Here is a 71,072-nt window from a genome sequence, read left to right as displayed (position 1 = left end):
CCAGAAACTCTTTTAATAAGATTAGCTTCAGCTTGGCACAGATCCTCGCTTACATGATCTCTTGGACAGAGTTGTACTGCTTCACCTTATTATCTTCTACTACCGAGTCCTCTAAATACGTAGACGACATCAGCATTTACTGTGCACGCTTTCCTCATCCGTCACATTTGTGGAGTTTTCTACAAAGTACAAATCCATACAATCAATTTTGGTGGGGTTTCCACAACAACTAAATCCAAGCTACATTAGAAAACAAAAATCCCTCAAACAAAAAACTAAATCAATTTTTTTTTTTGTCAAAGCCTTTTCACAGGTGACGCTTTGTGGAATCACAGCCAATGTATCCATAGACCTACATCCTGCCTCTTACGTAGATGATGCAAAATCAGGACTCTTGCAGCTTATCCTAAATAGTTTAAGCAGGTAGTCTACGTAATAAACTAGCCAATAGGCACTACTAACATAGTTATTTGACTTTTATTTTTTATTTTAGTCCTGTCCTATTAACACTAATTTGCAGTGAAGATAGATTTGGTATGATGGTATAAACATGTACTTTTTCAACTGACATTTTTAATTGGAAAGTAATATGACATAGTGTTTGACTTACATGTTCAGAAACGATAATTGTATGTGTTTTGTAGCCGTCTGGATTTTCAGGTGTATAATTGCCCTTAAAATTAATTCATTATATTTGCCTATTTGCTTAACTGATGATGCCCGGCACACCAGTATTACATGATAATGTAAGGTGATTAAATAATTATTGTTTTAAAGTGGACCGTCTAGGAGACATGCTTAATGGTTACTTCTTGAAATTGAGCCCTGACGCATTCTTGCACACAAAGCTTAATCTTCTCTGGCTAATTTGAGCCTGGAGGAAATAACCCCCCTCCTAAAGCTACCTTATAAGCTTCACTCACATCCGTTGATGTCACACATGTACTGTGTCACAGGAAAGCAAGTTCAGTGCATCTAATAAACACTAACACACAAGTTTATGTAAAACAAAAAAGTAGGACATCTATTGTGTATATGGTCTTTGTTTACATTTTTTTCAAAAGCTTAACATACCACATAAACTATAGCAGCCTAGCATTAATTGCCACAAGGACTTATCATATACACTAAGATTGTAAAGCTTGTAAACTTTTCTACACAAAAATTCACTTTACTACACTTCTTTAAAGAAAGTAGCTTGCTGACTGGATGGACAAATGGCTGGCTGGCTGGATAGGTGGTTGAAACCAATCCAGCGGAAATGTAGTTGAAAATAACTTTCCATCTGATACAAAAAAAATAAAAATACTAGTGTTTCACAGCTCACGGCTGGCTAAGATAAATTGCAGTGGTCACCTGCTGCAGACAAAATTACCTTGCCTGAGTAACTAGGCTGAGGTAATTGATTTCTTTTTACTCTTGTTCAGCTGAAAAGGTGGTTATTTTCTGTTCAACATTAGCCGGTCTTTCTGTACAGTTATGAACCAACCAGATAAATTCTAATGCAATGCATATTGTATTTTGCAAAATGACCCGGTGAGTTTCCTTTGAAAAATGCTTATTTAGACAGAATGAAATCAAATGTTCCAGCGGGCGTAAGAGATCGATCTGGCTAAAATGAAAGTTATATTAACTAACTACACGACTGGATAAAATGGTATTCAGGCGTTAAACTGTACTTTTTTTTTCTTCAATATTTTAACATCTGAAATGAGTGATACTGACAAATCCACATAAGCTCAATCTATGTGTGGTTTTGTAAATTTCATTTGATAGTCCACTCATGAAACAAAATGTGTCTGAAGTGATATTGTAACTTTTACCTGCTTTTCTAATGATTTGGATCGTATCTTTGGAAGGGTTGTTATCAAAGACATTCAGGAAATCAACACAGAAGAAACACATTGGTTTCCTGAAAAATACAAAGTGCGTGCAATGAAACAGCATGTACTATTGTCAAGTTGAATGACAAATAACTCTAAACAGTTGTCATTTACCTGGCTAGTGTGTGTGGGGATACCGAGCTTGATGCATGCTAAAAATGCAAAATAATTGGGGCAAAGAGGACAAAGTTTCATAACAGAGTGTTTCGTAATCAAGATAATTAATTAGGTTGGGGCCTAATTTTGTTCTGATGTAGGCGGTTTTCTGACGTCTTCTCAAATTCTGTCTTTTGGCACATGATCAGAATGCCAAACCAACTGCACAAGCAGCAGGAAGAAAGGGAGTGGTGCCAAATTCACCAATGTAATTAGGTCATCCTTTGTGGAACTACTTTTGTCTACCTTTTGATGACAAATGACATAATTGAAGTCTGTAGGCTTTTTAATGACACAGTCAGTGGTTCATATACGTCTAGTAAAGTGTGTTGCATGACAAGATAATGTAACAATTGTCAACAAATTTAAGTTCTATTTAAATGGTCTTATTTTCACTCTTTGAAGGTAGCAAGAATACCTATATTTTTTGTTTTATCTGTACATTTGGAAATCAAAGTTATTGTCAACTCCATACTCCACATCCATCACACTACCTCGACCTCCTACACTTGAAACTTGGACTAAGTCCGCACTCATTAACTTTACGCACTTTATACGTTTTATTTGTATGCTGTTATAGTCTATTATCATCCCACAGTATATATACGGTGTATATATCATGTCAACATAGTTTTTTGAATCTTGCCATTCTATGTTTTATCCCATGATGTAGATACTATGTCTGTTTATACTATGTATGTCTTGTGTCTTGAGTCTTGAGTCACAAGATACAAAAAGGTTAAAAAATTATAATGAAGTTTTATTTCAATTTCAGCAGCTGAAAGAAAGATATAGCTGAATATACGCTGTAGACATAACAAGCAAAATATACAATCGCAAGAGAAATTTATTCTTCTAAGAACTATCCATCAAGAAATCAAATATCTCTGCTTGCAGTTGAAGTGATAAATCTCACTTGATAATGGAAAGCTTCTGCTATTGACCAAGGTTTGGCAGATGAAAATGTGCTGATCAAACTGGTCTCGAAAGGAATAGTCATATGAGACCAAGTTACTCTGTATGGATTCCTGACACTGAACAGTGAATCAATGAGTTATTTCACTTAGGTTGTCATTGCCGCTCAGAGGGTGAGGCATGTTCAGTACACTCAGAAGTAGGCTCAGTGTGTCAGCTGTATGAAAAAGGGAGCAACACATGAGGGTCCCAAGAATGTTGTAGGGAATTGACATGATTATCAAAAAGAGGAACAGTGCAGCCCAAGCCAAGAGAGACTGTTATTGCAGTTGCACATGCTTGCTGACATTTATTCATTGCGGATGATTTCATGAAGACCAAGGTGGTTTGCCACATTACACCAATTCACTCCTCAAATTCAATGTGTTTTACATGTCCTTATTTGCATCCGTACTTGCCTTGAACTGAAAGTGCAACTTGGTCTTAACTCTATACCTCTCACATGAATTATATTGGGTTCACTTCATTCTTCATAAGTCCAAAATCACTGTCATTTTGTTTGTGATATACTGAGACCTAATCAAATTAATGGATGTTTGTATGTGGAACAAACAAGTCCATAGACTTGGTTGTTTTGAAAGCAAGGTCATCTGTTCAAATCACGAGTCTTAACCTTGATGTATAGTAATTCAAAGGCTATTGTTAACTCACCTGTTCTTCTTTCAGCTTTTCCCTTCAGGGGTCGCCACAGCGAGTCAACTTTCTCCATCTAACCCTATTCTCTGTATCCTCCTCTCTCACACCAACTACCTTCATATCCTCTCTCACTACGTCCATAAATCTTCTCTTTGGTCGTCTTCGAAACCTCTTGCCTGGCAACTCCGATTCCAGCATCTGTCTACCAATATATTCTCCATCCCTCCTCTGTACATGTCCAAATCATTTCACTCAGGCCTTTCTGACAAATCTCCAAAACATCTAACATGTCCTGTTCCTCTGATAGACTAATTCCTGATCCTATCCATCCTGGTCATTCCCAAAGAGAACCTCAACATCTTCATCTTTGCCACCTCTAGTTCTGCCTGCTGTCTTTTGGACATCGTAACAGTTTCCAGGCCATACAGCATCGATGGTCTCACCACTGTCTTGTACACCTTTCCTTTTATTCTGGCCGATAGTCACTCACCTGTTCCGACCACCTAAATCTATACAGATTAGTCCTTGGACATTCTCTTTTTTTCTTTTATTTGGTTTGACCAACACAAACATTTAAAGGGTTGGAGGATATCAAGGACCTTGCAATTATATTCCCTCAAACATTGATCCAGCGCCAACCGCAGAGCTCCAACAGAGCATTTAAATACATAAACTTTGTTAAATTAAAAGCATTGTGTGTCACAGTCAACGTTTTAATATCTAGCAAATGGGGTATAGATGCTCTAGAGCAGGGGTCGGCGAGCTTTACCACTCAAAATTCATAAACAATGATTAAAACAGGGACAGTAGAGGAAAAGTATTTGAAACAAGGATCTATGTTTTACAAAAGTTCTGATATTTAGTACCCACATGATGGAAGTTATAGCTAAAGTAGTACTACTCACTACCTTTATTCAGTATTGCCCTGATTGTTCTTATGAGGCAAGTATGAATGCATTGTCTATGAGACAATGCACACGGTTACTGTTCAAAAAGACAAGAGATCTACATCTATTTAAGCATCTATATCATAGCTTTGATTCCTGGACGCACCACATAATTATTGGAATACACTGCTAAAATCCTGTTTAGGGGTTATTCTCTTGTAGGAAAATGTTGTTTTAAAACAATGAATTCTAGAGCTTAAATTATTGAGTTATTGCGGCCTCTTAGATGTGCCTCTTAGATTCCATGATTTTTCCTAAATCTTGCCATACTAAATGTCTTTAAGGAATTACCCCAGGTTTTGCTTCATGATAGTTTAGCATGATAACCAGAAAACCTGCAGATGTCAGGGTGTCACCTTTCTCTTTCTTTCCAGGCTTAAAATCATGCTCAGAAAAAAGAAACACTTCTCTTAAATTCAGTTATAGCGCAGACAACATGAACAACACTGTCATGCTCTTTAATTGGTGTTATATGTACAGAGTGTATTCAATGCAACATTGTAAATAAATTGATATATACATTAACAACAGCATATCATACTTTTCTTAACTCCTGTTATTAGTTGACTCTAACACTTTCAATTATCCTGTTTATTTTCAATTAAAATAATTGGATTGTAAATTTAGATTTTCACATAGACATTATAGTCATCCACAGAATAGAAGAACACACGGTAACTATTTGACAGAATATAATCATGGGACAGTTTGAGGCACTGACAACGCAATCAAAAATAATTCTAAAATCTCTTTTTATGAAATCTTTGAACTCTTCCCGACTCATACGTAGTGTATGTCATAATATGACTCACATTTTTCTATAACTTATGGAATGATTATGTACTGCAATCATTTTTGACTCTTTTTTGGTCCATGCATCTGGCATAGACAGAGGGGCTGATGGAAGAATGGTCTGAGAGTGGATGGCTTTAGTTGCCCAGGCTATTTTTATCAAGCCAAGAACATCGTTCAAAGACTCCCCAGCGACCTCTAACGGTACTGCTAAGCATGTGGACAAGATGGCGTGACAAGATAGTGTTTTAAACACAGTTTGTTACAAGTTAATGATACAACTACACGATTAGAAACAAGACAAATCAGAAAATTAACTCTGATAATGAATGAACATGATCCCATTTTTTCCATTAGAAGTTTGTTTTTACATAGTTTTTTTGTTTGTTTGCTTGTTTTTTGTGGTAACTATGCCACTGGTTTATTGTTGGTCAGGCTGGCCGGGCGAGCATACCCCTCATTCAAATGTATTTTTCGGATGGAAGAATAGTGGTATTATCAATTTATACCATGTTATTTTCACAGCTCTGCAGCCCCTCCTCCGACTGACCTCCTCTGCATGGAGGAGACTCACAAAATGAAGAAAGAAATAATTCCCTTAATGGTAGTAGTTTAGGTCATAATAAGTACAAAATGCAGACCCAAGAGATGAGATGAGATGTTCTTGAATGATCCCATGATGGGGAACTTGTTTAGCAGCAGTAACAAGACATAAAGACAAGATAGTGACAAGATAAAATACAAGTAAAAAATAAATAAAATAAATAAAACTCTGGTGGGGAAAAGTTCAAAGTATAATCTAAAAAACATGTCCCTCCATATTTACCAAATATAGTGAATGGTCCCCTGTCAATCGCATTGATAGATAGAGAACTAAAATGACACAATGCTATCAATACTATCACAACACCATAGTAGCAAATGAGATGAGATGAGATGATGAGATGAGAACAACTTTATTAATCCCGAAGGAAATTGTTGTGCCAGAGTTTCAAGTACAAAAACATAACAGTAATATATAATAGTAGAAAGGAGGAAGAATAAGAAATATAATGAAATATGAATTGTCTAACTGTTAGCAGTAACTACAAAGATTGAAGATTCCCTGCTTCTGAGGGAAGAACAATTAACTTAATAGTTACTAAAGCAAGAAGAAGTAATAGAAAAATAGAAGTAGAGAATTTAGGAAAAAGAGACACTAAGGTGAAGAGAAACTCTGGCAGGCAGCCGTCCGAGACAGCACCGGAAGTAAGACAAAAACATAACTGTTGTTATTCAAAATCTATATCAAAATCGAACACTTATAGTCATAGCTGATATTTTTCCCCTAATAAAGACTAACTAATATATCAAATGACTCAAAAGACTTGGAATGTTTTTCCTAATACCTGCATTATCTATTGTTCCTCATACCAAGTAATGTAGGCACAGATTAGTGGTGCATTACTTGTCCTAAACAAGTTGCATACCAGACATTTGATATTATAAAAAGCCATAAAGTTATGCTATTGCTCATTGGCATTTAAATGCTTTGTGTATGCCCTCTAAATAATGGCGATGTGATAAAATTATGAACATACAAATATATTTCGGCCTGTACACAGCTGATAAAATTGCGGCCCTTTAAGATCTCAAATTTGCCAAACAGCCCCGGGAACAACAGCATAACTGAAGTATAAATCAGGCTTACGGGAGAGCCTACAATGGTTTCATTCCACTTTATTCCATGAGAATATTTATTGAAGGTGGTGTCAAGATTGAGCTTTGATGACAGTTTTGTCAAGTGTTTAAATGCCTGGATTAAGAGGGATTTCAAAAAGGCCGGCCCCTCCAGCCCTCCACACTCAAAAGCAATTTGTGAGGATTCAAAGATAAGAGAGTCTACATAAGACCTATATTTGCAGATGGTTTGGATGATGTATTACTGGTGAAACATGACTCCTTTGAATATATAATTCAAATTCTGAATATAAATTCAAATACTCAGAAAACGGAAACCCTCACTTTCAAGGGTCAAGCGTAAGAACAATATATGGAACTTGCCCTCAATAACATATTCAGGAATCGATTTAACAAAAGATAAGTATATCTCTCTAAAAAGCAATGTTACCATTTTTTACCACTTATACTATAATATTATTTGGAATAGAAGCGGATACTTAAAAAGATACAGTGGTGAGACATTAACTTTCTCATTCACACATCTGGCCAATTTAGTGTTGTGAAGTAATGTATTTCGAGATTTTGGACATTTGAAGCAAAGCGGTGAACCGAGAGGAAACCTATACAGACATGGGGAGATCATGCAAACTCCACAAAGAAAGACCCAAAAATACAAGTAAAAGTTTCACAATCAAAATTCAACGACACTCACAAAATACATTTGTATACATTCGATCGAAGGTAAACACCCTTGCACTGTTTCATGATCTTGCAGCTGTCATAGGTCTCATAGTGAGCTCTCTATCACCATCTGAAAGGATACTTATTACATAACTAAAGCTATATGACTGATCAGGGATGGATTGAAACCCTAAAAAAGGATTCCCTCCATCTAAATTTTCTGAAAAATAGTGTTTTCTTATTTAAAATATGCAGGAAATATTCAGTGCATCATAACATTTTCATTTGTGAGTGTATTTTGTCAACATTAAAAATAAACACAATTCACCATATTATCTAGTTGCAGTAAAGGAATGGAGGAGCATCTGCTCCTGCTGGCCATTGGTTGTGGTGACACAGTGTTGCCTTATATTTGCCCAGAGCTCAGTGCAGCTGTGATGAGAGGGAGGAGAGGAAATGCAGAAGTCAGTGACTCAGAGTAGAGGCGACTTCATGTGGAGGAGGGGCTTTCACAATAAAAAGAGAGAAAGAGAGAGGCGAGAGAAAGAGGGGAAAGAGAGAGAGAGAGAGAGAGAGAGAGAGGGAGAGAGAAGGAGGGGAGAGAGAGAGAGAGAGAGAGAGAGCGAGAGAGACCTTTAAACAGATAGTGAGAAAAAGCAAGCGAGAGCAGCTGTGAGGGAGGAAGATGCTGTTGCCTGGGAACAGCAAAGTAGGAACGTCTTTCTTCTTCGGGTGGCATGAGGATCATAACACAGTAGGTCATGGATGGAAAATGAACTGAATGCGAGGCAAAGGAGACCAGCTGAGCCTGACTGGAGGGGCTGCACTCTGCTGAGGAAAATCAAAGAGAAAGAGGGAAGGTTTGATTACATAAACAAACGCAGCTTGCATACGGATGACATCATCACAGCAGGATTATAGCTCGGAGTAGTGTGTGTAGTGTGGAGGGGGACGTAGGGCGATTCAGCAGGGGTAGATAAGCGTGATGTGGATGAGCGGAATCATCTTTCATTCAAAAAGCAGAAAGGAATCTGAGTGGTGGATGAGATGAGCGCAGGATGATGCTTGTTTTTGGTGACCCTGTCTCCTTCTACCATTCTCCTCTCAGCAGGAGGACACTATTTCCAACAGGGCCTCTTCATCAAACAGCCCATGTCCTGAGTCCATGAGTGACCCACTTGCAGCAAAGTGGTGCACCCCATTCTGCTCAGCCATATTTGAGGAGGAACCGGAAGGAGGAGCAACAAGGGGAGTTCGAAAACAATACAAGATTAAGTCCTCTTAATTTCAGGCTGTAAGTACTGTTCCTTTACATGGGCCAGCATTTTTCAGGATTACGTGCTTTCATGCATTACTTTCTTATCCTTCCTTGTGAATGAAAATCCAAGATTTAGGATTTGATTAGCATTTGTTTACATTTTTTGGACAGGGATGGTGGCCATGACATGTTATCTGAGGTTTTGTATTGATATAAGATCATGAAGGCAGACATTAATTTTTGATACAGTGAGAACAATTTATTTAGATTTCTCAGATATCTTTTAACCCCACCATTCCTGTTTGGCAAAAAGTAGTATGTGATTTTGCATGGCTTTGTTGTTTTGATTTAACAAAATTGTGATGACACACTTTTCCCTTCTTGTTTATCAGAGGTATTTTTAATTTGAGTCGAGAGCATTTGAACACTAATTTTTGCCAAGTCAATAACAGAGTTTTTCATGATGAAATATTTTTCTTGTTTGCATGACTCTAATGGCTTTTCACTTAACACTTCTCCCGCTTCTAGATTGAAATAAGGAAAAATCCTTTCCAGTAGTCTTTTTTAATCTTAATTCGCTTAATTCGCTTAAACCTCAACCTCTGGACTGTGTAAATTTAAAAGGTAGACACTTCAATGTCACAGTACAGGAACATTACTTATGAGAGCTGCTTAAAGTAAAAGGAGTGGCTGCTGAAACAAAAACGTAGATACGAAAAATGTTGGTGACTCTGTTTTTCAGTGTAAAAATGGGAGATAATGAATGCCAAATGAAGGCTGCCATTTGGGCTCAAATCAAGCACATCCAACACTATCTCGCGTCAGTCAGTTAACACTTCACAAATGAACTATTTGAGTCTTGACATGAGACATTCACATGTCAGTGATTTGCAGTTCCTCCATGATTTTTCTTCTTCTCTATATTCTTGTGTGTTCTATATTTAGTGGTAAAAATTATGGGTTAGATTCCGGGGGAAAACGTTTTTATATGGTGTAACTTGAAGGATCTTAGTGAAATGCTGTTTCAGGAATTCCCCATCGCATCAAATTCTGGAACTCTGTCATGTGACTGATGAAAGCTTTGCTACCCCATGGTTTATCTCCTTACTTCATTCTAACTCATGTTAAGTATGGAGAATACTAACAAGTTCTAATACTACACAAAATATTAAGTTGTTACAAGACTGTGACTTAAATGACAATGAATGAAGAATTAAAAAGGAAATCACATACAAAAAAGCAAGTAAAAATAAACTCACCATGAACATAGATTTGATTCATGTAATGTGCACAAGTCAGACATTTGTCCATGGCTGTTATTTACTGAATTCCAAATTACCATTACTAGAGGCATTTTTTTCCGATTTCTCAAAACAGATCAGTCCATTGATATAATGTCCTTTTTCTTTTTCTCCAATTTCCCCTGTGGGAATCAATAAAGTATCATCTTATTTCATCTTCCAAAGTGCAAGCTGAGAGTTTAAAGATTTGCACATGGGGATTGAAACGAGGTAATTTATTCACCAGGATCCAAAGACAGTCAGCTCTTCTTCCTCAGATTGTTTAGAGTCGAGCGCATTGCCAAGCAGACATAAGACAGACATCTGTTTATCTCTGGATGTTCGAACACAACGTATTCTAGACTTTCTGGAATTTGTTGAACTGTCCACCATCGTGAATCCAATCAGCAGCGTAGACAGTGTTTAGCCAGAGGGCCGGAGCCTTTTTAGAGCACTCCTGTTGTTGTTTTCCCGTTGCGCATCATTGCCATACCGATGGACAAATGGGCCGCTGTAACAAATGTGACAGCGCTGAACTCCCCCTCCCTCTGTGCATCCACATTTTTGATACAGGAAACACACGATTACTCTGCATGACTGATCATTGTACGAGTTCTGTCTGTCTTTTACAAAAATAACATTTACTATTTAATGTGCACTCTATTATTATTATGTAAATCTCATGTCACCGTGGGAAAGTGACAAACATCTTCATGATTCTTTTGTATGTCTAGGACATGTAAAGAAATTGGCAATAAGGCTGACTTTGACTTTGACTTTGACTTTGACATCTGTTGTATGATAAGTTATTTGGCTCAATTAAGACATCTACCTGAACCTCACAGTGTGTTCCTGACTGGTGTTGCTTTCGCAGTAAACCACATTGTGCCCTCTCTGGAGGGGGATGGGAACGGCTGAAGCTACTTTACGTATGGACAGCATGGAGGTTAAGGATGAATGGCAGGATGAAGATTTTCCAAGGTATCCTTAATGTTTGTATGCATTGTCCCTTTGCTTATCTACTGTAATAGTAATAAAGGAAGAAAAATGTGTGCTGAAAAGTGTACATTTCCTATATATTTGAAATTGTATTTTTTGTCTATAAAATCATCAACCAGTACACCATCAGACCCATATCAACATATCACAAAGTGACCAAAAGTTAAGGTTCCCCTTGTCTCAAATTTTTCACTATTTTTGTGATATTTTTGGTGCATATCTTAAGCAGAAGTCACTGAACAAACAAAACTTACCTGATACTGCAATATGGATTTCTAAATCTTTGTAAAAGTATATCTTACTATTACTTTAAAATGATGTCTGCTTTGTTATCTTAATATGACTGTTGATTTTCTCTGAACTTTATGAATCCATTCTTCCTTTGTGCATATCAGTCAGATTTCCCCATAATGTTTTTGGTAATTTGTAAAATGTGCCTTGTTCAGGCATTGTTTTTGTTTCTTGCGTTTTTTTTTTTCCGTTTTTTCCAGGTATTTTCTAGCAATGCAAAATTGTACTTTCTTTTAAAACATGTACATTTAATTTGTCATATATTGATAGATACATAATGAAAATAACTATAGTAGTGATCAAATGGTTGGAGTCTGCTACTTGGCCAAAAATGCCACAAAAGTATCCAAACTATTAGATTTCTTAAAATGTACTTTACAGGTTGTTGTTTTGTTGAAGTATTATTTTCACCGTACATTTTTTTCAAAATATTTTTATACAGCTTTGATAAATCCTCTCTTTAAAACCAAACCAATTTAAGACAATTTGGGATGGAAATATTCAGCATTTTAGCAGATGTAGGAAGTATTTGATATAAAGTTTGTTCATTTCATTCATAATTTTGTTTGCAGCCCTTTCAATACTAATAGCATACAAAAGGGTTCATACTTGCAAACCTCAGTACACAGTATAAATAACTTCATATACTGGCAAAATCAAGTAAAGCCTCATAAAAATGAGATGTGCTTGTTGTTTATCTTTCACTTGTATTCATATTACAAAATGGTGGGAGAAATATTATATTTTTGCTATTAAGTATACTATTAACATGTAAGTATAGCTGACATGTTCAGATGGATAAGTCAGAAGCACACAGTGTAGCCTATTCAGCAAAAGTTGGTCTTTAAAATATAATGGTGGGCCAAAAACCTGAAGAGATTTTTTCCGAATGGTCTCGTGGTAGTATTTCTACAAAAGTGGTTGATGTGACAGATGAACACTATTGTTATCTGATGAAATCAGTCACGAGGGCTGAGGTACATTTAAGTCTAAGGGCCTCATATAAATATTTGACTGGCAAGTACCCAGGGACACTATCCAGTCAGGAACAAGTGATTAAGACAAGGATGACACTTTTAAAATGTATATCATATTTTCTATAAAGCTAAAAGCAAGGGAAACTGACAAACTGACAACAGTTATACAAAAACGATGAAAATAACATTATTATTATAATTAAATATATCTGAAGTAGGCAAGAGTCTAGGACAAAGAATAGAGTTTTGAATATTGGGACAATGACAGGAAAAGTTAGAGTTGGTTGACATGATGCAGAAGACAAAGGTAGATAGCTTGGGAGCATTGATTAAGTTGTTTTAATCATGGTACTAATGGGAGGAAAAAAGAGGACTTATCTTGACGGAGGTTTTTGTTGGGAATGTTCGTGAGGTGTCAAATAAAGTGTTAAGTCTGCACCTAGAAATTGAAGGTGTGATGCTCAATCTTGTTCGTGGTTATGCCCAACAGGTGGGATGTGAGTTAGAAGAGAATGAGAAATGATGGAGTGAGTTTGATGAAGTGATGCAGAGTACCCTTAGAGACGGGAGAGTGGTAATTGCTGCAGACTTCAATGGGCATGTTGATAAAAGAGTATCAGCCAGAATTTAAAAAAATGGGTATTCGACAGTAGTTAGACCAGGAATGGTGTGTTGTTTTCATTGAGGAAAAGACAGGAAGAGCAAAGAGGTTGAAGGGATGAAAATGTTGATGTTTTCTGTGGTAGCGGCGAGGATGAAAGGATCAGGGATGAGTCCACCAGAAGGACAGCACATGTTAGATGTTTTGGAGATTTGTCAGAAAGGCCCGACTGAAATGATTTGGACATGTAGAGGAGGGACAGTGAATATATTAGTAGAAGGATGCTAAGGTTGGAACTGCCAGGCAAGAGACCAAGAGGAAAAATGAAGTGGAAATTTATGGATGTAGTGAAAGAAGACATGAAGTTAGTTGGTGTGAGAGAAGCGATGCAGAGGATAGGCTTGGATGGAAGCTGATGATTTACTGTGGTGACCCCTGAAGGAAGCAGCCTGGAAGTATGCAAGAAGATGAAATAGATCTCTACATTCTTCATTTACTAATGTAAATGAAAAATCTAAATCTAAAAAAAAAGAAACAGAAATAAACTAAACATTTCTAGGAGAAAATTAAAAAATATCTATGTCAGCAAAATTATACAGACACACAAAATGTGCACATCTGTGAATTGCGAAAGCTTTATCTATTTTGTCTGTTTGATAAAAAGCTGTATGACGTTAAATAACTAACAGATTATCGCCCTCTCATTGTGATGTGTTTGGTTTACCAATGAAAAGATTCTGATGGCATAATAATAATTATCACAGGAGCTCCACTTAGTTTGTTCAGGCACTGATCCCCTTATCTTTGTGTCCCTGCATCTCTCTTCCATTTTCTCTTTCTATATATCTCTCTATCACTCTCCTAGTCCTCCTCTACCCCTGAATAATTATAATGTCGTAGGAAAGATAATGATTACTAGTGTTCATTTCTCAAACAATACATTGTTTCTGGAGACAAAGTGCAGTTAGATAAGACTAGATGATGGCACATGGCTGCACCGCAACCTGGTCTCTGTGTACTGCGTTGGTCATTTACTTTCAGATCAAATAGAAACAATCTTCATTTCTATCGCTCCTGTTTTTCCAGGCCTCTACCAGAAGATGGGGAACTTGATTCTTCATGTGGACTCACTGACAACAGAACCAGTATGTGGAACAACTATCTACCATTGTACCCCTTTATTTACAACACTGGTATCTAAAGTCTCCAAATTTGCTTTCACAGACCCCCCCAGCAGTCTAAATGTGGGAGAGTCCCTTTGCCAGCATAAGCGTCGCACTCTGATGGCCCCCGACATGAACCTGTCGCTGGATCAGAGCGAGGGGTCGTTGCTCTCTGATGATTTCCTGGAGACGCCAGATGACCTGGATATCAATGTGGATGACATCGAGACTCCAGATGACACAGACTCACTGGAGTTCATCAATAATGGCAACGAACTGGAGTGGGAAGGTCAGACAGAGGTTTAATCATCATTAGATAATGAATGAATGATAAAATAAATACTTTGTTTTACCTGCATGGTGGTTGATTTGAATCATCACTCAAACGACCTGGTTTCAAATCTTGTTCCTAAAAACTGAGAATAAATAAAGCTTGAAGTACATACATGGCAGCCAAATGATGAAACCCAGCAGTGTTTATAAATCCCAAAATTATAATGGATTCTTACTGACTCAGTATCAGAACTACTGCCTTACTTACTGACATATAATAAAAAACTGATTATTTTCTTCTTGATGTTGTAGAAATACAGGTTTGGAGTAAAAAAAAAAAAAAAATCTAAATAATAACCTGAATTTAATAATGAGATGTATACATATGTAGAACAGGTCACACATTAGAACTGGTCACAAACAGTGCTTATTTTGAAGTTTGATTGCAGCAAATAAAGATAATAAATAAGTACATAGAAAAAAACCTCACTGGTTAACATGCATCTGCTTTAAACAACATCATGAATTTGTGACCAAATCCAAGGGAGCCTTCCAACAACTTACGAGTATCACCTTATTAACAGATGACACCCCTGTGGCCACTGCCAAAGGTCTTCCTGGTGAAGGTGAAGAAGAGCGAGATTCATCTGGTCGTCTTTGGCGAACAGTGATCATTGGAGACCAGGAGCAAAGGATCGACATGCAGGTCATCAGACCGTATCTGAGAGTGGTCACGCATGGAGGTGAGTTACAAACTAGTAACGGGAGAGCCCGTCTGGCATTGATGGAATCAGATAACTGCCATGTAAACAAACTTTGGCTCTGTCAATTGCTATTGCTTCTGTTTTATTTGACCAATTTCACAGGGAACACCAAAAGGTCTAAGATTTTTTTTTTAGAATGTTCATGGCAGAGAAACATCATTAATTTAGGATTTGTTCATTTAGTATAAAGTTAAATAGTACAATCAGTAGTTTACATACATTGAAAATCTGCCTCTGTGCTCTCTGAATTGCCGTCCTCATAATCTGCCACTGAAATACCTTCTGGTGCACCAATATCGTATGGGTTTTGAAAAATGGGTATTAAATAGGAAGTTGAATTTTAAACAATTAAAGACATTTTATATTTTTGAACAAGCTACTGGCTTATGTCACAGGCTGATTATTGATTGCAAAATGGCAAAATATGAAATGGATTCTTTCAATGCTTTTTTTCAGGATATTATGGCGAGGGCCTGAATGCCATCATTGTGTTTGCAGCCTGCTATCTTCCCGACAGCAGCTGTGATGACTACACATACATCATGGAGAACCTCTTTTTGTAAGACCCAGTTTGGTCTTTCAATGTATTCTTAGCTTACATTATCACAGTAAAAGATTAAGAATTCACAATTAAAACTTTGGATTGAAAAGGAATCATAATTGTTTCCTCATCAAAATTAGAATTTGTTTACATTAGATATGGTCCTTTTCTAGTGATCATTTGGACATAAATGCTCAATTGTTTTTTTTAAGTTACTGCCTTGTCAAAGAACTGTGATGGTTGGTTCTGTCACCAGGTATGTGGTAAGCAGCCTTGAACTGCTGGTAGCAGAAGATTACATGATCATTTACCTAAATGGAGCTACTCCTCGTAGGAAGATGCCTGGCATCGGTTGGCTCAGGAGATGCTATCAGATGATTGACAGAAAGTAAGACAGATTTCTATGTGATAAATAATAAGCGTAGAAATGTAATTAATCTGATGATACTGGAGGTTAACAGTGGAAAAAAAACATTAACATAGCACAAACACTGAATTACTTCCACAGACTGAGGAAGAATCTGAAGCTTCTCATCATTGCTCACCCAACATGGTTTATCCGGACTGTCTTGGCCATCTCGAGGCCGTTCATCAGGTGAGATTTAATATCTATGGACAAGGGACTTTGGCTGAGAAACCCCTTCGCTCTAAAAAAGGATAAGATTTTACAGTGAAGTCAAAAAGTCTATGAAAGTCAGGAGACAGCTTGTTGTTGCCGCCTGTTTCAAAAGCAAAAAAATGTTTCTCTTTTAAAAAACACTGTCCAACTTACTTTAATTTAGAGTTTAACAAAAAGACTTTGAAAGGATGATCAACGCTCTACATTTTTTTTGCATTTTTGCAAAAAACAAGCCACCCTCTACCAAAGGATTCCCATAAAAAAACAGAAGTGCAGCAGCCTTACAGTTTCCAAATATGCGTGCTTGATACCACATTTGAATACATGAAGCAGACCTAAAGTCTCTGCAATTTTACTGGAAGCCCAGTGTGGATGCTGAGAAGAATAAACCACATAATAGAATGGAAAATGAAAACAGAAATCACTGATCAGACTGATAAGCAATATAAAAGAAACTGCTTTCAAAATCTATAAACTTCTTGGTTAGATATGTCAAAAGTCCAACTCTTGATGTTAAAAGTACATAGATAAAGTTGTGCAGAGATTAAAGACTGCTGTATGAAGGCTGAGGCAGTAGAGGCACTCTGCTTAAGGTCACTTGCGTAGACATTTCAATTGTTTTCCTCCAAGCATGAAAACTCCAGTCTACTTCTTTTTTATGTTCCTTTGTGTCTCGTTTTTTAAAACCTATTGTTCTGTTTTTTGTTGTTTTTTTTGTAATGTTTGGCATATTTTTTTCTCAGCGTAAAGTTCATGGATAAGATACGTTACGTTCACACTTTGGAAGAGCTCAGCCAGATCATCCCCATGGAACACGTGCAGATTCCAGACTGTGTGCTGCAGTAGGTACTCTCTACCACTAAGAGTCACCACTGAAACATTCAATCATGAACGCTGTGGCAACTGTTTGCAACATTCAAATGTTTTAGATATATTTGATCAAAAATACTACGGGCCAAATTTTCCAAAATAACAGATAAATAAATTAAAGATTTTTCACCCTCAACAGCATGTTATTGTTGTTGTTGATATTAAATAATAGTATTGGTGACTTTTATGACAGTAGTTTGCATGTGGGCCTGGAAGGCTTTTTACCCACTTTGTAAATCTTGTCTTGTTTTGTTTTTAAAGGTATGATGATGATAAGCTAAGAGCACAAAGAGAAAGGTGAGCAACAATTTACTCCTTCCCATTTGATATGAAGATGATATTTTTCTGTCTTTGACCACATGTATTCTATAAATACATTCCACCTACAGACTTGAGCAAGAGAAAACACATGCCAGCTCATCCCTCCCTAAAGAAAGGTGACCTTAATTTTCAGGAAAGTCATTTCAAAATGATTGTACATCACAACAGGGCAAAATACGATTACTCAGTGGTTTCTACAAATGAAAATGTCAAATTTAACCTTAATTTGGTTTTCAAGTCAACGTTGTTTTATAGAATGTATTAAACTGTTAAGAACATTTTCTCCGGATAGAACATCTTAAGCTCGCCATACCACATCAATTATCTAACTGTGTAATCAAGTACCGCAAGAATTGACAACATTTGAGGTATTTTTGTCTAATATACAACTTTTTTTTTTTTATCTTAACTCTAACATTTTCTTTTCAGGCCAAAGTCCATGATGGCAGAGGTTAACCGTAACATCTGACATTAAGGTAAACGTTCTGGATGACATAACATCAACTGCAACGTCCACCAGACTAGTTTCTAGAGTCGACTGAAACTGATCTCTTACAGACAAGGCATTTTCTCATCTAAGTGCTGAAGCCACATAGTGCAGTAAATCATGGCTAGAGAGAGGAGGAGCCTGTCAAGTGTTCAGTCACTGAGGTTGTCTGGGTCAGATCTCATTTCAGTGGTTTGGAGATCTATTTTGTAGGATCACCAAACCACTCATATCAGAAAATCAGGTGGATGAAATATTTTGGTACTTGATGTGACTTTGTGCACCCTATTCTAAAATGTTAAATAATAAGAAAAATGAAAGATTACTCATCATTGTAATTGAGTAGAAAAGTATATATTATGCATATATCATGCAAAATGTAATAAAGTATGTATTATGTATATATTATTGTAAGTCTATTGTAAGTCGCTTTGGATAAAAGCGTCTGCCAAATGCAATGTAATGAAATGTAATATATTGTGCAAAATGCAATATAAGTAAAATGAATTATTACTGCAACTGGCATTTGAGTACAAAAGTAATTATTATGCATATATTATGCAAAAAATGTAATTAAAAATTAATGTACAGTAAATTATTGCATTAGCTCTAGTGTTTACAATTAAAAACATTTGGAGTGAAACCTTTCAGAAGATAGCATCACACTCATTGGAGGCCTAAAAAAAGCAGAACCGGGCTTCTTTACATAGTTCAGCTGAAATTATATCTTACATACAGCACAAATAATCTTTTTTTCCTTCTTAACCTTGTCTTATACTTTCCAGCACAAACTTTTTTTGTGTATGCCCTCTGTCAACCATAAACCCATTTAATATTGATATTTGCAAAATGTTTCAGCTGACCTGTATCACCCCCAAAGAAATGACAGATGATCCTCAAACACTATCCTCACACAGTAACACTGTTATGTAAAACCCAGCTGTTCATCACTATAAATCAACTCGCACACAGTTGCTTTACTCTGTTTTAATGAACAGAGCAGAAAGGACTCACACTACAGCGCACATCAAGAAATCATGGGAAATAAACACTGCAGTTGCTGAGGGTGGAAAGAGGTCAGTTGATTAAAGTATAATAACATCCCCCTCCAGTAATCTGTCCCTCTGACCAAATGCATCAGCTTCCATAAATCTCAGCTATAAGCTGTTGAACTAGCTGACATCCCAGGAATGGAAATGAAAAACATATTGAACACATGGCAGGGAAGTGGCAGAAAATTTGTTGGCAAACATTATAAGCTCAAACAATACCTGCCTATTGCCGCCCTCCTGTATTTAAATAACTTGATGAATCATGATAATGGAAAATTTGGGGTAAAAACCAAAACTTTCTCAATTTGTTTTACAGAGCTTTAATTGGAGCATCTACTGATTTGAAGATAAACCAGTCATCATAAGCTGTTGCATGGAAGTAAATCGTTTAACCGGATCATCTACAGTGAAGACAACCATCCATCTCATCAATCACTTCTTCAAACAACAGAGGGATTATTTGCTCTAAAGCTGTCAATCTGAATGTGTGTTTATTCCCTAAATGTCAAATAGAGATTTGTCTTCAGCATGTTGGCAACCTTTTGAATGAAAATTGACTGTGATTAACTGATAAACTGGGAGTGTCAGAAATTTCAAAGTGTAAATACATAGTCTTGTTTTATATTTTTGAGAGAGGTGTATATATTTGATATAATGACACGGAAGTGTGCTGGTTACATGTTTTCTGAAACAATGTGGATTGATATTGTTCTCAGATCTACAATAGATGTTTCTACAGTTAAAGTGCATTACAATTTTCCAGTTTGATATGCTGGTGGCATGCTAGTTTTTATTTGTATGTCCCTGTTTTATTTAGGAATTTCCGTTTTGTCATCATATTTTAGAAGAACTTTTAAAAGACTGAAAGCGTAACTAGTAACAAATGAAATATATTTAAAGAGAGTAAGATTATTTGAAATGTTATTTATGAAATTGCTATTTCTCGTCTGTAAAAAAGAAATAAATTATTGAGTTATCCATCCAAACATCCATCCATCTTCCTCCGCTTATCTGAGATTGTGTCGCGGGAGCAGCAGGGGTAGCAGTGAGGCCCAGACTTCCCCTCTACTTGGTGCATCTCTTCCCAGGCCACGCTAGAGACATCGTCCTGTCAGCGGTCCATCTTGGTCTTCCCCAGGGTCTCCTCCCAGTTAGAGATGCCCTGAACACCTCATCAGGTAGGCGTCCACGAGGCATCCTGACCAGATGCCCGAGCCACCTCATCTGGTTCCTCTCTACGCGGAGGAGCAACTAATCCACTCTGAGCCACTCCCGGACGGCCGAACTCCTCACCCTATTGCTAAGGGTGAAGCTGTGCAGCCTGCGGAGAAAACTCGCTAGAACCCGTGACCTTGTCCTCTTGGTCACGACCCACAGATCGTGACCATAGGTAAGGGTAGGAATGTAGATTGACCAATGAATTGAGAGCTTCGCCTTTTGGCTCAGCTTTTTCTTCACCACAGCCAACTGGCTCAGAGTCTGCCTCACTGCTGACGCCGCACTGATCTCCTGTCAATCTCCCGTTCCACCTTTGCACCACACATGAACAAGAACCTGAGATACTTATACTCCTCCACATGAGACAGGGCCTCTTCCCCGAGAGTGAGCGCTCCACATTTGTCTGGCTGAGAGCCATGGTGTTCTCACCATGGAGGAAGGGTGTTCTCAGCCTTTCCGACACCAGCACCCAGGTTGAACCTTATCCTCATCCATCGAGAGCTGGAGATCACGATATGATGAATAAAACAGAACCACATCGTCTGCAATAAGCAATCATGAAGTTACCGAACCAGATCCCCTCAACACCCTGGCTGTGCCTAGAAATTCTGTCCAACAGCTCTGCCTCCTCATTGGAAGGCAAGTTGTTGAGATTGAGGAGGCCTTGGAAGTATTCCTTCCACCAATCCACAACATCTCAGCCCATAATCCCCACTGTACACACTGTTTGACGGTGTCCTGCTTACTCCTCCTGAGTCACCGTACGGTGGACCAGAATCTCCTCAAAGCCCTGCCAAAGTCGTTCTCCATGGCCTCACCGAACTCCTCCCATGCCCGAGTTTTTGCCTTGGCGACCGCTTAAGCCACGTGCTGCTTGGCCTACTAGTACCAGTCAGCTCCCCAATGGGTTATATTGCCAAGATTATGTATTCCTTTTATCAATTTTGAAAAGGCAATACCAGACTTCTAACAGTGTTAAGCTCAGCCCAGAATGGTTTTGATATATCATGGTGAGTTACGGTGGGGCACGTTTCCTATTAATGGAAAGTCATTGTGGTTGATGTCCTCCGAGGTCACCTTACAGTCCTGCACTGCCTGTCAAACAGGAAACTGAGCTATTACTCAAGTGGTGCCCGCTCTTTATTTTTGAATTCAAGGTTCCTCTGACGCCCATGTTTTAAGACTGGTAAATTATCTTTTAAAAAGCAGCAGGTACATCTTTTGGCACAAGAGGAGATGATTTCATTATTCATTTGATTGAATTATATTGTTTTCTTTTTTTCGGCTGACTTTGCAAATTCCTTAACTTTATATTTTTTGTTAATGACAGCAGAATTCTTATTACATTATTTGTTTCTTTTTTATCCTCCTGTGCAACCTTTGTTGCAATCAATTGGGTGCAATAGAATTATGCTCTGAATTTGCTATAACTTTTTTAAATGGTATTTGATTGTTAGTGTGATCTAACAATCATTCCTGACAGTGAAGTTCCAGAAGAAATCACTACAACCTAATCCAGATGAACAATTTCAATAGGAGAATTGTTTACACAATAAAAATTTTTGGCAACCAAATGTCTGTCACTCCTTGAAGTTCAGAGGAAACTATGGATTCCTCATGTATCATGAAGTGCACCACATTGTTTGGAATCTGGGCCAGGGGTGGAGTGATGGGAGTAGTTTTCTAAATTTTAAACCCATCATGTGCTTTTTTAACCTGTTAAACATATTCTCCTGTCACTTCATTGTAACATAGTCTTAACATCACATCAAGCGTTTCTATTCCACTGAGACTTTAGACCAGGGGTCGGGAACCTATGGCTCGCGAGCCAGATGTGGCTCTTTTGATGACTGCCTCTGGCTCTTTGAAAATTTCTTAACAGAAAAATTAATCAATAATTTTACTAATAATGTTACTTTAGTAAAAAAAAATTACAGGAAAAGCCATCACAATAAAAAAAAAAAAATCCACACACATTTTAATCTTAAGATATTTTCACCCGCAACTTTTCACGCTGGCACGCAACAAAGAGCCAATCCTTTCTGTACTCCGGTGTGCAGGAGTGTTCAATACCCTGAAAGTCTAATTTTATTGGATAATTTACAACAGCCTGCACACGTCACTTTGAGGCCAAGAAGTAATATTCCCTCGTTTTTGGTTGGCTTGTTTATGCAGAGTGAACCCTTCTAACCAAGAAGATGACAAAATACCGTATGTTTCAGCAAGAATGGACAGAAGAATTCGCCTTCGTGAAGAGAGCGGGTTGTGCAGTGTGTCTTTTATGCAATGATAAAATTTCATCAATGAAATGTTCAAATATAAAGCGACACTTTGACACACGCCATGGCACATTTGCAGAGAAATATCCAGTGGGAGATGACAGAAAGAAGGCCTGTCAAGAACTAGTGTCCAGATTGCAGGCTAGTCAGCAGCAGCTCCGTGTCTGGGCCAAACAAGGTGATTACAATTCGGCTAGCTTTGTTGGTTCTTTAACAACTGTGAGAAGCGGGAAGCCGTTTACAGATGGCGAATACGCTAAATCATTCATGCTTGATGTGGCCAACGAGCTTTTTGACGACTTTAAGGATAAAGACAAGATAATCAAACGGATAAAAGATAGGCCTTTCTCAGCAAGAACTCTATATGATCGTACCATTATGACGTCAAATCAAGTGAATAAACAACAGGTGAATGACATAAATGCAGCAAAGTATTTCAGTCGTTTTCGAACATGTGGGTAAATAAGCAGAGCTGGCAAGTAAACACAAATGGACAGAAAAAAACTTCAGCCTGCAGACCAGCTGCTTGTTATAATATTGACAATGGACAGTCGTTCTCGCACCTAGAAAACATTAAGACGAACCTGCGGTCACGTTTAGTAGCATTATAATTAAGAAGCACTTTTCTTGTTATTAAGTCACGTTGTTATAGCAAAGTATGTTGTTCAAAATAAATTCAGTCTTATTGTACTCCAAAATCGTTGGTCTTTCTCTTCCATGTAGCTGTGTTTGGTATTAAAATATACATGTGGCTCTCTTAGGATCAGATTTTAAAATATGTGGGTTTTTTGGCTCTCTCAGTCAAAAAGGTTCCCGACCCCTGCTTTAGACCAAGAGGTATCCAATTCTGCTTTGACACGGGAACTCAAAAAGTACACCTCCTACACTTTTACATCTATTGAGAATAAATCAGCTAAACTATATTTTCCGTCAAAAAAGACGACCTGTAGATCCAGGCTTGTCTTTGTGAATGGGGCTTGATGATGTTGTTGAGTACAAGTACTCGACTGTATTTCAAAAAGGTAATGTAAGGTTTTTGAGGTAGTCATGACTTGGGTCACATGCCTGAAGGCTGAGTGCTCTAGTTGGTTGAATCAGAAGTATGCACGACACAGCAGATACACACATGACAGCTAAATACACACATTCAAGGTTCAATTTCAAAGTTTTTATTGTCATATGTACAGTCTGAAAACGTGCCCTATACAATGAAATTCTCACTTTTGTCATTCCCAGTGCAACCAGATAAGTGTAATGAATAAATAATAAATAATAATTACAACCATACTAATGGAATAGTGCTGGGAAATTAAAACATATGCCACATGTAAACAGTTTTTTAAGATTGAATAGTATTGATAGGTGTGCAAGTTTAAGCTGAGTGCAGCTTGAGTCTGCAACTCACAAAGTGCAGGTGCAGGTTGTACGTGTACACTTTAAACTAGCCAGTTAAGGTAGTTAACGGTTATGGACAACTGTCAGTTGTTCAGGAGTTCACATGACAGCTAAATATATCACATTGGTTACACGTTGATCAAGTAAGCTTTGAAAGTTCACATTGAAGAAACCCAACTAACATTTCTCTTTCGCTTTTTTTTAACAGCTGTTTTAACATAACATACACAGCAGTTTTACAGTACATTTAATATTATACCGCAAGTCATCCATCATTCCATTAATGTTGGCTTTTCAAGGGCAAAACCCCCTAATATCCATCCAGTTGACATGACAGGACAATCTGTCTCACAGCTTCCTATCTACATCACGCCCGTGATGTTCTGAAAAGTCTGTCAGGTGTGGTATTTCACAGCTTGGCCCCATGACAGCAGGTGGAAAATTTGGGGTCTGCTTTCAAGATGGACACTCCCAACTCCTCACCTCATTGGTGCTGTGGACTGCAAAGTTAAAGCTTATTGGTTCGACCGAAAAGGGGCCGACTGGCATGTAATACTGACGTAGTAGCTAAATCCTTTAAATGCCGCACCAGGGGATTGTCTATCTATTGTCTCTGTCGTAAAAGGGGGCAACATCTGTGACAAGGGGAAAGGAAACGTTTATATAACCTTGTGAGAGATTGCTTTGGCAAGGTTCCCTTCTTTCATTGACTGAGTTCTAGAGGCAATAAGATCAAGAGGAAATGAAGTACATCATTGGTATCGGAGGGTGAGTCTCTCCTTTATGAATAAAAATCAAGGTTTTCTCATAGCTTAATCCTTCTTGTGTGTGATGAAACTGACACTAAATTTCAGAGTGACCAACGGTGGAAAAACCACCCTGGCGGTCAGACTGCAAAGGACTTTACCCAACTGTTGCGTGGTGTTTCAGGATGACTTTTTCAAGGTAAGAAAAAAATGTTGTAGATACATGTCTACAATAGAAAAAAAATATATGATAACGATTTAAAATATTTATTCTCATAATTGAGCACATTTAATATCATATCTCAGTCTGATCTGTGTAGGTTATGTCATGGCAGTGCCCTACCAATTTGTCTGGCTGATTGTCTCCTGGGCAACCAATGGGAAAGTTGAGCAGCCCCACCAACCAAATGCCACCAACATTTCTTTCAACATTTTTATCCTTTTTTTTTTAATGACAACATATAACATTCCTTATTTTTCTCATCCTGTACCTTTTAGCAGAATTATCCAGTTTAAAAACAAGAAAACAAATCTTGAGTTTATGGCTGCATCAGAAAGCAAACTGAGACAAACAACAGAAATAATGAATGCCCTAAATTCTTATGAAATGTGAAGGATACGATTTATAGATTTTTTCCGGTGACCTACAGCAAACACAGCATTGGGAATATTTTAAGATTCACACAAAATATATGTAACTCTGTGCTTTTTTTGTTTGAAACAAGTCCTTCATGTGTCCTGTCCAGGTGTGATAAACTTCAACTGATATATTAGGTTGCAGCAATGTTTTATTGGTGACTGTTATTTCAGAAAACCGAACAGATAGAAGTCGGGGAGGACGGCTTTAGACAGTGGGATGGTAAGAATGGATTTCCCACAGGAAACCATGTAGTAATGTAATTTTCCTTTCCTGCACATTTCTGTAGTTTGATAAATAATCTGTCCTACAGTTATCATTTTGACCATCTATACTGTCAATGTCACAAACATTGACTAACCATGACTGATCTGTGTCAAAGCATATTGGTGAGACAATGTTCAATGCCCTGTGTGGTGAAACATTTGTTCTGTGTTTTCTACTTGTGTATCAGTGATTACAGCTCTGGACATGGAGGCGATGGTTAACACTGTGAAAGGCTGGCAGGAGAACCCATTGAAATTTGCCCGCTCCCACGGTATTACCCTTTCACCTGAAGCTGAGGAATCGGACTCCGAGGAAGGGATACATATTCTCCTAGTGGAGGGTTTCCTCATTTACAACTACAAGTGAGTCACTTGCCAACATTGTGTCATCACATTACTAGGCTTTCCACAGGATATAGAAGTAACCTACTGGCCTCCTGGCTTCAGGAGGGTTTTCACTAATGAGACTCCTGTGTCCCCTCCTACAGGCCCCTTCTTGATATCTATGACAAGTGCTTCTACATTTCTATTCCATATGAGGAGTGCAAAAGGAGGAGGAGGTAATTCACTGGAGGAGATGCACAGGCAGATTTCACACTTGCAATTGCTGGATACAAAGTGTAACTTACGTATGTCTCCGTAGCACAAGACAGTACACAATCCCTGACCCCCCTGGTCTGTTTGACGGCCATGTCTGGCCCATGTACTTGAAGCACAGGAAAGAGATGGAGAACCAGTGTGACAAACTTGGTATGTTGAGACATTTTATCATTTGTTCAATTTCAATTGTTGACTGGCACACAACTTGATTTGTCCTTTTCTGGGCAGAGTACCTGGATGGCACAAATTCAAGGGACGACCTCTACGACAGTGCTTATAAGAGCATTCAAAACTGTCTTTTCAACTTCTTATAGGTAAATATGATGGTTAACATAGATCAAATGTAAATTAAGGATTTTCAATTTTGTTCAGTGATCAAATATTGTTTTTCTTTTCTTTTTCCTGTGCAGCACAATGAGGACTCAGAAGATCTGTGTATAGATTTGTAAATAGGATTTTGAGTAGATGTGTAACACCAATTCTGATCATCTTGCCTATTAGATTTTGCATTTGTAAATAGATCATAATGTAAATTATCAAAAACTAATGGCAGAAATATTCCGTTTTCTATTACCCTGTACCTTATTTTTTTTAAAGATAAGGCACCCCCTGGACAGCCAAATGTTTAACATCAGTAAAGATCTTACTTTGATACTGGAAGTACATGTCTGAATAAAATCCTTCCAAAAGGAAGGATTTGTGTCAACCGCATAAAGAAATGACTTCTATCTATTTGATGTTTCCTGTTGTTATTTCTCACTATCTTCACACACCAATGCAAAATCAATAAAAGCCCAATACTTCTACTTTACACATGTTTGATGACCCAAGACATCCTTGTGGGACGGATTTCATGTAGCAGTACTCGCTTTTTCCTGTTTGTAAACTTATGCAGGAAGGTAAATTAATCAATGTAGTTATATCTAACACTCCCATTAGTTTTCCCTTAACTAACAGCTCTCTTTGAGGGTTGGTATTGTACATGGTACATGGTATTGTACCTTATTATGAGCCTTATACTTGGTTTTAGTCCGATGTAGCTGCACTTGATTTGCTTGGGATGGTCAGTGTAAATCATCTGTTTTCTTCTTTTTAAATCACCGACAGTAGTGAACCATTCGAATATTTCATCGGGATTTGGATGCATACATGTGAAATTATTTTCAATCCCTGATTCCATGACGGATTTCTCAAAGGAATCACATTTGGGAGAAAAATATTAACCGCTTTTAGTACTTCATGTTATTTGTAATATATATTTGTATATATAAATCTGACCTGAATCTGTTCAATGTGGTTTGTAGTTTGCTCGTTGTTCTTCATCTACTCTCAAAACAGGCTCAATAGCTCAGTCATCCTAAAGGGAGCATTTAGAGGGCAGAGGAATCACAGAGGCGTTTGAAGAAATCACTGCTTTACTCCCAGAGCATCTTTCTAAACAAATCTGAACCACATAAATGGGAACATTAATAGCTGTCACATAAGGGGAAATTTGTTACTGTTTCCTGTTCTGAATCACCATCTTAGTTAGTTTTGCCTTGTCAGAAAGAAAAGGGTTATGGAATAACAACAACAAAAAAAAATCCTTTTATTTTCTTAAATTCTGTTATTTGTTACTTTGTTGTGCTCAATAGGAACAATGTGATTTTGCATATCTTTAATTTCAAACTAATATGTCACATACAGGATGTCTCTTGATATACCTCTATGAACCAAGTGAAAAAAGAATAGGGAGAGATTAAAATTACAGAGAGATAAATAATGATCAGCCTTTTTGGCCGCAGAGTTTTATTCTTTGTGCTCTGTAATTTGTACCTTAATTATCTTTTCTTTTTATTTCTTTGTACTTCAACTACTGGCCTATGAGGTGTGTTGCCTAAACTGTCTATGGGTCAAAGCTGATCTGTTCCCTTGTGTTTTGCAAAGTGTGCAATTAAATAGATACACTTGAAGTGTATCTCTTCACTTGTGCACTTGGAGAGATGGGCTGGTGGTTCTCGTATCTCATAAATGTTTGCCTGAACCCGCCTTCAGTATGCTGTCTCACAGAACTTTCATATTCCCTGCTTGCAGCCATTTGGAGTTAAGGATACCTCCTCTGCAAAAATATGTTGGGTACAGAAAGAGTTTTAGGGGAGGATGACGTGCTCTTCAATGTGTTGCTTTTCTCACAGCCAGAACTATCATAAAAATATAGACACAGAATAAGATATAATTTGTATTAATTTCTGTTTCATTTTCAAATATACTGTGATGTTTTTCCAGAGACTTTATCTTGAACTGATACCGCTTTGAAAGGTACAAAGCGTTTTTTTTTGACTAGCATTGAGAATGCATGTATATACTAAGCTGTTGCAAGTAAGGATTAATCTTGTCAATGATTTCTGGGCTAATCCCCTGCTAACTTTACACTGTGCAATATTTTAGAATTTCCCAGTTCAGTGCAGGACCTGTCAAAGAGCTGGTATGGACTGGGTATTCAGGCTCATGTGATGGCTCTCTGGAAGTCTTTACATGCACAGTTGGCTTCGACCAAAGGGCAGCTGGTCTATAACTTTATATTTAGGATAGATGCATGAGGTGTCAGCATGTACAGCCAATTGCTTGTCGCAACTCACACACTTTCCAGACCTAAGCCAGCTATCTACCACATATCACCATGGTACGGGTAAACTGAGAATCAATGGGATCATATGTGCTCCACGTCAGTTGGCGCCATAGCAATCCTAAAAATAAAAAAAGCGAAGCAACCTTATTTGGCCTGAGGGGCATATGAGATGGACAGCTGTGTCCAATACTATCTGGTTTTATATATTAAATAAATTAATTACTATTTAAGTGTACACACACACACACACACATATACACACACACACACACACACACGGACGCATATATATTTATATATATATATAAGGAATATTCTGCATTTTTATTGTGACTAATTAATTCTCCTTCTCAACCGCACTCACTTAGAAAATTTAAGAACTTGAATGGGAAGAAGTCTTTGAGGTTATCAGTCATCCAGGCCAATGGCAAGTCCTTGTAAGATTTTATCGTATCAGAGAAGAAATCCAGTTGACAGGATTTCACCTGGATTTGACGAGAACTTACTCAGACAAGAGTTATTCTATCATTTTGTGAACTTTGTGTCTACATATGTAAAATTAATTTACACTAGTTGGTTACGTTCGTCTATTTATATCACACAATTCATTCATTAAAGTTTGCTTGTTTTATTCTTCCAGCCAAATTATAACAAAAGGCAACAAGGCATACTCTATTTAAACTTAAAACAACATTTGGAGATAATGTCAATAATTTCTGCAAGTATCAAAAATAATTTCTTCATAACACAGCTATTTCTATTAGACTGACTAGTAATTTAAGTCGAGCTTAATGTTTTAAAGTAAATTTTACCATTTTGCGCAATCATTTGTGTAATCATTACCTGCCAAATGTTTATGTTGTTTAAGGTATTCATAGCAGAATGCTACATTAAGTCATAAACACTTGTTTTAATGAGACCCATAGTCTGCTACACTCTTTTTTAATTTAATCCTTTTAAATATATTTGATTTAGCGTAATTCAGGCACACCCTGTATCACTCAAAATGACCATTTCCATAAATCTACATTTCTCTCAGAATGAATAAAAGACAAACATCTCAAGTGACAAGAAACTTGGTGAAACCTGATGGCTAATTGTTATTCTTTGACTTGCTATTTTGTACATATTTTTGCAGTGAATAACATTTTATTAGGATGGAGGAATTCTTGATGTCGGGAGGCGCGACATGTCCCACAACATTGAATTCAAGTATTTTCATTTCTCAAGCACTTTTTCATCATCTCACCTGTATTGTCTTCCCATGATCTGTGAAACTTCTGGATCTATCATTTAGTTGTATACTCCTCAGAATGGCAGTGTGAGGCTTCAGGGGAAGACAACAGGTATATTCCTTGTTGAGGAAGTTTCTTGAGGTAAAACCATTTTAAGATCATCGTCTTCGTTAAATCTCACAAGAAGCAAAGCTGTGACCAGCCCTGGAAACCTAGATTCATGGGATAAGATATATTCAAAGCGTAAAAGAATTAGTCTTTCACATGGGAACGTCTACTTCTGCTGCTTGCTGCTGCTGTTTCTGTAGGTGTACCATGAAAATAACCAGAAATGTTTTACAGTATTTTATTTCCAAGCATTCTTAGATTACAGTAAAGGTTACTTTTTGTGGCAACATTTGTTGTGATTTGTTTACTTTCAGGTCAGACACACAAGAAATACTCAATTCAACATCAGTACTTACTGGCTACATTTTGTGGGTTACATGTCCTGCTCATGAAGTCTTGTGCCAAACCAGTGCCGAGGATCTGTCTCTCTTATAAACCTGGATGGGGCTCTCGGACGGGGGCAGTCCTTAACGTCGGAGTCGGATAAAGGTCTTTGGCTAAGAATAGAAGCACGTGGGGCCTTGCCCTGTTTGGACAAGGAAACGACATCATTTGGGGATTGAGGTCCAATCATCTCTTTGCGTTAGTGCGAAGTATTTGGGAAGGATTACAACATATCTGCATTCACTTGGTGACTGACAAACAAACCAACTGATTAACTAACACGTCAGTAGTAATAATAATGTGAAAACTGGTCCATAAAATCATAACATATCCAAAGCACAAAACAAATGAAGAAGCTGTTCAACAACCTGACCCCAAAACACTCTCTCGCACACACATACACTCCTTATCTTTTAAAATTGTCATTATCCAGTGTTCCAAGTGTTTTCTTAGGTTTCTTAGGAATCATAAGCAGATGTAAGACACGAATAGCGAATGCGTAGCTTTAAAGACATATAGGTGTCTTATAGACCTCTATGTACTTATGTAGTGGAAATGACAATTGGTTTTTGAAACATTATTCAAATCATAAATTACAAATTTCTTTCAAAAAGCAACAAAAAAGTAGTAAGCAATTAAACATATGTTAAAAAGAAGACACATACAACAAGAATTTGAAAATGTGTGTTTAAAAAACATATGTATGTATGTATATGTATACATATTTTGTGTGTGTGTGTGTGTGTGTGTGAGAGAGAGAGAGAGAGAGAGAGAGAGAGAGAGAGAGAGAAAGAGAGAGAGAGAGAGAGAGAAAGAGAGAGAGAGAGAGAGAGAGAGAGAGTACTATATATAGATGACGGCCAAAGAGAGAATCAAAAAACATACTATCATTCTATTCAAAGTATATATTTAAAGATTAAGCTGACAGCAGGGATCCAGTATCCCTGCAACCCTGAGTGCAGGATAAGTAATCGATAATGAATAATAACAATATTGATAAAATTAATACTGATTAATACTAATAGCATAATACTAAATACTAAGAATACTGATTATATACGAATAATCATTTCTAATCAAACTTATACTACCAAAGATTAGATTTATGGATGTGGCGAAAGAGTACATGAGGTTTGTTGATTTGAGAAAACAGGATTCAGAGAGTATGGTTGGATAGAGGGGGTTGATTCACTGAAGGGAAAAGAAGAAGAATACTAATACTAAAAATAAGAGGATAGGAAGTAAAGGTCCACAGACATTAAACACTGGATTAAAAAGAAAAAAAAACATAGTTAGAATTATGTGACTGCATGTGATCAATCATTCGTTATATTGACTGTACTGTTTAATCCATAGGTAGATTTCAGGGATTTGGTTTTCACATACCTGGTTTGAAGTTGTTGGCATTGATATTTTTACATTAAAATAATATAGATTTTTACTGAATTAACTAATAAAACATTGCAATATACTGGCCAGTAAGTATCTATGTAGGATGAGACCCATATCCAAATGTGAGACAGTGCAGTGTTGACCTGGTGTCCGAGTGCCGTCTTGTGGTCTACTTCCATACTTGCATGAGGCCATATTGTGCGTTTTTTTGTTTTGTTTTGTTTTGTTTTTGTTTGTTTGTTTGTTTAGAAACAATGCTTGAATAATGAAAAAAAAATCAAATTTTTCAGATCGTTTTATCTGGTTTTATTTTGCTCGTTTGTTTTCTTTTTTTTCAGTCCTGTTAGGTCCTGATACATTGAAAGGCCAATATTGAGCACATTTCCTGAGAGAATTAAAATATGCCACACCGATCAGTGGAAAGGAAAACAAAGCTCTATTCAACCACTTGAATTCTATTCATTTATTGTTGTTTCTTGTTATTAGCTCTCTTAACACCCCTGTGTAAAGTTTACTCTGTAAACTTCTTGTGCCACAGTGGCAAGGCTGGGGTTAATTTCTCCTGTTGCAGTTTGACTCCGTGCATGCGTAAGTGACTGGCAGAAAGCGATAAACGACCAGAAAAACGCTCCAGCCCTCCTACTTTCTCTTGCTGCCAGTCCGGACAACTGATATGTTGTGCTTCTTCAGAGATCGCACGTCTGCGCACCATCTGCCTCCCACTCAGTAACATTCGGCTGCGCACAGTTCATCCTTATTGATTACTGATTTGGAAATCGGATTTCATACTTCCTCCGCGCAATTGCCATGGCTAGATGGTCACTTTTGTTTGCATACCTTTCCCAGGGGTTACTCCCTCTCATCATCGGTCAGCAGCACCCGCAGCAGCGCACTGGGCTTTGGCGGCACCGGATCCGATGGGAAAACAATGGGGAGGTTTACAGTTTGATGACCACTGGATCTGAGTTCGAGGCTCCGGTCCGGTCCAGAAGCCACTCGCGAGTGTATGTGAGCAGCAGAGACAGCACCAGAGGCCAGATGTTTGGACCTCAAAGAGGGACGACGCTTGTGAGAACCGGCCAGGTAGAACCGAGGAGAGTCAGGAGCGGCGCAGGATCTGCCGCGCCCGGACGGGGTGGCAGGTCGTTTGTGTCCGTTAACGGACGCGCGCCCAGGGCCAGGCAACACACTGAAAGACCTCCTGGTTTGATCGTGGCACCGCGCGTAAACCCCGAGTACGGCAACACCATCAACGCCTCCACAGTGGGGAGTTTTACAGATTTATCAGAGGGACGAGGAGACGTTGGCAACGTGGATAACAGTGGATTGCACCCCAGGAGAGGACAACCGGGGCCAGGTACGCAAAACCAGCCGTTACGCGCGGTGCCAGATACCACATCCGCCTCCAGGCAACCCGGCATGATGGATAATCCTAACCCGGCAAACACCGCAACAGTAGACAGGGAATTTGAGGTCTCGCAAATGTTCCCTGCTCCCAGAGAGGAAGTCTCAAACGAGGCAACCAACAACGGAGAGAACATGATGAATGATGATCCTCGAAACCCATTCAAGTACCACAGGAATTCAATTTTTTACAACATGTATCCGGCTAGAGGGAGAGCCGGCACACACCAGCCATCCGACGCCGGGTATGGAACAAGATATTTCCAAAATGGTAAGTACTGTCCTAGACTCGCACATTTAGCTAAGCCTGCCTAAACGACATGGCATTTAAATGTCTTAAGACCTACATGATGGTCCAGTGGGTTCAAATCAGTTGAACATTTTCAAAAACCTGACAAGAGGAAAGGGCCCTGGATCTCAGGCTTAAGAATGTGAAATAATGTAGAATTTTGCCATCAAAGGCAAATCATTGCTCCTATTTTACACAGGATACCGCTTCAGAATAACAATATTAAGGAGTACAAGGTTTGAATTGTTCTTTTGATGTCCTCGCAGGCCTGCCGGACTTGGTGCCGGACCCGTATGCCATCCAAGCAGGTGCTTATGTCCAGCGTATGCAGATGTACGCACTGCGGTGTGCAGCTGAAGAGAATTGTCTGGCCAGGTAATCTTTGTTTCGGTTCCTCCGTAACCACTAAGTTGCAAATCATCACTGAAACATACTGAAATACTTTTAATAATGCACACAAACGCTTGTGTTTCCTTGTTGCGTGTGCATCTGCTATGTAGAACACGCTTGAGCAGAACACTTGGTTGTTTTGAGATAACTTTAAATGTATTCATATTTCAGTGATTCACAAAAAATGGTCCAATGAATTAATAATAACAGTTTGATCTTATTATGGAGGAAAGAATCTCTAACATGATGACCTGCCAAGATATAAATGTTCCAGGTTGGTTTTCCCAAAAACAGTTAGCACAAAGGAATAAACCCTTTGCGCTTGGTCACTTTTACTTTTTAAACTTTAAACATCCACGGGAGTCATGCCAGGAACACTTCCAAACCTGGTTTATGTCCCTTTCGCTATGGTTGAACCAAGGTCAGCTTATGGACCAGGCATACAAGACATCAGCTTCAGAGTCCTCCTGCGGTTCCCTCAGAAAGTGAAGAATCAAGGCACCAGTGATTTCCTCCCCGTGAAGCCAAGACATCAGTGGGACTGGCACAGCTGTCACCAGTGAGTTGTCTTAGCCTCAAATAAAATGACTCGCCATATGTTTTCTTTCTCCATGAATGGCGACAAGGCACCCATTAAACCCTTAAAATTCAATTGAAATTCCCAAGTTTGATTCAAGTGTTGCACATGTTAAAAAAATCTCAAATCTTCTTTCCTCCAACAGACACTATCACAGTATGGATGCATTTAGCAACTATGATCTGCTGGATGCCGTCACTGGCCATAAAGTCGCAGAAGGACACAAGGCCAGTTTCTGCCTAGAGGACACAGGCTGTGAGTCTGGGCTCAGACGACGCTATGCTTGTACTTCTCATACGCAGGTATGTTCTATTGTATTCTATCGGAGAGTATTTTCCTCATAACATAGGAGTCAGTGTTGGTTACCACTGGTAGTCATGAATTTCACATAAGATCATAAATGCCTTGCATTTCGATCTTCACAATAGCTAAAAAAATCAGAACTTGAATAAGTAAATAAATTGCAGGCGGATCTGTGAATGAGAGGTATAATGATATATCTGATATATTATGTCATTTACAAATTACATGGTGATCATGTATAAAATATTTCTACAACCTTGTGTTTTTTTACAAAATAGATTACCGACATTAAGTAGATATCAAATTAAAGTTGTGTTTGAATTGTGCACTTTGTATGTTTGAGCCACCTCCTGGGACAGCAGGGTTTTGGAGTATTTGGCAGTAGTATCAAGCTGAAAATTTTGGAAACCCAGACATTATGTCATACACAAAAGGCTTTTGATGTATGACAGATTTAGCAAGAAAAAAAATACAGAAAACCCACAATGAATTTATTAAAATCTGACCTACTTCTCCAAATTAAAATTCCCTTACCAGTATGGACAAGATATGATCATACGAATATTTTTCATTTATCAAATGCAGGGGATAAAATGTCAACGAGCCTAGTGTAAAGCTAATTCTCATTTTATAGTATCCAGTTTCAATATCCTACTCGTGTCTGCTGTTTATTGGACAAAAACTGGCTTCTCAAAGCCTTCCAATCTTTACTTTTAGAATGAGTATGCAGCCAACTTACATTCACAAATTACTATGACAACAAACACTATTGCAAATAATCAAGAACTCTGTAAGGTGCCCTCATCCATGATGAGGATCATCATTCAGTCACTCAGGATCTCATTGAATGACTGGACAATGGTAGCAAATCTGGTAGAAAACCTTCTTATTTACTGAGCGCAAAGTTACAAAACCATTGTACATCCCACATAACTGTATTGAGTGAAATCTGTGCAATTTTACCTAACCTTTAAGTTACAAAGAAGGATGAACAAGTCACTATTTGCAGCTGAGAGCATTTGTGGTGAGAGGTTTCAGCTAAAATGGGTCAGGTTAAGAATTGCTATGAGTAGCCAGGACTTTGAGGGGTCAGTAATCTGTCAGAGTTTATTAAGCAAAAGTCCTTATGCAGACATCGGAGGACAATTAGTAAATCTGTCATTTACTTATTGTATATTTTGAAAAAGAAAATGCATGAGTATGCTGCATTTGGAAGTTTTGTTAATGTCTTATATAAAATATGTTGTCTGGACTCTGTGATTTCGCCTTTCTGCACCTTAAGTGTCCGTTGTGCTTCCAAGTAATTTTTTTCTATACCTAAAGCTCAAATGTGATATATTTGCAGCACTGGTCGAAAAATAGGGGCAATCTGAAGTAATCAAAAGGGTCTGATTCAAAGTTTTAGGGGTATGGCCTTGTTTTTTTGTCTTCAGGGCCTGAGCCCAGGGTGTCATGACATCTATGCCGCAAACATCGATTGTCAGTGGATAGACATCACTGATGTTCCTCTAGGCAATTACATCTTGAAGGTAAATGTGTATTGTCATATGAAGATGAGCTAATTACAGATCAATATTTCAATAGATAACTTATTTGTGACTTTTTTTTCAGGTTACCGTTAATCCAAATTTCCATGTCCTTGAGTCAGACTTCTCCAACAATGTTGTCAGATGCGATATCACTTACACAGGAATCTATGTCAAGACACGCAACTGTCGAGTAACAAGGTAAGAGTGTAAGACTGTAAGAATGTTTTGGCTAATTTTTTTTTATGCACATAAGGAGAAGTAACCTACAATTTATTTGGCCTAAAATGTGTTTGAAAATTATGTTATAATTGACTATGAATCAATCATAAGAATTCAATGTTGGATTTTCCAAAAAATCTTTTCTTTCGCATTTTCAGGGGTTGAAATCTTCAAGTACCAAATTACAAGTATTTTCCAAGTTAACATCTTTGTGTGTGATGCACCGCAACATCAAAACTTGAATTGGTAATGGACTGGTCATTTGGAAAGTCTTTCTTACATTACAGTTATTTGTTGCAATTGTTACTAAAAAACAGGTAAGACCAATTTTGCAAGGGAAGCCCTTTCTTTATCTGTATTTGTGATTTTAAGAATATCTTGTGCATTTTTGGTATTTGTGTTTGTTTTTCAAATTCATTGTCTCAAATACTGGTTAATTCCTTGAAATTTACATTTTTTTACCATTTATCAAAACTGTCTTGTTAATCTGCTTTTGGTTATCATGGGCTTTTTGTTATTCTGTTAAACTGCACAAATATTACAGATTAGAGCATTATTAGGGTAATTTCTCAGTATCCTTTAAATTTGCTGTCTGCAGCACCCCCCTGTCCAACACATGTGGTTTTTATTGAAATGAGTGATCTTTTAAACATGTCACACGGTTTTATTTTCAGTAACTACTGAATACTTTTCCAGCATTGCTGTATGCTGTATTTGTTGCAAGGTTACAACAATTTGTCCGTCCCTCAACCACAGGCTGGGGAGTATGAAGAACATACCATATTTTTTGGACTATAAGTCGCTCCGGAGTGTGAATCGCACCAGCCAAAACATGCATAATGAAGAAGAAAAAAACATGTAAAAGTCACACTGGATTATAAATCACATTTTTGGGGTGAAATTTATTTGATAAAATCAGAGACCCAAGGACAGATATTTCACCTTGAAAGGCAAGTTTCAGTGTAATATCCAAGTGGACGTGTCCAACAATGACGATTTGCTAGTTAAACCTCATCTTTATTAGAAAAATTATTAACAGTTAAGTATCTGCAGCTCCACTTAATCTTTCCCGTCTCCACCCGGCCCCCTTGCTTGCTCTCATCCCAAAACACATTCACAGCCAGTAGGAAATCACAGAAGTCTGAACATTACTCTAAACAGTACCGCAGGGTCATTGCAATAGTAATAACAATAGAATAGAGTACAACGGGCTGAACAAGTGTCTGGTATGTTAATGTAACACATAAGCAGCTATTCTGAGAACTATAGCATACACAACATAGCATAATAAATGTACCAAATGCTCGATCTCACTCCAAATCACTAAATCCATTGATTTTTTCGTCCTGTGTGTCCCCTCTGAGCAACTCGGCCAACTCTGGAGGTAGACGGCGCACCGCTTCCTCTTCTGCGTGGCTGCTTTTGGGACCTGGTTGTCCGTGCTCTGATAGAGAGGCTGTTGCGTAGCATGAAGTGGTAACACCAAGAAGGTTCTCCCTGAAAGTCATTTCTATTCATCGCATTGGTAACTACCTGGGCGTGGAGACGAAACTGCTCCATTGACAAGCCTCTCCCGGCAGCATGCTGTTCAAGCACCCATTTGCGGACTTGTACCTCTAGGTTTGGCCATCTAGCTCTTAGCCTGTGATTAGCTTTTTTTCTTTTCTTCATTGCAGTTAGAATATTCCCCGCTTTTCCCTCACTAGTTTCTTGTTCACTTACAAACTTTCTTTATTTTGCTCGATACCGGTTTTCAGCTGTATATTTCACTGCTCGCAACTTGCAATTTGGAGAATATGCTTTTCCTTTTGGGGGCATTTGTGGTCAGTCTTTTTTAGTTTTCTTTATAAGTTCATGTCTAAATTTTAAATTTTCCATGGTACAGGAGTAATAGAAGTAGCGGATACTGGCACACAAGCCAACAGCGCATACTCACAGCTATATATTTTGATATATTAGTCACACCTGAGTATGACCTCACACTTGAGTCGCAGGACCAGCCAAACCATGAGAAAAAGTGTGACTTATAGTCTGAAAAATGTGGCATTTGTCATTATACCTGCAAGGTCGGTCAGAAGGATGCACGATTTTGCTAACTTTACAGCTAACAACTACAAACCCAATTCATCTTTGGTATTTCCTCACATTATTTCTTCAAAATTATTTTTGCTTTCTTTTTTTTACTTCTCCTTTTTTTATGATTAATTGAGACAGAGTCAAGATTACAAATAATTCTTTAAATACCTGTTTAGAAAACTGTCATCTGCACGCAGGAGTGACACTTGGGCTTGACTTAGTGACCAGAGGCCTTTACCATAAGATGATGCACACATTTTGGAACATTACATTCCAGCAGTAAAGTGGTGAAGACATATTTTCAAGGACCGTCACCCATGAAAACTTTTTTTTTTTAACTCACAGTTCAAGCAATAATTATTAATTTTTTTCATTTAGAGTCAAGTTTATCAAGCGCCGGACCACAGGGGTCTATTGATTTCACCTTTTTGGCCATACAAGTAAAAAACTATGCCTTTAAGGTTAACATTTTGAGGTAATTTTCAGCCTGGCATCACATAACCACATCTAATCTGGTCTCCCTCATTTAGCCTTTTAAGGTCATTTCCAGTGTCTATAAACCAAAGATTTTGTAGAAACTGTTTTCTAGTCAGGCTTTGGCCTCACAGCATGAAAGACCCTAGTTCTATACCGACAAGGGGACCTTTCTGTGTGGAGTTTGCATGTTCTCCCCTTGTCTGGGTAGGTTTCCTCTGGGTTCTCCCGTTTCCTCCCACAGTCCAAGTCCAGGTTAATGGGGAAAAATTGAGTGAATGATTGGCTGACTGTATATGTGGGCGTGCAAAGAACTGGCAACCACTACAGGGTGTGCCCCTCCCTCTCACCCGATGACAGTTGGGATAGGATCCAGCATCCTCCATGACCCTGAGAACAGGATAAGTGGCAGACGATGGACAGATGTTTTCTAGTCATACCAGAGACTAGAAATGAAATGCTTGACAGAGCAGCCAGTAGAGAAATGAAATGAATGCAATTGTGCTATTACGCAGATGCAACAGTTATCGGATGCAGTTCAAATTTGTTATTGCTTTTTTATTCAGTAAGCTTGTAAAAGTGTATTTTTGTTGATTATTTGTTTCTAATAAAGTAAATTGGTATTTAATGTCATACAGTCTTTCAAAGAAACAGTGAGTTTACAAAAGTGGCAAATTTTCATATTTTGCCCTTCCCCATTAAGATTAGTGGCTGTGAGGTGGAGAATGAACCTACTTAAAACCCGAGAGAATCAGAAGAGCTTATGCAATGAATTTGTGGTTGAGACGTATTTCCGGCAGAATTATTCTGGAATTGTTAATGTAATTTATTATTACATTTTGGAAATTCTGTAGATGAACAATGGAAGGGACATCACTGATTATTTGGCATCTTAAGACATGTTAAGTAATACGCAGCCAGGTAATAAATGGGCAATGTCATAGCTTATAGTTCTCATTATTTTTCTTCCCAGAAATCTAATCCCTCATTGTTGTTTTGTGCCACACCTGTTGCCAGGGATTTTTTTTAAAACTAATTTGATGGCCAAGGTGACATTTACGGCAGGAGGCTACAGTGGTGAAGATCAGTTTGATGATATATGCAGTAATCTGAATAATGCAAATCATTTCACCTATTACAAAAATGAGGTTAATAAATTTTGGATGCCAACAGAAAGGACTAAAGTGATGAAAATGGGATCCACAGACTAAAGCCATCACTCCATAATAACATTTTGTTTGTTGACTAAAATAAACAAAGTTAACATCACCCTTTTGTCCTGTGAGCAACTTTATAATGTATTGATCTGTACCTAAGGGATTCTTCCAAGTGAATGTGTACGTGTGTACTGTATAACTGAATGTGTAAAACTGTAGATATTGCTTAAACATTGTTAAATGTTTTATCATATTCTATGATTCTTTCATGTCAGATATAATACAATAAAGATTTAGGAGTCGGGAGTTTTTTTTGAGAAAAGCTTCATTTTCTGCTGACTGACTATTGATCCACTTCATTTATTTTTTCAAAGGTGGGATTTAAGCTGCATGATGAAAAAAATTGAGAAAAAATTTACTCAATTTTGAGAAAAATTGAGTAAAATAATGACCTTTCTTCAGTTTTCAATCCAATTTCAATCCAATCTTCAACAAAAGATCCACTTCATACCGGTATTTTTCAATAGTCTGCAGAACTAACTCAATATTTCGTTCTGGTACAGCTGAAGGAGGGAGCTTTACTGTGAATGATAGGTTTATGTTGTGGCCTCAGAGACAAATGCCCTGATAGACCGACACCAGCAGCATGTTTGCTGACAGGCCTCTGTGAAGACACAACCTGGAGGATCTTATACCGCTGTGCCATGTCTTCTAAAACATAGCCAGGGGAGGATGAATGGGGGCCTTCTTTGAGTTGTCCTCCTCAATACAAGTTAAGTAAAGTATTTCCTCCAGGATTTCCAAGTGTCAGGATTGGGAAAAAAAAAACAAAATGGACAAAAAATAGCATGGAAGTAGTCTGAGGTATACACTTTCCAGGGTATTGTATTGAAGGATACATTTTAATATGGATAATATGGGTTCATTTGATATGGGAACCAAAGTCAAAAATGACTAGAGCAACTACAAAAGTATGTCTTTCTTCATGATCAGTTTCTCTGGGCCATGTGCATTTGATGATTTTTATTTATTTGTATTACTGCCAGTGGATAGTCATGTTTGTTAGGTTGGGTTCTTTATTCATCCACAAGGGGAATTTCACAGTTCCTTAAGTAACCAAACATTAGGGAAATAGTTTAAATTAGTGATGATAGTGTTAGCACTTCCGCCTCACAGCAAGAAGGTTCCTGGTTCGACTCGGACAGGGAGCCTTTCTCTGTGGACTTCAAATGTTCTTCTTGTATCTTCATAGGTTTCATCTGGATTCTCTGGTTTCCTCTCACAGCCCAAAAACATGCAGATGGTTGATTGTAGACCACAGGATAGGCTGAATAGACAATAAATCCTCTATTTATTATTCGTAGTAGTATTTCTCTAATCTTATAGCAAATAGCAGGTAAATTCTGTAACTTAACTTTGGCTTCTGCACCTACTATTTGAATCTTGGCTCAACAATTAAAAATGAGCATAGGGAAGTTTTCTTGAATACAAATTCTCAAAACTATTTGTTGTGAGCCTTTCCAATGTTATCACTTTTTCATATCTTGCAAAAAAAAACAATAATTGCGTTGAGGGAAAGTATTGCAGAAATAAGGAAAGCAAACCTACCTCCACTGTCATGATTTCGGAGAGTGTGCCTGAACCAAATGCAAGGACACTCAGGAAGCAAAGGTGTCTTAAGGGGTTTATTTGACAACGGACAAGAATTGAGGGCTGTGCTGGGTCCGGGTTGTTTCTGGGGTCGCAGGAACTGTGAACTTGCGAGGAGAGGCGTTGAATTCTGGGACCAGGAACTGGTGAGGAAAGCAATCTGGCACCGAAGAGCTGGCTGCAGGCTCCTCTAATCCTCCACTTGACAAGCTGCAGGTGTGTGTTGCCCCCAGCTGACATCAAAATTAAAAAGAACAGAGGTGAAAGGAAATACACATAAACTTCTAGCCCTGGATCCCAACGTCCGGGGCTACCCAGCGCCCCCGCCCCCCAAGACGGATCAAGACAGACAGAAGAGGAGAGCAGAATTCAGATAAGAGGCACAGATCCCAGATGAAAGAATGAGGCCCCCAAGAGCGGTCCTCAGGGCCATAGCCCTCCCAATCCACAAGATACTTACACCGGTAATTGGAATCAACAATCCATTGGATGGTGTACGCAGGATGGCCACCAATGTCCAGGGTGGGCGGAGAGGGCTCGGAAGGTGAGCTCAAGGTACTAGCAAGGACAGGTTTGACCGGTGACACATGGAAGGTGGGTGAACACGGAGGCGAACCAAATGGACCGATGAATCTAGGGGCCAATTTCAAAGAGGTGGACTTCAAGGGGATGTCGCGAGATGATAGCTACACTTTCTGCACAGGTGAATAGACGGCAGCAAGAATCCATCTCCAGTTAGCAAAACGGTTAGCTCTGTTCCAATGTGCAACCAGATGCGCCTGCAGCAACGGATGTGATGACAGATAGAAGTGACAATCTCTCCCTCTCACCCACAAGGAAGATTGGTGGTACCCAAAGGGAGACCTCAAAGAGGGAAAGACCAGTGGCAGTGGAGATGTGCGAATCGTGAGCATACTCAACCCAGGGGAGGAACTGGTTCCATTCAGAAGGGTAGGTGGATGGGAGACATCTGAGGGTGGCCTCAAGTTCCTGATTAATCCACTCCAGCTGACTGGAGATGGAAACCTGAGATGAGAGAGACTTTGGCATTGAGTGCGAGGCAGAACTGTTTCCACACCTGGGAGGTGAATTGAGTTCCACTGTCAGACAGAATTTCCCGGGGGATTTCCATAGAGACAGAAGATAGTTTGAACGTCAGTTGAGCTGCTTGAAAAGCTGAGGAGAACAAGGTGACATGCTCTGGAGAAACAGTCTATGGTGGTGAAAATGGTGGTCATACCTTTAGAGGAGGAAGTCCAGTGACAAAATCGATACCAATATTTGGCCAGGGTCTCTTTCAGAATGATTTGGGGTTGAAGGTGTCCCACGGGTGGTTGATGGGGGGATTTGTTGCGTGCACAAACAGGACAAGTGAGAATGTATGAATGGCCACCAGAAGTGGCAGTTTACTAGGGCAATGGTTACACTAATACCAGGATAGGCAGAGAATCTGGAACAGTTGGCCCAGTGAATGAGATGAGAGTGGACCTATTTGAGGATGTATCTCCTGCCTGGCGGACCAGTGCCATGGTCTGGGTCTATCTGGAGCGCCTGGTTGATGACGTTTCCAATGTCCCAGGAAAGAGCCCTAGCGGTGCAGTTAGGAGGTAGAATATGAGCCATTGTCTTGTCTGTTTTGTCTGCAGAGAACTGGCGGGAAAGAGCGTCAGGCTTAGAGTATTGAGCACCTGGGCGATACAAGGTGGAGTGTTTGAATCAGGAAAAGAGACCAACAGGAGTGGCGTGACTTAAATAGTTTGGCTGACTGTAGGACAGAGGTTTTAGTGATATCTCCTGACTAGCATGGGATGTTCACCACCCTTCAACCAATGTCGCCACACCTCCACAGCAAGTTTGACAGCAAAAAGTTCCCGATGCCCCACATTGCAGTTTCTTTCAGCAGGGGACAACCTGCAGGAGAAAGGCACATGGGTGAAGTTTTCCCATCAGTGTCTGCGCGTTGTGATAGGACCCCACCAACCCCCATTTTAGAGGTGTCAACCTCAAGAACAAAATGTTTGTGGAGGTTGGGCTGGATGAGGACAGGTGCTTGGGAGAACCTCCTCTTCAGGTCCAGGAAGGCTTCATTGGCCTCAGGAGTCCATGAGAAGGTGGTCTTGGTGGAGGTGCGGGCGGTCAGTGGGGAAGTCGTCTGATTTTAATTTTGTATGAGGTGGCAGTTAGTAAAACCCAAGAACCTCTGGAGCTGTTTGCGTGTTTGTGAAACTGGCCAATCCAGGACTACTTTCATTTTCTCTGCATCTGTAAAAAGCTGTCCTCCCGGTGGTCATCCAGCTAAACAAATACAAAGATGTTCTGGAAGTTGCAGAGTACGTAATTTACCAGGGCTTGAAAACACAGCTGGGGCATTGCAAAGTCCAATCAGAATGACTAAGTATTCAAAATGTCCAAAGGGGGCTTTGAAGGCTGTTTTCCACTCAACTCCCTAGCGGATCTGGACAAGATGGTAGGCGTTGCAGAGGTGATTCATGAATGTATTTCTACATGGCCTCCTTTTTCAGACGTGAATTATTATAGAACCTACTGGAGGGTAGTGGTAGTGGAGATTGAGTGTGCAATCATACGGACGGTGGGGTGGTAGAGAAAAGGCCTTGTGTTTACTAAAGACCTGACTAATTCAGTGAATTCTTCAGGGATGAGGGACAAATCAACTGGATCAGCACCTTTGGGCTAGTATGAGACAGACTCAGAGGGATGGCAATCTGTTGACAGTGAGAAAGGCCATTAGAGGACCACGACTGGATTCTGGGTTCTGACCAGCTAGTGTGGATTGTGGTGTTGGAGCCAGTCAAACCAAGGACGATGGATATGGTGTCGGGAAGACGTCAAAAGATTTTTCGCTGTTTTTTTCCGGAAACTATTAACTGTAAGGCCGTGGTCTTGTGGGTGATCCGGGGCAAGGCTCTATTGTTCAGGGCAAAGACATTCAATGGAATGGACAGAGGTATGGTCCCTATATTGGTGTACAGGACCCGAGAGAGTTGTCGATCAAATTCTGCTTGCAACCAGTGAGTGCAGTGAGGCAGGGAGAGTCACTGTTTAAAACAGGAGTATCAGGGAGCATGAGTTGAGGAGGGATACCTGTTCTGAGATGGGCCACCAGCCCGCCTGCATCTTCCAGCAAACCCTCTCTCCATGGCCGAATGGGACAGGAGGCTATGAAATGACCAGAGGATCTGCAGTAGAGGCACTGGTTGGATAGTATTCGCCGCTGACGTTCCTCCGGAAACAGGCAGGTCCGACCAACCTAAATTGGTTCTGGACCCGAAGTAGTGGACCTGTGTCTTGGACGAAGGGGGAGAGCTGGGAGAAGAAGAATGGTTAGTCCCATGCACAACCTGTTGTTGGCCTCTCACCTTTTTTCCCTCCCTCAAGCGATAATCAAGGCAGATTGCCAAAGATATCAGTCCCTCTAGGGTTTCAGGCTCCAAGGGAGCTAATTCATCCTTCAAGGAGTCATTGAGAGCGTGAAAAAGGTGCTCTTAAGCGCCGGGGAGTTCCACCCAGAAGCAGCAGCAAATGTTCTAAATTCAATGGAAAAGTCGGAAACAGTCTTCTGACCGTGCTTAAGCATCCCAAAGATTTCTGAAGTGGGTGGTGTGGCTGGAATCCTTGCCGAAGGTTTGCTTGAATTCTTGAATGAATACCCTAATGGTTCAACTAAAGCCTGAGAGATCCTGGAATCTGGGCTGGCCCATCTTGGGCCTTTGCAGGAAAGGAGTCCAAGGACGAATGGAATCTTGGCGTCATCACGGGGTAAGCAATGGAGTGAGGGATTGAAGGCCATAGTGCACTGTAAGAGAAACCCCCCACAACGGCCTACCTCTCCTGAGAATTTCTCTGGAATGGGAGAGCTAACATCCCAGGAGGTGGTGAGGGCCTGGGAGCCTGGCGGAGCAGTGGGGACCTCTCTAGGAGGAGGAGATGGATTAGACCGACAACTCAGAAGCAGTTGAGTGAGATGATCCAAGCGCTGGTTCGTGCTATCTTGTTGTTGACTGAGAGACCTAAGAACAGCAACATGAGAGTAGATAAGAGAACTCAAACAGGGCTCTCCTGAGAGTGTCCGCTGGGTCAGAATGGCCAGAGTATTCCAAAAGATTTCAGAGGGTGTGCCTGACCCAAACGCAAGGACACTCAGGAGGTATGGCTTCTTAAGGGGTTTACGTGACAAGGAAGATGAATGGAGGGCTGTGCTGGGTCCGTGTCGTTTCCAGGGTCTCATCACGGGGGTCTCAGGAACTAGGAACTTGCGAGGAGAAGCATCAAGTCCCAGGAGTCAGGAGCTTGCGAGGAGAGGCGTCGAGTCTTAGGAATTAGGAACTTGCGAGGAGAGGCTTGACTTCTTGGACTAGGAACTGGTGAGGAAAGGCGAGATGTAGAAGACAGGGGCGAGGAACAATTAACAATCTGGCACTGAAGGGCTGGCAGCAGGTTCCTCTTATCCTCCGCCTGGCAAGGCCTGATGAATCGCAGGTGTGCACTGCCCCTGGCTGACATCCAAATTAGGCCCTCTGGTGAAGAACAGAGGTGAAGGTAAATGAACTTAGACCCATAGCCCTTGATCCCAACATCCTCACTCCTGTACCTCTCAAAAAGTATTTTTAGCTCTATTTTAAAACAGCTTAAATCTAACTAATTCCCTAGAATTCTCCACACAGTAGGAAGTACACAAAAAAGATTAAATTTTTTGCAAGATTAATTGTCAGCGTGTCTGGCTAACCTGCAATTGACCTATGACGCCAGTCAGTCCTGTGACAGTCCGCCTTGTCTGCTACACAGCAATTGGATAAAAGCCATGTAGCATCTAAATTGCAGTTGTTTGATCAACTCAAAACCTCATACACGATGCATGATATCATCTGAGTACAATGAATAGCAGATAGAAAAGCTTTGCAGCCCTTTGTACGACACTTCCATTTCTATAGAGGATTGTCTTGAGTGATAGGTGTTTAATAGTTCACTGATACAATGTGTGACTGGGAAGACCAGAAACTAACTCAGGCAAGTCAGTCAACAATGTTTTTAACAAGAAAATGTATTTTTGTAGCAGGCGCTAGACTGTTTCAAACAGCAAGAGAGTGGCTGGGAAACACCCTGCATATAGAGGACGTACTCCAAAGTCACCTGATTCAAAGATGTTTCAAAAACATTGTTTTACACTAGCATTACATCGTATGAAGCAGTCTTGATGACACACTGGAAAAATAAGTTGTAGACAATGTATGTACTGTTAAATGCACAGATGTAGTGTCTCAAACAACAAATCAGAGTACACTCTCAACCTAAGAAAGAAGTGAAGCAGACAGATTAAGCCCAATTGAAATGGTTTACGTTGGAATTTGCCAAGGTACCTCCCTGCCAGAAACGATTGTCTGTGTTATTGAAGTGTCTGGAAAATCCCCCAAACCTATTTTGTAGACTCCAATCCTGTCTGCCTGGAACACTCAGAGACAGTGATTATTTCAGCAAAAATCTCCATCATGGACTGTTAAAACCTAAGCCAACCTAAAATGAAATTAAGATGTTGGCCATGCTGTACTTAGTTGTACTTTAATTTAAATGCTGGCATCAACATTACAACATGCTCACGAAGATGGCACAGCATTAAAAGTTATTTCAAGCAGATGGGGCATGGTTTTTAAGGATGTAATAATGAATCACAGCTCACAAAAAAAAAAAAAAAAAAGATTTCCTGTCATTCTTGGGATTTTTCTCAAATCTATATCAGAGTTGTTTGGTTGCACAGACACTTGATTTGCTAAAGATTCAGACCCTTGACAAATTCGAGTGTGCTTCTGGTGTTGAATAATATCTAATCCAATCAAAATTGGATGCATTTTTAGTTTAGCATTTTGGTAAATTTCAAATTCACAAACACGAGCCACAGTTCCTTGTTTTTTTCAAGGGGGCTTTCACACATCCCTATTTTTGTAAGAATTTACCATACCAGTTTGGTCCAAACCATAATGTGGAAGGTACTTCAGAGAATAGTCCAGACGAATTGGCAAACATCTCGTCTCAATTCTTTTGAACAAACTGAACCTCAGTGTGGTTATTTTGTAGGGTGGATAAAACTTTTCGGTTGGTTTGGCCTTTTGGATGAAATACTGAAACTAAGGCAGCTTATCGGGACACATTTTAAAATCAGGAAGTAAAAAAAACAACCCAAAGAGAACACAAATGAGGTGAAGATTTGATTGAGTCATTTATACTTGTGTTTCAAATCATTCTCAGTTTTAAGGGAGTAACACCATAAAAATAGTATTATTTGAAACCAAATAAAACTGCTCTCTTCTTTTTTAGAAAGAAAAAGAGGTACATATTGTCTATAAAACAAGTCTAGACTACTCCTGTCTTACGTCAATGATTGTCATGCATTAGAAGATGAACCCAGACACGTGTCACGAAAAAGTTCTTTAGTGATTTCAAAAACCAAAACCAAACTGATTGATATTGACAAGTTACTAAGATATGCAACTTTGGTTGGACCGCTATGCAGAGTGTACCGTCATTTCCAGACTATAAGCCGCACTGCAACTTAAACAATGACAGGGCTAATTTATGGATTTTGGGGGGGGGCTAACAAGCTTGAAAAACTTTGCCTCATCACATCAGAGCAATGAAATCCCCATGAAATTATTTAATGGTTTTAGTGCGCAGGAGGAAGAACAAAGACAGTGATCAGCTGGAGTAGGACAACAGCCGTGTGACAGGCACTATTTGGAAAAAAAAAGCATTTGCAGTACATATTTGTGGATGTTACAGGTATGTGTTTAATTAAAAGTTTAAAAAAAAGGTTTCTGTGTAAATATCTCATGTTACAACGTCGACACCTGCTGCTTATAGACAAGTGTGGCTTATATATGCACCGGTGCATGTTTCTTTATTTGTTTTGCTTATATTCAGATGCTCTCAAAAGTCCAGAAAACATGGTATTATTAACTATCTGGGATCAGGACAATTCCACTAAACATATATGTTTAGTGATGTGATATGATATGATATGTTTAGTTATGTTATATATATGATATATGGCAACAAAGCAGCTGCAGAGCCAAGCTTTAGTGATATGACAAATGCCAGTTCTGTTGACTGATATCAGATACATGGTCCTATAATGTAGTTTAGCCTAATCGAGTGGGTGTCTTATCAGACTTGTATTGCTATGAAAGCTGATTGGATGATTTTTGAAGGTGAATACAATGATTTTGTGTCCAATCAAACCTTTTGATTGCTGTTACCACTGGATTGAAGGTATGATATTAAACTGGAAGCTAATTGCTGGTTGTTGACATTTTAGAGGATAATTAATCCATAACAAACATTAATTTTGGTAATATATTTCGTAACATTAAATTTATTAAATTTTGAGATGCAAAATGAGAAATCTTGTTAGAGTCAAAGTTCCATCCTCAAGGAAATATCAACATAAGTTTGCATTGTGATCCCTCTAAAATAATTAATCACATCATTGTGTTCAAAAATAATGAACAAAACGGAGGATGTTTTCATTGCCTAACTTTGATATCATGATTTCTATTTATCTGGCACCTCTTGACATTATCTTTTACAGTGCATAAGAACTCCACACACAAGGAATTTTTCCTTTCATCCTGAAACAACAACGTCGGACAGTCCTCACATCTCAGCTGGTCTGCTTCTCTCTGGACCACTATGTCATATTAAACATGTCATGCAGTGGAGAAAACAATGGCTGTTTGATCAGCTGTAGAGTTTCACAGCAACATCTGGAAAGAAACTCTTGTTAGCCCCTGACCAATACTAAAAGCAGGCCAAAATAGAAAAAGGTTGGCACTTTTCTGTCATCCTCAACAAACATATCCCAGCATGTAGACAGACATTGTGAGGAAGTGATGGGTTTGCTGCAGACTTTGAAAATAGTTTGGCAAGGAGAGACATTTTCTAGATGCATCATAGTGTAGGTGGGTAGTGTTTGGAAGGGTTACGAAGGCCAGGTTTTGGTATTTACAGGTCATATTTCAACAAAGTGGGCCACGTGAGAGTCAGCTGGAACGCAACAATGGAACACGCTGAGCTTAAAGAGAGCCTCTTGGCAGGTTGGTTTAGGCATAGAGCAGAGAAATTCCACAGCAGCTCTGTCATCCTGTTGAGATTAAGAGCAGAGCCGAGGTCAGTCATCGACCAACACGCTGGGCAGCCTCCACACCTGGGGTCACTTACACAACCAGCAGACACAACAGGCACACTGTAAAGTTTTGAATGTTGTCCCTTGAAAAAAGTAGTCATCTTTGAGTGGGACTGATGATGAAATGTTTTCATTCAAGCTGGGTGGTATTGGGACTTGGGTGGTATTTGGAGGGGTGGCCAAAGGGATTTGCAGCTCTTTGACTTTTGAGCCACTGTACTTTTTCTGAAAGTGCTTTATATCTTACTTCAAACAATCTTTTTTGTGTACTTTGAATCATCCAAAGGAAATAGCTAAACCCATCAAAAATGTGACATACAAGACTGAAATGAAAGTTAATCCCTGTTTGATTGACTTTGCAAAACAAAATTTTTGGCTGTTTCATAAAGGAAACTAAGGAAACTGATCCAGTGGAACTGTTGTCTGCATTATGTTTGTACTATCACTAGGAACAAATACAAATGTGGGCAAGTACTGTGCTCTTTGCAAAGTATCAGCATCCCATGCATTTAGGATGGAGCACGGAGCAAGACCAAAGATTTTTCTAGATTTCAATGTCTAAGTAAAATTCCAGAGTAACACAAGGAATTTCAAAGGCTGCACCTCAGCAGGTGGTTTCATCTTTTTGTGTAAGAAAACTTGCAGGATTTTTGGACAAAGAAAGCTCAGAAGAAAAGAGCAAAGCTGTCTTCCAAGTCACCATTAGGCTTCATGCTGCAGATTTTATTGAAGCTCCAGGTCTTTGAACACAAAAGTGACAGCACAAGATTTAAAGGGTAAAGAAGTACAACTGCATGTAGCAGTGAGGTGGTAATACTGCATATGGCCAGATTACAAAGCTGTGCACTGATGGGAATTGATCAAAACACAGAATATAGCTGAGCTTTTTGTTTTGCTAAATGTAGTGGTTTTAGTGTTCCGGTTACTTAACCTTTTCTCAACTACCTTGGCAGCGGTTCCAAATCCAGTCCACGTATAGAATCACTCAAAGCCCCCCTCTTTACTTTATTAAGTGGTATGGTATGTTTGTTAGCTTTCAGGGTCATTTTTTGCCAATACTAGGTAATTTCTGGCTGCTCATTTGGAAATGTCTCAAATATTTTTCTGTGATTTCTGGATTTTTCAGACAATTTTCTGCAGTACCACACCTCATGTTCTACTGTTAATTTTCCTGCAGTTGACACATATTTAAAAATCAAAAGGGAATATATTTTGCAATGGCTGGTACAATGACTTGTATTGTTTTTTTGCTGATTTCATGAATAAATTATGTGGGATACAGGACAAGGTGAAGGCCAACACATACCTGTACAAACTTGGAGATTATTGCTGCATATTCATAACCTTCAAACATGAAAATATACAAATTCATGAGGTATTTCAACTGTCTGGTTTTGTTCAGCCATAACCAATCTTGTAACATGTATAACCTCACAGGAATTAAGAGCATGAGTTTGGTTTGTTACAGATGACAAATGCCTCTCCCCGCTTCATCCATCTGTGTGAGCTAGTTCAAGTGTGCAAGTGTGCAGACAGTCGCTTGTGTGCCAAGTTTCTTTTGCTTGGAGTTGGAACTCCTCTGTTGCCATGACACAAAATAAAATCAATAATCTCAGCTTGCTGATTAACATGCAATGAAAACAAAAAGGCCTTGTTTGTATTAAATAGCCCAATATCAAGGTCTTTAAATATGTACAGTATAAGAACAGGTAAACCTGGTCTATACATAAAACGTAATGGTACATAATGTGTAATTGTTTTAATGTTTTGTTAGGGGTTTTCTTTTTTCTAAACATTACCATTAAATGGAAAATCATGTGAAAAATTATGCTGATAATCATCAACTCAGCTTCAGTTCATGTTGCAACAAACATGTCAAAATGGCTCGACTGGATTGACTATAATCCTTTATGCATCTCTTCATTCTAAGCAAATCAAAAGACAAATTGGTGCCTCAGTGATCAGCGAAAAAAAACCTTTCTGAATTTTTTTAATGGTCTTGATGAGTTATCATGGCCTGTAGCATGTGATATCACCAACCACTGTAACACTAAAAGACATATTACATTTTCACAGTCTTACCCTTCCATTTGAAATAGTGAGATGAGTTACTATAAGAGCGTCAGAACGTTTTTTTTTTTTTTTTAAAGTTTTCATGTCATCGTCCTTCCGCTGTGTTACCATAAGTGAAAGAGTGAGAGGTGTTTTGTGGTACGATATTTGTGGTCAGGCAGAAGCGGTTAGCCCTCTGATAGTAACAGGAACTTGTGAGAGCAGTGTGTTGAAATTCTCAGACAAGATTTAAACAAATAGAAGCTGGTAGGACTGGCCAAGGATGCAGCAGGCCATGAGAGATCAGACACTGCCATCTCCAGCACAGTTTTAGAACATCCACAGTCAGTTAAAACACTATAAGGCTCAGAAAACCTCAATCAATCTGTACACATACATACATATATATATATATATATATATATATATGTAATATAGCATACATTTTGCTAAGTAGTCTCCAGACTGGTGTAAGCTGCTTGAAAAAGAAAAACATTTAAAATACTGAATAATGAAAAATAATAGCAATAAACGTATTCTTTTACGAAAACATAATTTTATGGTTTTATACAGGGTGTGCATTAAACATCTGTTTAGCTTTGGATGCTGATATAATGACTTTGAGGATGTTAATCTACTGTCCTATAATTATTAATGAACTGAAATCACAATTGGTTTTCTTTAAACTTGAGACCTCAGAGAGGCCAAGCCTATTAAACATTAGGTAAGCATCAGTATTAATACAGCATGTGCAACTCACAAAGAGGTCTTAAGTCTTGAACTTTATCTTTCAACCAAATCCTAAGTCACGGTGGCCAGATTGAAATCAATCTGGAAATCGGGTCAAGTTGTTGCGGAAGCCAAACAAGTCACATAACATGTTAGATGGAATTGCAATGATTTACTTCAATTTTTTGATAGAGGCAATTATCTAAAAAGTGGAGTTTTGAGTTCAACAATAATTAAAGCTTGTTGTTGTTGTTCTTCTTCTCCTTTCGGCTTTTCCCTTTAGGGGTCGCCACAGCAAATCAACTTTCTTCGTCTCTTATCTGTATCCTCCTCTCTCACACCAACTACCTTCATATCCTCTCTCACTACGTCCATAAATCCTCTCTTTGGTCTTCCTCGAGACCTCTTGCTTGGCAGTTCCAATTCCAGCATCCGTCTACCAATATATTCACTTTCCCTCCTTTGTACATGACTAAACCATCTCTGTCTGGCTTATCTGACCTTCAACAATAATTAAAGCTAGAAACATTAATTAAATAGGAATAACTTTTTCAGTATTCTACCAGACAATAAATTAGCTTAAAAGACACATTTACAAGGTTTTCTGTGGGTTTAATACTGATGATGTAGGACATTGCATGGCCCATGTCATTAATTTTAGCAAATAACAGAGCTGCTCTTTTTTGCACAACAATCATTATCAAGCTTTTTACATTTTCATTATTTTGTAATTATCTGTTGATGATAGCTACCCAGCGATAATAGCTGCCTCTTTTTCCAGCAGACAACTGTGAGAAATTCCAGTGATTTACCTCGGAAATTCCAATGAAATACCTCAAACCTGTAAGTTGCCAGGTTTGCATATAATTACACGAGAAGAAAACTGTGATGTTAAAAAATATAAATATATATTTTCTCAGTTTCAGCTCGGATGCTTGTATTAGATCATAGAATCAAGTCTTTAGAGTCCTCTCTTAATTCCAGGTAAAACTCTCAAACTCTCCTCAAGATTTGGGGTAAGGTCACCTGACTCCTGGGCACATCACGAGAAGTCAATCATTTTAGCTCATATCTCTCCTCATATCTCTCCTCCTGTGCATCGTGTATTTGCAAGTGTATTTGCAGTCCCTATGTCCTCTATTGTAAGTCGCTTTGGATAAAAGCATCTGCCAAATGCAATGTAATGTAATGTATTGTAATGTAATATCTTCTTAGTTTCAAATTTTCCTTGATAGTCGCAGGAGTCCATTTTGTATAAAGTTTTGAGTCTCATTCCAATGAAGGATTTGCATGACAGAGGGAAAAGGATAACATCGTATGCTCTGTAAAGGCAGTCTTTAACCAAGGCTTTACACTTTTCACTACTTTCCAGAAAGAGCAAAATGATAAATCCTCAAATGTATGACTGATTTTTCGATCCCATGTCTCTGTGCTCGTGAGACATTCAGTCACCAGTTGACTCTGCAGGGAGCTTTTCTCTGAGATATATCCCCACCCACAGGCAATGCTCTCTTTCTATTAATTGACAGCTTGTCTCAGCAGCATCTCCTCCTGTTTGAAACATCATAAAAAACAGGAAAAACATTTTACCTTTGAGCTTAGAATCAAGTCTGCATCAGAGAAACAATATATCTGGGTTTCTTTTTCAGGTACAGTGTGTATGTATAGTTACATTGATCTATTTGGAAAAAGTTTGACACATTGAGCAATTGTATCACCCAAATAATACATTGGGAATGACATATCTGCTCACTTACAATGAATTTGATTCAAATAATTCGTTTTATCCATCCTCACCTGTATTTTGTTTGTACCAAGGACCTTTAACAATGTTTATCAACTTCTCAAAAGCAGCCTTTATGTAACATAAACATTTGAAAAAAATGTTACTTTCATCTGAAAACATTATGAATAATGCTATGGAGCAATTAAGAGTGATGGGGGGGGGAATCATGTTTTCACATTATTTATTAGTTTTCTTGTCCTGGCACAATGAAAGAAGTTGATTGAAGGCTGATTTATGCAGAAAAAGACATGGTTATAAATTTTCCAGTAAATTAATAAGTAAATCATTTTCCAGTAAATGAAAGGAAACATATTTAAAACTAGCAAGAACCTAACTGATTCATCTGTTCTTCAGATCATTCTGTGTGTTCATCAAAACATCACCACATGACAAATTTAATCTTCAGGAAAATGTTACCATTTTGTATGTAAGAAATCTGAACGTTGTATGATTTGGCCTATTTTTCAATAATTATTGTTACAAAGATATATTACAAAGATAAATTCTTCTACTCTGATTGAATGAACAAATGTTAGCATTATATCCCATTCCAGTTGGAGCAAATTCTTCTGTTTCTCCTTTCGACCACAGAGAATCAACCTTCTCCATCTAACCTTATTCTCTGTATTTTCTCCTTCCTCTCTCATCACCAAGTCCAGCATCCGTCTACCAATATATTCACGATCCCTTCTCTGTACATGAGCGAACCAGCTCAGTTTGGCTTCTCTGCTAGTTGGAGCAAATTAACCTGCATTATTAAATGTCATTGAAAGGGCACAGTGCTTGTGGTGTTTTGAATGAATTCAGATGTATTTTTATATATATAAGCACAATATGAAAATAAACCACTTAGTATTCAAGACTGATTGCAAATCGTTCTTTCTTTCTTTCTTTCTTTCTTTCTTTCTTTCTTTCTTTCTTTCTTTCTTTCTTTCTTTCTTTCTTCCTTTCTTTCTTTCTTTCTTTCTTTCTTTCTTCCTTTCTTTCTTTCTTTCTTTCTTTCTTTCTTTCTTTCTTTCTTTCTTTCTTTCTTTCTCTAGAGGGTCATAAGGGTGGTGGCATAACACCCAGCTGTAACTGGACAACTTTTCAGATAATATCCTCGACTGGTTGACTGACAATCACTTGGCTAGATAAAGAGATATACAGCCACCCTCCACGCCTTCTTTCACACCTCCAGACAATTTATAGTCTTCAATTAGCCTACTGTTTGGACTCAAAAAAGGGGGAACATGCAAACTCCAAACATAATAGCCCCAGTCTGCCATTGGAACTAAACCAGGGAACCCATTTATAGTGAGGGGAAGTACTAACCTCTCTATTAGCATACCACCTTTAAAGGGGTATTGTACCTCAACTAAGTCCCCGAGTTTTGGCTGATCAATAGGTCAGGCTTGTCGCAAAACCAGGCTTGAATTCAGGCTGGGCGCAAATCCGAAAAAAAGAAAAAAAAAGAAAGAAATATGGGGGACACATTAACCAATATTCTACTTTGAATTATAAGAAGATTGTGTTTTGTGTTGATGAATAGATTTTTTTCACTAAATATGCTTGGCTGTTTTCTGTTTATGTTCAAAACTGAATAGATTTTAGTTTGAAAGAATACAAGAGCTTTCAAAATATGTTGATATTACAATCAACTAATCAATTTTACTTAGCTCTGTTATCCAAGTGTACTCTGTTGGGTCACAATTCTTTCTATGGATCTGAACGTTGACCTCACAAGTCTAGACTGTGGTTTTAGAGTTAGAGGGAATTCAGAGTCCAGGGAACTGAAAATAACCATTAGATGTCATAGGACAAGCACATAACCAGTTGCTGTCTTGCTTCTTGTGTCTCCTGAAAGTAAATAAAGTTGTGTTTATACATCCACCCTATATTCAGGTAAAATTTGAAAGTTAAACTACCTTTTTCCCAGTAGGTGGCAGTATGTCAGTCATAATTCTAAGAGGTGACAGGACCGCCTCAGATATGAACTAAGCAGAGTTACAAATTGTTTTCATTAGACACTAAGCATTTCTTGTAAGATTGGAAAATACTGAATCCAGAATATTGTAGATAAAATTTTGAAAATGTGATTTAAAATTTTTTGCTCGCTATGTTCTCGATCTCTAAAGATGATTAGATGATGAAAGCATCTTTTGCTGATTCAGCTCATTCAATTAGGCAGGGAAGAAAACGTTGCTCAGGTCTAGCTCAGGCCAAAATACTGTGCAATTTTTGGCTGCCTGTCAGCCAGGTGTTTCGGGAGCATTAGAGTGAAGCATTTAGGTCACTGTGCAAGCATGTATGTGTGGCACAACACGCAGTCTGTGCTGATAGCCGTTTGAATGCTGGGCTTGCTACAAGTGACTAATTCAGATGATTCAGACCTTTAAAATGTCAAATGCATCAGTGGTTTCAAAGACTTTCCATTAACACTCAGAACAGAGATGTTGCATTACACTCAGCTGATTCAATTCTGTCTCTAAATAAATGGAGATTTACATTCAAATTTCTTTACCCTTAACCTGAACCTGCAGCCATCTACAAACGTTATTCCCTGCAGCAAAAAAATGGGGAGCTGCTTTGAATGCAGATGTGTTTGTATGGACGTTACAAATATACCAAGAGTTTGGCTCCTTCCATATGGCATATGGCCAGGGGGTTTTATGATTAAAACCAGATTGTGCTTGCCCAGCTCAGAGAGCCCAGAAAAATAGACTGCAGTTGCACATACTCTGCACAAGAGGGAGGTACACAAACACGCACCTTTGATTCAACAAGGTAGACTTTAGATGGGAATATTTATCTCCCTCTATCTGCCTTTTACATTCCATCTGCTGAGGAGACTTATTTACTCATCAAATAGATTGAACGCTTACTTAGTTCAGTGAGCTAACCAAATAGGTGATGATACAACCGACTGTATGATGGAAAGAAAGGGCTGGTTCTGCATTCACCCAACCCGATAGTAAATGAAGCCAATCCTCAATAAGAGCCATGATCATCCTGTAAATGTAATGATTACTCTTGTTCCATGATTCACGTCAAGGGCCTGTGGGGTGTAATGTTCCTAAACAACACTGGCAGTTCGCAGTTCCCTCAACGTTGTGACTGCATCACACCGCAAAATTATGGGCAAGATTTTACTCTCTTTCAGCCAACAGACTTTGTTGTGAGAAGAGTGAATATGAAGGTTTTTTTTAGGTCCATCTCTCATGGTTGATACACACAAAGACACAAACACACATTGACTCACAAAAGAACCACACTTGAGAAAATGTAAAGCAGCTCTTCATAGTAACTTTTAGTTTGAAAGATTCATTTTTCCAGCAAGAGCTCATCCTGCAATTTCATTTTTCTCTCTATGTGTATTCTGCAGACATACGTTTATGGAAGATTTCAGAAATCTAACAAAACTCTTGTAATTTATTCAAGACAGGCACATTCTAGTTAAGACCAGGAAGTCATCTGACATCAACAAAAGCAGACACATTACCCTCCCTGCTGCCCACACACAGACACTACACATACATCAAACACACAAAAAACTTTTTTAAGAGGAAGGAATGCTGGAAATCATTTATTGACTTTGAAAGCTAAGTCGCCAGTAAAAACAGAAAACGTCATTTACTGTAAGAGCTGATGGAAACATCTGTAAAAAGAGATCAAAACGTCCTTTTTTTATCTAAACTTACCATGAGTTGTTCCCCTGCCTGGTCCCACTCTGACCTTCACTCGCTGTTGCAGGGTCTCATATTTCAGGCCCCCATTGCACTGGGGAGACCACCCCCTCCTTCACACCATGCTGGTGCTTTGGCGGTCTTTCACAGTATATGCAGGGGTCTTCGAAGGCTTAGAAGGTGGATACGAGCCCTTCCCACACCTTCCATTTTGAGGGTAAAGTGGAGGCTTTTGAGTTCTTGAACTGCAAGTGCTGTTCCAGGTGATAACTTTTGGATCTAGGCTCTGCGGTTGAGTTTGGTGATTGCCAGTATGGTTATGGTGTCTGTGCGGATGCAAGTGAGGAGGGTGGCCGTTTACATCTGGCCTGCTATGGTTGATGTCTTTATTGAGGCTTGGCGGAATGAAGCAACTGGTTTTGACAACTGATGCCATGTGGACGGGGGACGGGGAGTTCGTTCTCAAGATGATACGGTCTTGGTCATACTGTTGTGACTCAGAGATGAGAGCAGACTTGTGATTGGGCAGTTGCGCAGCTTTCAAGTCACCTGGAGGAGATAAGCCTTGAAAACTGGTGGGCCCCTGATTGATGCTGAGTGAGTCCCCGCTGAAGTCGATGCTGGCTGTCAGCCGGTCAATCTGCTTAACAACCTGATTGACACCAAAGAAAGTTGACAGTTGACCAGATTAAAAAAAAAGAGAGCATATCAAATGTTTACGTGCTGTGTACTTTTTTCTTTTACATTCATTAAAGCTACATTGCCAAATAGCACTCTTACAGGTAAGCAGTAATTCACTTAGCACTAAAATAGCACGTTTTTTTTCCAGAGATAATGGGGAGAATTTTAGAGATTTAAAATGATAATAAAACTAGAACTTAACTATAAGATTTGCCTCAAAGACAGTCAGCATACAGATCAGTATAATGATTTCTATATCTATTCATCTGGTGATGTCGACAACATAGCCACAAACCATTTCAGGCTGATAAAAATCTTGAACTAAAACCTTAAGACCGTAACTACCTCTATGCTTGAAACATTTTTACTTTATAGTTCATCCTTACCAGCATTTTCTGACAAAACATTTTGTTAACATCTTGATCTTTCTAGATGAATCTAAACTTATCAGCCAAGTTTCAAAGCTGATGTTGAAGCAGAGGTAGAGCAATAATTTCAATACGTCATCCAAGGATGCCTTTAGCAATGAAAATGTGCTTTTTTGGACTGTAAGCAAAATGAATTGTGTGGGGCACATAGTTCTGGTACATTCATAGTTTTTACTGTGCTGGCTGAAACACCGACACTTTTGGCAGTCCTCTACAAAAGGTCAGACCAAATCATTTTCAGTCTCCCCTCTCCAAGAGATGATGAGTGACTCATAAACAATGTAGTCACAAGACACACACTGAAATACTCCAGCAGATACAAATGCAAGCGCGCACACATATTGCCATCTGTGTCATATTGAATTGTACTGAAGCTGAAGCTACATGTTATTTGTTTAAGTGCAGTCATAACCAGCAGCAGATTCTATATACTGACAATACATTTATACAAAGATCAACCACTTAATCAACAAACCCTCCTACCTCTTTCATCTCCATGTGAACTTGCTTCAAGCCCCCTAAGACGTCTTCCAGATCTGTCACTACTTGTCGAATTTGGTCTCTCACTGAATCCTGTGTTGTTTTCTGTTGTGTATCTGAATGCTGGTGCTTGTAGTCATTCATGATGGAGCAGTTTGTTTTTGAGGGTTCTGGACCAAAGCTACCAGAGCGTGGGACGAAAGGCCCTTTTTTTCTGCTTTGGTTGAAGTGCTTTTGTGGGACTTCAGTGGGGAAGATTCCTTTGTGTGTGCTACTCCTTCCATTACAAACCTCCTGTGATCCACCCATAAGTTTCCCCCGGCACTGATGGATATCTCTTTCCTCCCCTCCTTCAAAGTCAGCAGCCCTTAGTCCACCGTGGCCGTTGGACATCAGACCATCAGGTATGGGAGTGTGCGACTCCAAACTGCAGTTCTCAAAGGTCCATTTGCAACCATCCTCTTCTTCTTTGTCTATGGATACATACCTCACAGTTCTCCTATACCCTTGACCTTTGACCTGAAGATGAGGGAGTGGATGGGGGTTTCCAGTATTAAAGGGGTGTTCCCTGGTGTCACCGCGCATCACACAACCACACTGTTCTCTGACGGACAGATAGTGACTGACCCCATGCTCCGGTGGACAACCCCAAAAGCCAGGGTTCAGCTCACTGGTGCAAACTTGGCTGAAGTTATCTAACTGAGTGTAATGTCCAGGCCCTGTGAACACAGGCCTCCTCTGTGGGCTGTGATAGCCGCTTCTTTCAAATCTGTCCACTATGAACGTTCTCCCTCCTACATCTTTAGTCCCAGAAGTCTGGATGTCTCCTCGGTGGTCATGGAATGAGTGAGCTGTCTGTCTGGCTGATGTTTGTTGGAATCCCGGTCCACTGTGGTAGAACTGCTCATGGTAGACGCAATGCTGGCAGGAACATGGGTTGGGGGTGTTGGTGTGCTGAAGAAATCGGTAGTGTCTCGTTGTTTGAGCGCCTTCTGTGTACATGTCCAAAGTATTCCAGAAGCTTGCGTGGAAAGCGCTTTCAATAACAACTGGTTTCCTCCTTTCTTTGGTCTTTCCAGCCCAGTCATTCACTCATTCTGTTTTCCTCATCTGCGTCCTCCCACAAGAAAACTTTTCTTCAGCTCTTTTTTTTTTTCCTTCTACCCACGACGACTCCCACCCCTTCCTTCCTGTCTGTTGTAGCCCTTCTTTTTCTCTCCTGAAGTCCTCACTCTGTGCCTGTTCTTTTCTTTCCCAAAACCACTTTCGAACACTAACTTTTTTCTACTCCTTCTTCTCCCTCACACTGTAGCCCTCTCTCTTGAAAGGGGCCTCTCTCCTCCTACCCTCCCTCTTAGTCTCTCTTTCTACCTCTCCCGCCTCCCTTTTCTCTGTCATTTGCTGCTGTAGGCTTTCGCTCTCTCTCTCTCTCTCTCTGGAAGTGCATTTCCCGGTTCCCTCCCTCCTGTCTCCCACTCTACTCCACTAATCACTCCGTCCTTTGCCTCTGGTACATTCTCCAATATAAATGGCTGTACCTGAATTTGAGAAAGCCTTCATTCCATTCCACGTGAAATCCAGATGCCCTGTGAGGCTCCTCGGGCAAAAAAATCCATCTGGCCGTATGAAATAGTGAAAGTCACAGGTCCAGCGTTGAACTCATTAGCCAAGCAAGAGCTTTTGCACTGTGCAATTAAATGCTGCCTGGTATTCTTTGGCCAGAGATTTAGAGAAGAAGGGGCGGGGAGGGAAAGGGAGAAGAGGGGAGGAGAGAAACTCTTGGGAGGTGGGGTTTCAAACATGCTCTGTCGAGGGAGGAATATGTAAAAAATAGACGCAGCCGCTGTCCACAAGGGAAACATTTTATGGCAGACACCATCTCTGTATTGCCTTTTCAATTCTCAATAGAAACATTTATTTTGATATTTGACCTTTACCATCTCTTTTAGTCCCCATAAGCCATTATACCAGTTTAGGTGATTTTATCTGAATACATCTGAGCCTGGCAAACACAGAAAGTATGGGAACTAAAAGTAAAATAGCGTGTAATATAATAGCTTTAAATGATTTCAGAAATGTCTTGTCAATATGCCATTTCTGGTAAACAGTTCCCATCAGTTACCTCACAATAGCCACAATCCCCCAAATAAAACAAAACTGTGAAAGCAGGATGTGCGATCAAGATCTCTTTTCCACAAAATAGTATTACATCCATCCATCTTCTACCGCTTATCCTGCACTCAGTGTCATGGGTGATATTTGAGCCGATCCCAGCTGTCATCAGCCAGGAAAGGTCCCATTGTCGGAATCGAACCAGGGTCCTTCGTGCTGTGAGGCCAAACTGAACGTTCATCTTTTCTCGTTTGTTTACAGCTTTTCAAGTTATTCGTGGTTGGAAGTTGAAACACTTCAATCTGAGCAGAATGGAACTTATTGCTAATAATCAAATTGTCATAGGTTTCATATAATGGGTGTGTTCATATTATGCGTTTGTTTTTTGATATTTAACATTGAGACAGATCCTAATGCCAAATCTGGTCTGATATGAAATTACTTTGAAAAATAAAATGTTTTGAAAAAGTTTCCAGACAATTTTTACATTCTTGTTTAAATAAGTGTTATTATACTCATCTGTACATCATGACGCAAATGGCAGGTGAATTATCTCTCATGTGATTCTTCACACTTCATACCAAGATCTGTAAACACTGAAACTAAACTATGAAACAAAACTGTGTCACCACAATCTTGTAATATAATCTGTGTATAACTGTGTTTCTCAGTATTTGATCGTAGCAAACTACCAAAAGGAATTTCAAACATTATAGTGGTGCCTCATTCATAGATATCGCTAAAAAGATGTGGTGCCTGTGTGTATATGTTGCCTGAGAAGGTTCTCTGCTTGCGCAACTGTTACATCATTTTGCTTTGTATGAGCCTGCACCTCCTGCTTGGCTGCACCACTGCAGGGCAGCTGTGATGGAGCAAATGGGAGACCCACTTCATCACACTGCTGCTCTTATGGTCTTGGAGGGGATACGATGATCTAATTATCACATCACACTTCTGAGTAGGTCTAGTTTACAGCAAGAGGACCATGCTGGCTGATCTGGTTTCATACCCTCTTGCATGAACCGACCTTTATAATCACTTGATGTCCTTTTGGAAAATTTGTATACCATATACTTCCTCTATTTGGGATTACATCACTGCCATCAACAGTATGACTACAAAGAAGTAGATCTATTTGCATCCTAATCAGAAGTGATGGATGAATGAGGAGGTGAGGCTACTTCTGGTAACACTGCCTTCAGATCAGGGGATGTACTTACCTACAGCACATCCAGGGCATCTACAAACTCAATACAGGGGGTTACTTATCCAATTTTGACCCCAGACATAAGCAGCAAGGCATCCAGGCTATCACAGACTACAAACCCAACAACTCTACCCCCACAGCCACAGACACTTATTTCCTGAACAAGCTTAATGACTTTTATGCTCCCTTTGAGAGGGACAACAAGAACAAACACACTGCCATCAAGACCTCACTGCCAGCAGACCATCAACCCATCATGCTCTCCTCCACTGTTGACTTCTCAGCACATTGCAGGATCATCACATGCAAGGCTGTGGGTCCTGACGGTTTACCTAGATTTGTGCTCTGAGCATGTGCTCAGCACATGACATCCTAGTGAACTTCAACCCCTATGTGATCGAGATCCTCCTAATAAACCATGTCACTGTCTGGTATGGAAGCTGCTCTATCACTGAGCATAAAGCAGTGCACCAGGTGCTGAAAACTGCCCAACGCATCATTGGACGTCTACCTTCAGCCATAAAAGATGCCCAGCAGAAGCACTGTCTGCATCGAGTTTGCAGCATCCTAAAGGACTCCTCCCACCCTAGCCATACACCGATTTCTCTCCTTTCCTCAGGCTGACACTTCAAGAGCTTCTGGACAAGGACAAGGAGACTGAGGAATAGCTTCTTCAGAATGGTGTTCTTACTGAACTCTTGCTGACTCATAAACACCATTTCAGACCCCTCACCTCCTCGGATCACAGACTGCACTCCACCAGCACTGTACCACTGGACGATCTTGCGCACTCAAACTACTACACAATACTATGCTAGTTTAGTAATATTACATAGCTACCGTCTATATTTATCTATACACTATCAAATTGATTTTGTATAGCATAAGTTATCATCTGTACAGTTCCTCTTATAGATTATCTTCATGTTTCCTGCCTATAGTCTATTACAAGTAATGCACATATCTATCAGTATTTATATGTTCGTGGTACCCAATCTGTAAATCACTTGTAAATTATCAACATAGTATACCATGTATATACTGTTAATTTATTTATGTATTATGTTTTTGCATTTCTAGTCAGATGCCAAACTGTATGTCATTGCCCTGTACATGTTCATGTGTTATGAAAAATAAAGTTTTATCTAATCTAATCGAATTATTGTACAACGGTTTGTGATTTTGTTGCTATAATGTTGGCCCATAAGATTGCCGTGAGACTGGGTAAAAGTGAACTTCCCGTTGTGAGAATTGTTCTTAGGCAGGACAAGAAATGAGCAGCAAGAGACAGGTCGCTGGTGCCATGAATTCCATTGTTTCCCAAAGATAAAAATTCACTATATGGCCAAAAGTATTCGCTCACCCAGCCAAATAATTGTAATCAGGTCTTCAAATCCTTTCCATGGCCACAGGTGCATAAAATCGAGCACCTAGGCATGCAGACTTTTCTTTTTTACAAACATTTGTGGAATAATGGGTTGCTCTTAGGAGTTCAGTGAATTCCAGCATGAAACTGTGATTGGATGCCACAAATACAGTCATGAAATTTCCTCGCTCCTAAATATTCCACATTCAACTGTCAGCTGTATTATAAGAACATGGAAGTGTTTGGGAATGACAGCAACTGACAAAGTGGTAGGCCCTGTAAACTGACTGAGCGGTGTCAGCGGACGCTGAGGCACATAATGCAAAGAGGTCGCAAACTCTCAGTCAATCGCTACAGACCTCCAAACTTCATATTGCCTTCAGATTAGCTCAAAAACAGTGCACAGAGAGCTTCATAGAATGGGTTTCGTTGGCCAAGCAGCTATGTTCAAGCCACACATCACCGAGTGCAGTGCAAAGAACTGAATGCAGTAGCGTAAAGCACGCCGCCACTGGACTCTAGAGCAGTGGAGACGCGTATTCTGGAGAGACAAATCACGCTTCTCCATCTGGAAATTTGATGGACGAGTCTAGGTTTGGCGGTTGCTCCGAGACTGGTACTTGTCTGACTGCATTGTGCCAAGTGTGAGGTATGGCGGAGGGGGGATTATGGTGGGAGGCTGTTTTTCATGAGCTTGGCTTGGTCCCTCAGTTTCAGTGAAAAGAACTCTGACATTTTGGACAATTCCATGCTCCAACCTTTGGGGGAACAGGTTGGAGCTGGCTCCTTCCTTTTCCAACATGACTGTGCACCAGTGTACAAAGCAAGGTCCATAAAAACATGCACGACAGACTGGCCTGCACAGAGTCCTAACATCAACCCAACAGAACACCTTTGGGATGAATTAGAGCAGAGACTGAGAGCCAGGCCTTGTCCAACAACAGTGTGTGACATCACAAATGCGCTTATGGAAGAATGGTCAAAAATTCCCCTAAACACGCTCATGAACCTTGTGGACTGCCTTCCCAGAAGAGCTGAAACTGTTATAGCTGCAGAGGGTAGACCAACATCCTATTGAATCTAATGGATTAGGATTGGGACGTCACTTAAGTTCATATGCGAGTCAAGGCAGGGGAGCAAATACTTTTGGCCATATAGCGTAGTTTGGTAGGAAAGGTAACTCCCCCAAGAAGGGGAACTCTGAACTTAATCTTTGATATCTTAAGGCTTTACCATTCCATGAGAAAACAATGGGACTGAACCAAAGGGGGATATCTAGACATGATTTTGGTGGCCTGTTTCTTCACAAAAGGGATATTTGAGGATCAAGATTTTTCAGGGCGGAGTGTCTCACTTAGCCAGCCTCAGGGGGAACAGGACAGTGTCCCCTGAGCCAGTCCCAAGCCCTGACAAATGCAGAGGGTTGCATCAGGAAGGGCATCTGTTTTAAAACTTTTGCTAAAACCAAACATGCAAATCAAACCTAATAATCACATCATACCAGATCGGTCGGGGCTTGATTCAACAACAACCGCCATTGGTACCGATGACCTACAGGAGGAAGCTGGAGAGCAAACTCCAGCAGAACAACATGAGGGAGGTGTGGAGTGGGTTGAAAACCATCACTGGCCATGGAAGCCATAGAAAACAAGGAAGCCAGATGATGGTTGGAGACCTGCACAAGCCCAATGAATTTAACCTGTTTTTCAACAGATTTGATGAAGAAGCCTCTGCCCACCCTCCCCCCAGCTCCGCTCAGGACTTTCCTCCCCTTGTGCCCTCGCCCCTCACCTCTAAGACTTTTACCCCTCCCCCATGCACCTCTTCTGCTTCCCTGGACGATGTCTCGTTAACACCTCAGCCCTCGTGCCCCCCGATGGGACTCTCTCCACCCCCTCCTGTCACCTTCACCGCTGAGGAGGTGAGGAGAAAGTTCAGTCGCCTTCATCCCAGGAAAGCCGCCAGCCCTGACGGACTGAGCCCCAGAGTGCTGAAAGGATGTGCCTCTCAGCTGTGTGGGATCTTCACATACCTCTTTAACCTGAGCCTAATCTGGATGGTTGTTCCTTACCGGTGGAAAACCTCATGTCTGGTCCCAGTGCCCAAGAAGAGGAATTGTATCACAAGTATATGCGGTACTCCTTGAATAAGTAAAGCAAATATCGCACTTACAGTACTTCTTGGTAGAACATTTCTTGTGGTGTTCTATCCATGTCTTGCCACCTAGATTCTCTATGTTTTTCTTGGTCTCCTGCCTGTGTTCTCCATCTTCTCCATGTTCTCCCACATGGGCTCTCTTCATTCTCTTGCTTGGGTTCTCTGTTTTCTCCTCCACATGTGTTCTCTCTTTGTGTTCTATCTTTCCAAGTTCCCCTGTTTGAGTTCTCTCCTCGTTCTCCTGCCTGAGTTCTACTTTTTTGTTCTGTCTGGCAACCATATCTCAAGACCTCCCTATCAGAAGCAATGAAAAACCAGGGATTGTAACATCTAGTCTTTTCAGTGAATCTGTCAGCAACCATTTCTCAGCAATGGCAATTAATTTGATAAGGAAAGTAACTGACAGAAAATGGTTCTGCTAATTGCCAAGTGTTAGATGTAAAACATTATCAAAGACACATATTGAGATTTGATCTGAAACAGCATAATACCTCTTATCTATTGTTACTTCATTATAAAGACCTGAAAAGGTTTCCAAGTTTGTGTTTCTTATGTTTGTGAATGGTGTTTCTATTTGAGTAAGTCAAAAGGATAATTCCTACCACCATTGGCAGACAATAAAATCAATCAAATCAGCTATGAGATTGTGTATAACTTTGCATAAAGCAAATATCTACTTGGAGCTTATGGGTTGGTAAATTAGATACCACATATTTTCATCTTGCTTAATGGTATTTTTTAGGAAACCAATATGTCATCATCCAGAGCACATTATCTCTTAAATATTGTGACAAAGATCTGGCAAAGTTTAAGTTAATTTGTCTTCTGATGCCAAACATTTAGCACAGGACTCAGGAGGAAGGAAGAAAGTAATTGAGGGCCAGAACTAAACTCAAAATAACACTGGCAAAAAGCACTAATGGACAAGACAATGATGGGGAGAGTGAGTGTTGCCTTGAGATGCACAGCTGTTGCTATGGTTAATGTACAGAAGTATAATGGGAAGAATATTTATTTTTTCCACTTGGCCTGATATTGCACTACCTCAGGGATATGAAGAAATCTTTTGAAATGCTGCAAATGGACCCTGCAGCTTTCCCCACAGACATTCTGACAGAATGGATTCATAGGCATTGTAACAAGGTTCTCTCTTGTGGTAGGGTTGTAGGCAGTTTAAGATGGGGCAGGTTTGGCTTCTTTTTCAAGAATATTATTTATGTACCATCATCATAGTTATCAGCCATCATAGTTGTCATTTTTCTCAACCCAATTGCAGAAAAACCACACAAGCCTCTCAAACTTCGCCTCATGAAAAGTAAAAAAAAAATACAGAGTGCAAGAGTCGGGGTACAGCCCAGACCAGTTGCAAGACTTTGAAATTTGCCCTTTTTTGCCCTCAACCCAAAACTGGAGATTGTGGCCTGATAAGGCCAACAGAACCACACCGTCTGCAAAAAGCAGAGACTCGATCCTGTGGCCACTAAACCAGATCCCCTCATCTCCCTGGCTGTGCCTAGAAAATCTGTCCATAAAAGTTATGAACAGAATGGGTGACAAAGGGAAGCCCTGGCGGAGTCCAACTCTCACTGGAAACGGGTCCGACTTACAACCGGCAACACAGACCAAGCTCCGACATGATTATACAGGCACCGAACAGCCCATATGACGGGATTCAGTGCCCCATACTCCCGGAGCACCCCTCACAGGATTACCCGCGGGACCCGGTCGAATGCCATCTCCAAAATACATGTAGACTGGTTAGGCAAATTCCCATGCCCCCTCGAGGACCCTGCTGAGGGTATAGAGGTGGTCCACTGTTTTCCACAACCAGGATCAAAACCACACTGCTCCTCCTGGATCTGAGGTTCAACAACCCGGCAGACCTTCTTCTCCAGCACCGTGGAACAGACCTTACCAGGGAGACTGAGGAGTGTGATCCCCCTGTAGTAGAACACCCTCTGATGCCCCTTTTTAAAAGAAGGGATCACCTCCCCGGTCTGCCAGTCCAGCAGCACTGTTCCCGCAAAGTGGCAGAGGCTTGTCAGCCAGAATAGCCCCACTGCATCCAGAGTCTTGAGCCCAGGGCGGACCTCATCCGCCCTGGGTTCCCTAGGGCCCTACTACTGAAGAGCCTTTTGACTTCTTTAGCAACTTCAGCCCTGGAAATAGGTATTTCCGCTCCAGAGTCCCCCGTTTCAGCCACGCACACCAGCTCGGGCTCCTTCCCCGCCAGAGAGGTGACATTCCATGTTCCAAGAGTCGGCTTCTGCAGCTGAGGATCAGACCGCCAAGGTCTCCCGCCCGGGTTATACTGCACCCGACCCCCTTGGCCCTTCCTGTGGGTGGTGAGCCCAGGGGAAGAGGAACTCATGTCGTTTCTTTGGGCTGTGCCCAGCTGAGCCCCATGGGTGAAGGCCCAGCCACCAGACCTCGCCATCAAGCCCCATCCCCGGGCCTGGCTCCAGGAGGGGGCCCCGGTGACCCGAGTCCGGGCCAGGGAAAACCGTGTCCAATGGTTGTCTTCTTTATGAGTCTTTTTTATTTTATTTTTCATATTTTTCTGCTCTGTTTTACTTGAGCTGAGAAAAGAGTACTGATATCTGTTCATGTTTCAGTTTCCTTTACATGCATTCTTGACAACAGTGTGGGCTTGAGGCATTCGGGTTTCACATGGTCTATTTCTAATAAATTGTTCAAAATTTCCATTTGGAGTGAAGGATGAGGTGGATGGAGCTCCTTTTTTATTTTTTGACATTCTAACGAGGATGTTTTTTTTTTTACAAAATTCTTGGATACATGTGATGTTATTTAATTTGCAAAGGACCATGGTCCAAATGTGACATTTTAACATTTTGCAACAACACTCTCCGGCCTGTTTGCAAGATCCTTCCAAAGTCTTCACTATTTGAATCTGGACTGACACGCAACTTGGTGAAACGCAATGTGTTATTTCATGTTTACAAAAATGTATAAAACCCAACTTCTTTTCTTGTTTTTACCCTGGATTGCTGTTGATGACAGCACCAGACATCTTAGCAGCATTTGGGAGGACACACCGAGGATTCTGACGATGGTCCGTTTCAGAATGAGAGACTGTAAGACAAACAAAGAGATTTTCCCTTTTTAAAGGGAAAATATCAATTAAGCAGGATGCTAGCTATTTTTATGCCTCATTTGAAAAACAGTTTTCTTTAACTGCCCCACGTGCATTCATCATCATAGCAGTGAAGTGAAGTTCAGCTATTTAAAACACAGAACAAAACACAATGCAGGTTTTTAAATAAATTAGTGGGTTTATTTTAAGGAGAGGCACAGTTCTGGAGAATCTTGGGAGAAAAACATTGATGCCTTTCACTCAGTAGCCACAAATATTAGCCTCATCTGCATGGTCTAATGCAGGGGTGGGCAGACTACGGCCTGCGGGCCACATCAGGCCTTTTTAATCCGGTCCGCCAAAGATTGGGAAAGAATTCGGACTTGATGTGAATGATTGAATGATTGGATCAATGAATGTGGGAGCTCAAACAGGAGATTATTTCATTTTTGGAGCTGCTTTAAAATTTTTCTGAGCTGAATGACACAGATTGGCTTTGTGATATAACCTTTACTGTGGACATACTGACACACATGAATGAGCTGGACGTGAAGCTACGATGGAAAAACCGGTTTGTGCATGAAATGCAAGGAAACGTCAGCGCCTTCAAAACCAAGCCGGTTTTGGAGACCAAAACATTTTGACATTTTTGACATTTGAAGGTTTTGAAAACCAGTAATTGTCAGACTAGTCTGATATGTAATGTTAACAAATGCTTTTTTTTATATGTATCCTATCTTTGTGCGAAAACCGGCCCGTCTGTCAACTTTTAAAAGTCAGTGCGGCCCCTGAGCCAAAAAGTTTGCCCACCTCTGCTCTAATGTGAACCAATACAACAGTTTTGTCTCCATCAGATAAGCATTTATTAAACTACCTCTTATGTTAGATTGCCACTACAGCTCATCAATTTTGTCACAATAAAACTTGTTGCCATGTGCTCTCAATGGAAAACTTTCAGCT

The 71,072-nt window shown here is 39.6% G+C and overlaps 4 protein-coding genes and 1 long non-coding RNA gene across 13 annotated transcripts; 3 read left to right on the top strand and 2 right to left on the bottom strand.

Annotated features, from left to right (window-relative positions):
• The first annotated feature begins 8,302 nt into the window (after nt 1-8,302).
• On the top strand, nt 8,303-20,214 carry atcayb (ATCAY kinesin light chain interacting caytaxin b). 4 transcript variants are annotated; one of them, XM_086175617.1, is made up of 14 exons: nt 8,304-8,486; nt 8,841-9,026; nt 11,145-11,251; nt 14,225-14,283; nt 14,363-14,590; nt 15,159-15,317; nt 15,795-15,897; nt 16,136-16,267; nt 16,388-16,474; nt 17,242-17,340; nt 17,630-17,665; nt 17,758-17,805; nt 18,119-18,165; nt 19,545-20,214. In XM_086175617.1, the coding sequence occupies exons 3-13, from the start codon at nt 11,175-11,177 to the stop codon at nt 18,156-18,158; spliced, it is 1,068 nt and encodes a 355-aa protein (XP_086031743.1). In that variant the 5' UTR covers nt 8,304-8,486; nt 8,841-9,026; nt 11,145-11,174; the 3' UTR covers nt 18,159-18,165; nt 19,545-20,214. The 4 variants fall into 4 exon arrangements, with proteins under 4 accessions (XP_086031744.1, XP_086031743.1, XP_086031742.1 ...); XM_086175616.1 differs by having other exon boundaries at nt 8,304-8,592; XM_086175615.1 differs by having other exon boundaries at nt 8,304-9,026.
• Nucleotides 20,215-23,883: 3,669 nt separating this feature from the next.
• LOC147217653 (uncharacterized) lies at nt 23,884-30,967 on the bottom strand. Of its 3 annotated transcripts, none has more exons than XR_015108932.1 (3): nt 30,677-30,967; nt 30,227-30,424; nt 23,884-24,620 (listed from the first exon to the last, which is right to left on the bottom strand). It is a non-coding gene; the product is annotated as an uncharacterized LOC147217653 (long non-coding RNA). The 3 variants fall into 3 exon arrangements; XR_015108930.1 differs by lacking the exon at nt 23,884-24,620 and adding an exon at nt 27,095-29,095; XR_015108931.1 differs by lacking the exon at nt 23,884-24,620 and adding an exon at nt 27,095-28,549.
• On the top strand, nt 24,722-27,101 carry LOC147217654 (nicotinamide riboside kinase 2-like). Its single transcript, XM_086175619.1, has 8 exons — nt 24,722-24,888; nt 24,975-25,065; nt 25,677-25,725; nt 25,958-26,132; nt 26,258-26,329; nt 26,413-26,519; nt 26,598-26,683; nt 26,780-27,101. The coding sequence occupies exons 1-7, from the start codon at nt 24,863-24,865 to the stop codon at nt 26,681-26,683; spliced, it is 606 nt and encodes a 201-aa protein (XP_086031745.1). The 5' UTR covers nt 24,722-24,862; the 3' UTR covers nt 26,780-27,101.
• A 1,793-nt stretch (nt 30,968-32,760) lies between the features above and the next one.
• LOC147217652 (protein-lysine 6-oxidase-like) lies at nt 32,761-38,115 on the top strand. The gene is made up of 7 exons (XM_086175797.1): nt 32,761-33,771; nt 34,056-34,164; nt 34,601-34,738; nt 34,902-35,058; nt 36,493-36,588; nt 36,671-36,786; nt 36,966-38,115. The coding sequence occupies exons 1-7, from the start codon at nt 32,904-32,906 to the stop codon at nt 36,970-36,972; spliced, it is 1,491 nt and encodes a 496-aa protein (XP_086031923.1). The 5' UTR covers nt 32,761-32,903; the 3' UTR covers nt 36,973-38,115.
• Nucleotides 38,116-42,185: 4,070 nt separating this feature from the next.
• LOC147217651 (uncharacterized) lies at nt 42,186-61,885 on the bottom strand. Of its 4 annotated transcripts, XM_086175794.1 has the most exons (5): nt 60,180-61,885; nt 58,603-59,239; nt 43,086-46,699; nt 42,625-42,797; nt 42,186-42,397 (listed from the first exon to the last, which is right to left on the bottom strand). In XM_086175794.1, exons 1-2 carry the CDS (start codon nt 61,176-61,178, stop codon nt 58,703-58,705), a joined length of 1,536 nt encoding a protein of 511 aa, XP_086031920.1. In that variant the 5' UTR covers nt 61,179-61,885; the 3' UTR covers nt 42,186-42,397; nt 42,625-42,797; nt 43,086-46,699; nt 58,603-58,702. The 4 variants fall into 4 exon arrangements, with proteins under 4 accessions (XP_086031920.1, XP_086031919.1, XP_086031921.1 ...); XM_086175793.1 differs by having other exon boundaries at nt 42,625-46,699; XM_086175795.1 differs by lacking the exon at nt 42,625-42,797 and having other exon boundaries at nt 45,267-46,699.
• Nucleotides 61,886-71,072: the final 9,187 nt, after the last annotated feature.

The sequence above is a fragment of the Fistularia commersonii genome, chromosome 28 (assembly GCF_037954325.1).
Source record: "Fistularia commersonii isolate RoL2024-O1a breed Wild chromosome 28, RoL_Fcom_v1.0, whole genome shotgun sequence".
Taxonomy (NCBI): domain Eukaryota; kingdom Metazoa; phylum Chordata; class Actinopteri; order Syngnathiformes; family Fistulariidae; genus Fistularia; species Fistularia commersonii.
This window is presented reverse-complemented; position numbering and strand designations above follow the sequence as displayed.

Excerpts from the sequence above, each read along its gene's own strand:
- atcayb (XM_086175617.1), top strand. The coding sequence starts at position 11,175 with ATGGGAACGGCTGAAGCTACTTTACGTATGGACAGCATGGAGGTTAAG. Across the intron at positions 14,591-15,158 it reads CAACGAACTGGAGTGGGAAG|ATGACACCCCTGTGGCCACT; the intron begins GTCAGACAGAGG and ends CCTTATTAACAG. Across the intron at positions 17,341-17,629 it reads ATTCCAGACTGTGTGCTGCA|GTATGATGATGATAAGCTAA; the intron begins GTAGGTACTCTC and ends TTGTTTTTAAAG.
- LOC147217654 (XM_086175619.1), top strand. The coding sequence starts at position 24,863 with ATGAAGTACATCATTGGTATCGGAGG. Across the intron at positions 25,066-25,676 it reads TTCAGGATGACTTTTTCAAG|AAAACCGAACAGATAGAAGT; the intron begins GTAAGAAAAAAA and ends CTGTTATTTCAG. Across the intron at positions 26,520-26,597 it reads GAACCAGTGTGACAAACTTG|AGTACCTGGATGGCACAAAT; the intron begins GTATGTTGAGAC and ends TTTTCTGGGCAG.
- LOC147217652 (XM_086175797.1), top strand. The coding sequence starts at position 32,904 with ATGGCTAGATGGTCACTTTTGTTTGCATACCTTTCCCAGGGGTTACTC. Across the intron at positions 33,772-34,055 it reads AACAAGATATTTCCAAAATG|GCCTGCCGGACTTGGTGCCG; the intron begins GTAAGTACTGTC and ends ATGTCCTCGCAG. Across the intron at positions 35,059-36,492 it reads CTTGTACTTCTCATACGCAG|GGCCTGAGCCCAGGGTGTCA; the intron begins GTATGTTCTATT and ends TTTTGTCTTCAG.
- LOC147217651 (XM_086175793.1), bottom strand. The coding sequence starts at position 61,178 with ATGTACACAGAAGGCGCTCAAACAACGAGACACTACCGATTTCTTCAG. Across the intron at positions 59,240-60,179 it reads TTCACATGGAGATGAAAGAG|GTTGTTAAGCAGATTGACCG; the intron begins GTAGGAGGGTTT and ends GGTGTCAATCAG.